This window comes from Miniopterus natalensis, chromosome 1 (assembly GCF_054644295.1).
Source record: "Miniopterus natalensis isolate mMinNat1 chromosome 1, mMinNat1.hap1, whole genome shotgun sequence".
Taxonomy (NCBI): domain Eukaryota; kingdom Metazoa; phylum Chordata; class Mammalia; order Chiroptera; family Miniopteridae; genus Miniopterus; species Miniopterus natalensis.
This window is the reverse complement of record NC_142081.1, coordinates 182,352,989-182,425,077: the sequence shown is the minus strand read 5'-3', so window position 1 is coordinate 182,425,077 and position 72,089 is coordinate 182,352,989.

Here is a 72,089-nt window from a genome sequence, read left to right as displayed (position 1 = left end):
AAACTTTATACCCATAGGAACAACTTCCCATTTCCCCTCTCCTACACCTGGCAGCCAGTACTATGTCCTCTACTTCTAAAAGTTTGACTAGTTTAGATTTTTTATATAAGTGGGATTCTACAGCATTTGTCTTTCTGCATCTGGCTTATTTCACTTAGTATGATATCCTCTAGGTTCATTCAAACTGTTGCAAATGGCAGGATGTCCTTCTTTTTTAAGGCTGAATAATATTCCACAGTATGTATATACAAAATTATCTTTATCTGTTGATGGATATTTGGTTTGTTTTCATATCTAAGCTATTGTGAATAGTGCTGCAATAAATATGGGTGTGCAGATATTTCTCCAAGATCCTGATTTCAATTCTGTGAGATATATACACAGGAGAGAGATTACTGGGTCATACGGTTGTTCTATACTTAATTTATTGAGAAACATCGATATGGTTTTCCACAGCTGCTGTATCACTCTACAGTCCCAATGACAGTGTACAGGGTTCCAATTTCTCCACAATCTTACCAATACTTCTTATCTTTTGTTTTTTTTTTTTGTTTTTTAAATAATAACGATCAAAACAAGCATGAAGGGAGATATAGTTTTGATTTGCATGTCCCTGATAATTAATGATGTTGAGGATCATTTCATACAACTGTTGGTCATTTGTATGTCTTCTATTGAGAAATATCTGAAGTACACTGAAAGCTACAGCATTGATGAAATAAATTAAAGGAGACACAAATAAATGGAAATATATCCCATGCTCATGGATTGTAACAATTAGTATTGTTAAAATGTTCATACTACCAAAAGCAATCTACAGATTCACTGCTACTTCTATCAAAATCTAAGTCTGAAAAGTGTAAAGAAAGTGAAAGTTCAGTGAAATGCCTTATCCGAGAGCCCAGCGTGTATATTCTGAGAAGTGAAATGAGTGCTTTGGTCACTAACAGTGGTGTCTGGAACTCCTCAAAATGTCAGTGTCATAAAAAAATAAAAGAATTGGTGGAGTCACTCTATTGGGCACAGAGTTTATTTCTGATGTAATAACATGTTCTAAAGTTGATCTTAGTAATAGTACACCTCTGTGAATATACTAAAAACCACTGAAGTATACTCTTTAAACAGATTAATTATATGGTAAGTTACATATTAATATCTATTTAAAAATAAAAACACTAAAAGCAAACCATAAAAAATAGAAGTGTGTGTATGGGATGCAAATTACTCAGTCTAATGATAGTCTGGTATGACTATGGTAACCTGTACCCCATGCAATAATTTAAGAGGTCAGTGAGGTATCAGCATTTCATGGAAGTCAAGGGCTTTATACATAATATTTGATATAATATATCCAGAGTCCAGAGAGTAAATTGGAAAGGAGTGCTATGGAATGAGGCCGGGAAGGTGAGCAAGTTTATCTCACTGAGGGGCCTTTGCTGATGAGGTGATGCTCCTCAAATTAACAGGATATTCAGAAGGGGCAGTTCCTAGATCCCAGACACCTGCCTTCTGATATTTTATTTGCTGCTCTAATAAGGGAAAAATGGCAAACAAACAAGAAACCTTAAAAAGCTTCATGAGTCAGATATCTGAAGTGATGACACATGAGCTGAGTTGAATTATTGTATCAGCACTTACAACCTGTCAAAGCCCAAATACTAGCCAATCACATTGATAACTGGAGTTTGCTGAGATCTCTGAAGGATCTCAATAAATAGCAAGCCTCTTTGCCATCTGAGTTCTATACAAACTGAGAAATGACAAAAAGTATTCAGGTAGATAGAAAACAATATATATTTTCATTACAGATAAAGGCTAGGTTATAGGGGACAGGGTTTATCTGCAGGTAATAAGTTTCCTAATATTGAACCCCAAATTTAGTCCAAAGTATCCAGTAACATAGAGCAAATTTGTTTGCAGTGTCCATGCAAACAAAGCAGAGCCAGACCAGGCCAAGCCTTTCCAAGTGAAATGTCTGCAAACAGAGGAGAAAACTCGATGTGCCTATGGCAAAGTGTCCCAGACAAAGAAGAGGTGCCCTGTCCATTCTTCTGAAATTGCCCATTTACTTAAGGAATACAAGTCTCCTGGAGGAAAAGGGAAAGAGTGTCACACAAACAGAACTCCCATCATATGAAATAAAATGTGAGTGAGAAAAGTACCCTATCTCACAGAGGGATTAACTTTTTAAAAGCAAGCCAAAGGAAGGAGAAGGGGGTGAGGGGAGGAAGAACAATGTATTGCACCCTCTTATTTCCCAGGCTCTGTAATCAGTATATTAAGTATGATAACTCATGTTATTGAAACATACAAGATAGTTTTTAATCTCTAGTTATAGATGAAGAAACTGATCATTAATGAAACAAAATGACCCCTCCAAGGCTAGATTACAAATAAATTAGCTTCCGGGGACCATGGGCAAGTTGTGTGTAGCACAATTCTAGCCAATGCATTCACATTTTTGGCCTTTACGGACCACATTCAAGATCCAGAATAGGAGATCAGTTTTAGTACATGATTTCTTAATGACATTTTAAAATATTCTATCATTTTACCAATCTTAAAGCTAATTTGGGCATTTAGTAATCAACATAGAGCAAATTTATTAAATAAGAAAAAAAACATGTTCGCCCAGCTGGGCGTGGCTCAGTGGTTGAGCGTCGACCTAGGATCCAGGCTCTTGGGGTTCAATTCCCTGTCAGGGCACATGCCGGGTTGCAGGCTCGATCCCCAGTCAGGGGCCTGCAGGAGGCAGCCGATCAATGACTCTCTCATCATTGAAGTTTCTATCTCTCTCTCTCCCTCTTCTTTCCTCTGTCTGAAATCAATAAAGATAGATTTTTTTTTTTTAAATTTTCATATTAAATTGAAAAATGCACACTTGGCCATTAGAGAGAATGATGATTAATGCCCAGAGCCAAGTGTTATGACGATTATGGTGACTGGTCACTGTATATTCAGAAGCTATGGACAAATTAAGGAGAAAACATTTTATGCAGCAATAATAACTTTTTTATCAGACAATGATATGAACTTTTGTTTTATTTCAAGCTTTTAAAGTATATACATTTTAACACTCTCGAGTTGTTTTGTCTAATAATGATGTAGTTCAAGGGCTTATTAAAATTTCAAAGTGATGGTTATACATTTTCTTTTCATCTATCTACATTCCGGTACTCTAATTATGGCATCTACATATAGTATTATGATTTTTGTCAATGTAACTCTGCATCAGATTGCAAATATATATTTTATAGTATATTGAGATTTCTTAAATTTAGATAGTGATTGAGAAATAAGTGTTCTAGCTAGTGGGAGTTCATAAGCAATATCTGACTTGGAATCGAAGTTATAAAATTAATATAACTTTTATCTTAATTTTTTAAATTGATATATTTAAACTTAACTAATCTTGGAAGCGATATAACAATCACTTCTATCATATCCTATACAATACAGGCCAATGGAGGTACAATGCGGAAGCCCATATGCATGACTACCATGAGCATGAATAATCGTAGACCTCTAGGGGGGTCTGTTACCACACTAAGTAATTTCACCCTTAACATTTCCAAAACTAATCTCCCGAATACCTCTTTTCCTGAAAGACCTCCTCTCAGTCTTCCATATCTCTAAAAAATGTTTTGAAATTACACATCTGTCACATGCCTCATCTAATTCAACACATATGTCCTTCCAAGTGCTATCTCTGAAATGTGTCCAGAATATGATTACTTTTCACTATCTCCAAACACTCACCCTTGTCCAAACTTCCCATACTGCTCTCCTGAACTAGGTCAATACCTTTGCTACTGGCATCAACACTTGAATCATTGCCAAATCTAAAGTTTGATAGATGTACAATAGCTGGACTGATTTTTTTTTTAGAATATATAACATAATTTCACTCTTTTCCTCAAAACCATGTAATAGCTTTTCGTTTTACTCAAAGTAAAATCTGAACTCCCTAAAGTGATATAGAAGTCTCATGTAATGAACATCTGACACCTTGCTCTCTTTATGCCCTACCACTCTTTACTTTACTCATTTCATTCCAAACACAATGGTCTCATTCCTCTTCCTCAACCACCCCAACTCTGCTCTTATTCCAAGGTCTTCACACCTAGGACCTTTATTTCCCAATCAACAGTGTGAGTCCCTTACTTCTTTTATCCTCTGCTCAAATGTCAACTCATAACAGTAGCCTATTACAGCATCACTATCCAAAATAGCACCCACTCCCTCTTCAGTTTCATACCCAGCTTTATTTATCTTAATAACAATTATTGTGACCTTAATTTATTAACTAATTTTTAAGTATATAAGTTTAATGAAGACAGGTACTTTGACTTTTTTTTTTTCTTCACCACTTCTTTCCTCTGTCCAGATACTACAAATAGTAGACACTCAAAGAATATTTCTTGACTTGACTGATGTTGAATATGAAGCTCTGAAATTCTGTCAAATTAGATTATATAATAAATTGGAACTTTATAATGAGTTATTTATCTTCATAATATGGGTACTTTATGAGTATGCTAATAAAATAATGTATAAGCATTCGATAATAATATGAAATGGATACCAACTTCTTTAAATTTCCTTTTGGCTTTCAGTATTCAAGGACAGTACCACAGAATACTTGTATCTTTTAGGCAGAATGGCTCCAAAAATAAGAGACCAAATTTAGCTCAGCCATACAAATGCAGGTTTTTCTTTGTTTTTCCTTTGCCAAAATAGTCACAGGGAGGTATGAAAAAAAGTTGGAGGCATTAGTCTTTCAGAACTACTTCCACATGGAAATATGAGATCAGAGAAATGGAGTGTTATCTTAACATTCCCCAGCTCTCCTTTCCCTCATGACCACCACCTTAACATACACATTGGGCTTAACCAACAAGCTTCTTCTACCTAGATGTGCATCTTTTCCTTGCCCAGAACAGGAGTTTAACAGGACCATCCAGATCTTATCCCTACTTTTATGATGCAGCTCCAAAAATAGCATCCTCCGAACTTTGTTGATGCTTCTGAACAGCTGATAGGCATTTAAACTTGGAACTCATAAGCTCCTGAAGTAGCTTTGAGTAGAAGTATTTCCACTCCATGTTCTTATAATACTCCAGGATAGTAATTTATTAAGTATCATTCTGTTTTCCATACTACATTGTCAAAATAGCTATTTAAAGGTTATTCAATGAAGTAAAATCATATCAGGGATCTATTCCAACAATAGTATGGCAGTAATATATATTAGCACCCCAAACTCAAGTTTTTTCAAATCACTAAATAACCAGTACAGTATTAAAGTCAAACTTTCTATTTATGTGGCAATGTATATCAATATTATAATGCTCAAATATCTAAACTGACATCATAAGGAATTAAAATCTGTAATTCACCTACACAATTGCTTATAATATCATTCTTCCAATGGCTGCTAACCAAGAAGTCCTTCAACAAGCCAAATAGATGGGACCTGTAGTTGCAGTGGGAAAATTCTAGTTGTATTTGCTGTCTGTGGATGAACGTGAATGTTTCATTAGTAGAAAAATTATTATGGCAGCACATGTGTTTCATGCACCCAATTCAGCTCTTATCAGAAATACAATGTCTTATTTCATATCTAACTTATGTTTATTCTTTCTCAATGAGTTTTCAACATATATAATGCGAATATGCTTATGTATATGTATGTGTGTTACACTTTTCAGATATAATTGTGATGGGAACTATAAGCACTTTGGGAACTGAGTCATTGTAACTTTGAGCTTTATGCATTTGCTTTGTCCTGAGTCCAGTTTTTTTCTATAGGTGCAGATACCAAAATGAAGCAGGCATTCCCTCTCAGGTTACCACAATGTCAGAGAATCAGAAGTCAGCAAATAACCTCCTTCCTTAATATTGCTTTTTTAGAGTTTAAAATGTTTTAAACTCAAGAGGCAGGATAAACTGCAAGAAGAAATCAAAAAACGTATCATATTTATCACATTTAAAATCACTTATATGTAGCAAATGAAATTTCCAAGGCTAAACCAGCAATAAAAATTATGCTACCTGCTTGTAAAATCTGCTTCTCATCTATAAAAGAAAGACCAGACAGAAAAATAATTCATACATCTCAAATAACAAGGATATTCCTATATTTACAGGTTCAGTAAGGAAGATGCAGACATTAACCTCACTCGGGAGTAGATTAATTCATCCAAAGAGCATTTAGTGTTTTTCATGAACGACTTATGCAGCTTTTAAAGCCATTCATGACACGAATTTGCCTTTCTTCAGAGCTGAATCTACCAGATGAATATATGTTAGGAGTTTAAGCAAGTACAACTTATTTTCATTAGTCAGGGATGGCGTAAGTCGCACCATCTCTTTACTTACATACAGACTGATGAGTTTTATTCATCGGCTAAGCGGTCAGCTCTGCACATACAATTCAGTCCTGCCTTTCGCTTTTCCAATTACTTGGTCTTTTCCCCTCAAAAAGCCATTTTCCATAATAAAAAAGCTGTCCCTGAGTGTGATTGTCACCACTGCCTATGAGATTATCATCATGAATGCTGTGGTGAAACATTTAGATTGGCCGTAACTCAGAGATAATGGTTTCTCCTTTGTTTTGCAATTGGTAAACTGTATCTTGACTTATTTTATTGGGGGAGGGGGCTGTTTAATGCCCAGTATGTTAGTACTACAAACATTTCACTGTTCTGTCCCTCCATTTTCATAATCTAGGAAATTAATCTATTAATAATAATTTATGTCTTTCAGCAAAGTAATCAATATTAGTTAATGCACTGTTAAAATTGGCATTAATCACAATCGCTTTTTTAGGATAGCACCTTTCTATCCCATTGTACAATTAAAAATATAATGTAATTCCAATTTAGTAAGCGTACTAATAGCTGCTTCTGAATTTATGGTATAATTTTTACTTTTCTCCCAAGTCAAATGGGGAAACAATGTCGTTAGAAAAAACCAATGCTCCCTGGCCTGGCTCAACAGTTGAGCATCTACCTGTGATGCTGGAGATCGTGGTTTGATTCCTGGTCAGGGCACATACCAGAGTTTTGGGCTCTATCCCGAGCAGGGGGCCTGCAGGAGGCAGCTGATCAATGACTCTCTCTCATCAAAGATGTTTCTCTCTCTCTCCCTCTCAGTCTCTGTTCCTCTCTCTGAAATCAATAAAGGTATATTTTACAAAATACCAAAAAACAACAGTACCTCCAAGGCCACATCTATTAACATTACGAGGTGTTTTAAAAACTGGATGATCATACAGATTAATTATATAGAGAAAGCAAAGCACACTACATATCCACCTGCCAATAATTACATGGCAGCTTTCTCACAGTGAATGTCATTCATGTCTGTTTTTTTGTGCAATATCAAGTAACTATCCAGCGCACATTAATTTTATACATTAAGATTTACTATAGGTGCAATGTATACACTGTTGTAGAAGTTAGAAATAGTAAAAGATATACTTAGAATTCTGGAGGTAGGTCTTTTCCTGACACTGTCAGAATAGCCTATTTTATGCTTTTCATTTACTTTCAAGATATTTTTTTCTCTCTCATGAAGTGTAGAACTAATGGTGCAAAGAAGCTTAAGTCTTCATTTAAAGGCCCACAGATGCATTGAATAAAGATCATTAAAATGACAGTCTGGTCTGTATAAGGTAGTCTGTATTCACAGCATTTGGCAAAATCATTGTCTCAGAGATGACACTAAAAAATATTGGTTAAATAAAATTTAGTTTAAAAAATATCTGAAACAAAAGAAGAAAAGCAGTATGCGTATATTTCTCAGAGAAATATTTTAGATTTGTGAGGACGAGTCTTCAAATGTTTAAGGATTAATAGAATAGAGATTAGAGTATGCCTTTATATATACAGAAGGTATAATTAGAATTTAAGAAAGGAAACCATAGACAGACAGATTATAGACCAACAATAACAAGAATTCTTTACTTCTTTTGCCATAAACCATGTTAGCTCTCTTAAGTAGCAAGGTGGTAGCCATCGATTATAAATCTTATAGGCATGGTTCCTGAATAGGCAAAGGTTAGAAGAGATTATTGATCAGATTCAATTTATTTTCCAGACTATGATTTCAGATTGTCCATATGGCAAAATCAGTACATCTTGATCTCTAAAGTAAGATGCCATCAAAGGATCCGCAGTATTAGTGTGAGGCACAGGTGTGAAAGGTAAGAACTTAGATTCTGGAGCCTCACTTTTTAGATTCCAAAATGGGCTCTACCACTTACTAAATCTCACCCTGGACCAATAATTTATTATTTCTAGGCCTCAATTCCCACCCCCACCTCCCTTAAATTGAATAGGACCTATTTTTGGGAGGGTCAAATGAGGTGATGTTCGTAAAATAATTAACACATACTAAACAGAAAATCAATGTAATTATTAATACTAAATTCTAAATAATATTTATTTGCCTCAAGGTATCTTCAAATATCAGTTCTAGAGTCACAATTTTCAATTTAGCTCTCACTATTATTCCATTAAATGTATTTTTTTATTTTAAAAATTGCATCCTTATTTTTTATTTTATTTTTCAAATACAGTTTACATTTAATATTATTTTGTATTAATTTTAGGTGTACAGTATAATGGTTAACAATCACATACTTTATATGTATGCATGTATGTAAAATTTACACTGTCTAGGTCTAGGATACTGTCTTGTGTCTATGTATATCATGTATATGTATATATGTATATGTATATGTATATGTATATGTATATGTATATGTATATGTATATGTATATGTATATGGCAGTAAACAATAAATGCTTATAGTAGTATGATTTCTGATCAGAGTAACTAATTCGCCAAATATATCTTGCATATCTTAAAACAACAAAATTTGTTTTTTTTTCCTGAAGTGAGCCATGTATTTAATAATGTTCTGTAAGAAAATGTAAATATCTTTGTTAACTGATCAAAAAAAATTATAATATTTTGTCAATAAGGAAAATAATGGTGAAGTTAATTCTTCGGGGTAGTTTTATTAATTAAATCATACTACTCTTCCTTTTTTATCATAATCCTATGTTATTCTTCTTTTCAGTTGCCTTTTATAAAATTTTGCTAGAAATTATAATTGTTATTCAACTCAAGACAATTTTTCCTAATAGTAAAGTTTCCCCTTTATGATCTTTTTATGTGCACTTTTGCTAATTTCTTTTTAAAATATTATTTGCAGACATAACCTTTTGAAATTTGTACAGCTAATCAGCTACATGTTAACAATGTAAGTAATTATAATAAAAGCTTAAGCTAATCTCTTCTAATGGAGTAAAATAATCTATGGTTGGGAGTCAGGCTATTGCAGGATGGATTAATTCATTAGTTAAGCTGCTGATATGTATTTTGCAGTCACCTCTGAGACAGCATGGTATGCTCTGGAATTAAACATTTAAGTGGATTTTGAATTACTTGAAATAAATATCAAAGAAACTGTACATGGGATATCAATATAAATTAAACTAAAGAATAATAAATATTTCAAAAGAATTGGCAATTAATACAACATGGAATTTTGCACCAGTTCTATTTGCCTTACCTTGTAGACAGCGCTGACTTTGCAGTGTTTTTCAGGTGTTAGGTTTTGGGGGACAATACTGAGGAAGATGCAACAAAGCAAAAAAGGTTGCACAAGCACTACTTTATATGGAGTTGGAAAAACCACCTAAAATATTTGAATCTCAGTTTCTTTATACGAGTATGAAAATAATTCTGCCTACTGGCAGATTGTTCTAAGGATTAGTGATAATTCATATGCATATCTGCACATGTCTGTAAACTTGGTTTATATTTAGCATGTGGTTTCACACCGTGTAGTAAAACTCTAAAAGTTACCAAATCCTCAAAAGAGAGTTAAATATCACTGGTAACAAACAAACAACTACTCCATAGTACCCATCTAACTAATCTGCTTACCTAATGAGTAAGGGAGACAATGTAAAATTGACCACTTACATTTATTTATATTTGAGGGCTTCACCTATCAAAGGAATCACGTGTTATCTAAGATTCTAGAATATTGTATACATTTTTAAAAATATTCTTTATTCAACTTGGATAATTAAGATTTAAAATAAAGGTGCTATGCTATCCGTAACTTCTGTTTCTTCTGACACATCAAGGTAGCCACGCTTCAGTGAGAATAGCTAAGGCTCAAAAGCAAAGAGAAGGCAACAAGGAGAGATGGCTGTAGAATTCCAAGAACATCTCACCTGTTGTTTCTAGCTTTACCTAAGACACAATATATCACTGGGACATATTTATTTGTTTGTTTTACCCTTTCTTCCATCCTAATAGTAATAAAGCATTTTCCCCAAAACTAAGAATATTAATAATAAGGAAAAGCAAAATAGAGAAGGGAGATATATAATCAAATATACTTGCTCTCCTGAATGAATCAGAAACATACACACATACACACACACAAAGACACACACACACTATTTCACTCTAATGAAAGAGAAAGTTCTGAAACATAACATGGACTTCTTGTTGGGAAGTATGCATGGAAAAGTAGATGCTGGATTCTAAACCATGCAAAATTTCAAAACCTTAATTAGTTCTATAGAGTTTTGTTTTTGTGTTTGCTTCTCAGTTATTCATATTATAGTAGTTTAAAAGGAAACATTACATACACTGAAATTCAAACTCCTCCAAGGGTGTGGTAACTGCTCTTCTCCATTATATCTCCACAATATTACAAAACGTCTGGCTCATAGTAATATTTCAACATATGTTGGCTGCAGACATAGTTGAATGCATCAATATGTGTTCATGCTTCAATGAATAGGTGGTGTTTCAGGGACTGTTTTGGATCTAGAAGTAGAATGTATGGTCTTTGATTCTCCTTCCAGTTCCTAGAGTGTTTGGACAAATGCATCAGAATCGGTGTCTTCCTAGAATAACCTCAATGGTACCAAGTTTATGGTTGTCTCAGATCCTTCTGCTAAGTGGTTACATAGGTGTTTAACTTAAAATGAGAAATCCGCAAAAAATCAAGCATGTTGGCAACCTCTCTTTCTTTATGACCAAGGAACCTGATACATAACGGGAAGTCTGGAAATAGTGTTTAGAGAATCCCCCAGGAAAGCATTAAATTCCAGTTAAAACAATACATAGGCATTTCAGTGAGCCAGAGCTCATCAGTGATTAATTTGCACTGAGCGATGTGTAAGTTTACCTTGGGGTATCTGTCATGTGGAATTGATGCATGTTAACTTTATCTTCTTAGCTTAAATTCTAAAACTATAACTATATTGTGCATTTTATATCACTGTATGCACTGCCCGCCTGACACAGAAATGTGTAAGATTCCCCAACATAACAAACATAGTTCACTAATTAGGTAAAATGTACCCCATAAGTAAATATTATATATAAAATTTACTCTTGCTTATTGCCTATGCCAAGTACCCCAATTAAGTGGAGAAGATACAAGATTTCCCTTACATAATCATAATTTTCATTTATTAGTATACTGTTCACCTGTGGTATTCTTAAATTCTGAGCTGATTTTGAGACTTCAGTCAAGTTTATGAAATTTCCCCTTATTCATGATTTTCAAACTGACCCACCTTTTACTTTCGACCTACATTGTTATTTTTCCTCTTCTTAGCTCCTATCTTCGAGTATTACAAAATATAAATATGTTTATTTAATACCCTAATTAATCCAATTGGGTAGATCATCTTTTTTTTTTAATTATATAAGTCAATTAACTGAGTCTGCCTCTGAAATAAACATCTCAGTTCTTAAATGTTTTGGAATATGGTGGCTTGTACTAAATTTAGAAGTTCTGACCAAATGACGTTTGTTATGTATAAAAATCATCTTAAGGTAATATGCAAGATTTTGGGCCCTCTTTCTTCATACCAAAAATATCTTAGTAAAGGAATCCATGTTAATTACAAACAATGTCTTATGAATGATTTTGGGACTCCCAATAGATATTCTTTCTGTAAAATTTTATTCAGCTCTCCAAAAAGATACACATAATATGTCTTAGCATTCATATTTATCCTGCCAGAGTACATGAGGGTTCTTTAGATGACTGATCTTATTTTGACAGCTCTTTAAATTTTATCTTTTATGCAACCATTGGCCATCATCAAAATTTTATGAAATCTGAGTGTCAGAGTTGGCTGTGGATTTATTTAGAGTAAGAATAAAGAAAAAAGTGATGTGGAGCTAAAGAATATATCAGCCCATGCTACATCTGAAGGAGAAGGTATGAATTAAAAAAATGCACTCGGCCAAATACATCTCTGAGCTCAACTGATTCTTACTGAAAGTCAGGTATGGAAGGTTCATGGTATTTTGAATCAAATTGTAGTGTCTACTTCCCTGCGGTGGAGGCAGGGTCCTTATTTTGTTCTGTAGGGTCCTCACTCAGCCCGACTCTTCATCTTCTGCCAGAAAATAGGTGCCTACAGTCTATAGTGGAGCCTCCACACTAAGTAGACCACCCTGTAAACACAACAACTTAATTCAGCTCTAGGCTGCTGTGAGTTACTTTCAGCAGCTGAATCTGGAAAAATAATTTTTGAAGACAGGATAGCAGTAGAGACTTTGGAAGTTTTCCTACCAAACAAAATATAAGAACAGTTACATTAGAAGCCCACTGGCATGCTTCCTGAAACAGGTACCATGTTTTTCATGGACTAAATGTTGTCCTTATTACTCTCTGTTATTAACTCTGAGAGCCCCATGGATTATTGCTGGAGTAGGGTTCAACAGGAAATGTGCTCCCGTGAAGAGAGAAGAGCTTTAAGGAAACGAAGTCAAGGGAGCACTGGAGCTTCACTTGTGTTAAAATAAGATTTGCTTAGAAATAAATAAAAGGTTTGTTTTCAAAAGCCCCAGGTTTGTTGCCTACAATCAAATAAATCTCCAAACAATTTTACTTAAGTTCAGGTACTTGTATGCTATTGTTAAGATTTATTGTCACATCAATATTATTCATACCATCATAATTTTTATCTTTTAAATCAAGTCACATTTTTACTTATATAAATTATTTTCCAAAGGAAATTTCTATCATTGCTGTAAAGTTAAAGCAAAGTGATTCCCAGTTAATAGAAGACGTAGAAGTTTAGGCTGGTGATTCCTTTGGCAATATATCCTTTGGCAAAATTAGATTGGTAGACTAGTCTACCACTCAGTTCCACATGACTGTAACCTCACTTAAAAGGAACTTTCTGCACATCAATTTTTTTTAACAACCAGCTCTTGGCTTGATTCTGGGCTGGGAGCTGATAGAAATTAAAACTCTACCCGTGGAAGACCACATGACTATGAGACCTGAACTGAATATTATCTCTCCCACCAAACCATAAATTTAGAGGTGCTAAGTAACACACCATTAAGAGGAAGCAGTGTATGTAACACCAGTTTTGAGCAGGTTTGGGAAACACAAGTTCTTTATAAGGAGGTGGCCTTCACTCAGGACAAACTATCTTTATTTTGTTGCCTTTCCTTCCATCCATACTTATGAATTGACAGGGAATCTTCTCTCTAGATGCAGTGATAAAAGAAAAAGTATTGATTTACTGCTGCTGTGTTATTGCCCCAATCCAGGGTTGCCCAGGAAGAAAGGAAGTCTTTGGTGTGGGAAAAATTTTAAAAAGCACAGTTCACATTTGACTTTAAATGAAAGGAGAAATGAGCAGAGGTAGGATCTAAATATTTAATGTCTAATGGTTTATCTAAGGGTTAAATCACAATCACCAGGGACTTTGAAAAAACTAAGATTGTGAGACTACAAAATGCAAACTCTAGTCCCTCCTCAAGTAGCTAGACTCACAACAGCAGATTCACACCTGGTCAGGGCCCCTGGTAACCGCTTAATGTTTTATGTGTCCAGGTTAATCCTTGCATTAAGTTTCTGTTTAATATTAACTTTGGTGTTTTTTTTTTCCTGAGGAAATGCTGACGAATGTGGAAACAAAGAAATTTGCATCCATAAAACTTTGTTTCTAACTCAGTTCTCCGCTCTCTGAAGCTGGAGAGCCCTTTCTTCATGACATCTCAGTCTTAAGACCTGGGATTGATCTCCTGGTTCTGCTGTCTTGTGACATATCCATCTCAGGAAACTGGAGAGAGCTCACCAGATGTTTGAGCTATTAAGCCCAGAGCTGATAGAGGTCCCTTCTCCTCACAGTTCAGTATTATTTACACGGAAAATACAGAGCTGTATATAGCTATATGACTTACTTCAAACCCTTAGTACAAGTATTCACAGCTCAAAAAGTACATAATCCACATTCTTCCTGTCCATACATAATAAATACATTAAAAAGAACTTTTATAACTCATAGGGGTAGAGCATGGATTAGTACATTAAAACAATCAGTATAGTGAAAAACCAAAAGTTTGTGTGAAATTGACTTTCTTGGAAGACTTAAAAGATAGAATTTTTATTTTGAAATAGAAAAATGACAGAGATTACTATACCTTTAACCTACTTGGAACAAATCAGGAAAAATAATCGCCATGAAAGCAGGAGTCCCTTCAATGGACTTTTGGGTAAGATGTTTAAAGTATACGTGTCATTGACTGTACATGTCCTATCCAACAGGGTTCTGATAAGTATAACATGAAATAATGTTTTGAAAAGTAGTTATTTTACCTTAGGAATATTAAGAAGTATCTGAATATTTCCAGATTTCACATGGAATCCATAATCATTATACCTTAAAATACTAAGTTTAATGTGATATTGGTTCTGCATACACTGTCCCCCACTGTCCCTCTCATTCATCTTTCCACCTCCCCTTCCCACCCCCATCACCCACATGCATACTGGCTTTGGCTTCTTTAGGGTCTCTTAGATTAAACTTATAGTTTAGGCCCTGAAACTCAAGAAAGATTTAGTCATTTGGGGATTTTACAGGAATCATCATCGATGCCAAAATCTTCAAGTTAATAAAGGATTTTGTGTTTATTCAGACCCAATGAGTACACTAATGCTTGGGCTTTTCAGAAATGAGTCACCCCCTCCCCCCCACACTACTCCATCCCCACCCTCTCTGCCTCATCACCATCATAACTTCAGAGATGATTTTTTTAAAGTGGCATCTGTGTCTGACTCTTCTGTTGAACAAGAAAAAAGATTCTTTCTGGGTCATTGGAAAAAAAGGGAGTTAAATGTGTATAACAAAAAGCTTTATATTGTGACTAGGTAGACTGTAAATCTCTCTTTGGAAGCTGAAAACCTATTCTGCTTTGAGAAAAAAGCAAGCAATAAATTTACCTTTTTTTTTTTTTAATCCAGGGTAGAAAAATAATTCTTATCAATAAGGAGACTAATTATTTTTCACTTGTATTGCTATCTCCAAATGAGGGCAGAGATTTCAAGTTCATTATGCATAATGAAACGGAGGGTCCTTGTGACTTTGATTAAATTTACTTGTGAATCCTAGCTCTCGAAATAGAACTTCTCTCTCTATCTATACCCCTCAAAGATCTAGCCTTCTTTCTCACACCCCACCTCCCACCCCCAATAATCAGAAACCTCCAAAGCAACAGAAGACAGTAGCCTGGACCTGACTAATGGTCGCATGGTCCAAATCTCTGGCGGGCTAACAATAGCAGCTTGACCTAAGTTTTATTTCAGCTACTGAGCCCTTAGGTGGAATAACCCCCTGGCTACCTTCCCATGAAATCAGAGAGAGGGACATAACAACAGACATCAGGGCTGTCCTCAAGGCCTGAAGAAATGATTCATCACCCTTACCTCACCTTCAGCAAATCAGCTTCCAACATGACCAGGTATTTGTGATTTTGCCCTATATAATCTGTAACCTACATGCCACTAGGAAGTTCAGGCTTTTGAGCATTAGCTGCCCATTCTCCTGGGTGGTGTCATTCACAATCAAATAGCCAATATTTCTCCACTGAAATTCTCGATGGCCAGTGTTTGGTTCTGCTAGAGCCAGGTAGGCATACTCTTTCTGTTATATAATAACAGACAAAGAAAAAAAGCTGTTGCCTTCAGGAAAATAGAGCAAGATTAGATTATTTAACTGCTCAATTCAAGCAACTTAAATTGGTAGTAATAATTATTGATAAAATCTCATTATAATAATCATCAAAATCCCAGCTACAAGACTTTTGTTAGAGTAGATTTGCTATTCATGAATTTAATTAACATTCTTTAAATTAGAAGCACATCAACTTCTGTTTGTAAATTATTTTGTTACATAGCAAACTGTATGGTAATAGAATGAAATTATGGCCTGTACTATAGAATGAACTGTGTTTGTGTCCATAAAATTCAGCGTAACTCAGAATTCCATTATAGATACAGCTTTCTGAGTACCAAGTCAGACTGTAGATTTAAAGAAAATAATACTATCTATCCCTTTTTAAAGGCAATATGTTTTTCAAAGCATGCTTTAGAAAAGACTTGGGATATTTTTTCTCTGCTATTCCATGTCTTACTTTCTTTTCTTTCTCCCTCTTCATCTTAATACATTGTAATAAAGAACGAAAGCATGTATATCACCTCTTATATTCCCTGAATAGACTTTTCTTTCTTCGGTTACATTTAGGAGCATTAAATATCCATATTTATCCTAAAAATAAGAAAATAATACTGAAATCAGTATTATTGAAATCTGTCAAATTTTGATAAGGTGCTTATCGTATAATCAGGTTAAATGTGTTCCATTATTTTGAAAATGTGTTTCAATGATTCTGAATAATTTAACCTCTAAGAGTCACACAGGACAGCGAAAGTTTGAAGAAATGATGCTGCTGTTTAGTAAAGATGCTAGCTCTACAGTGCAGGTAAGCCGCTCATCAGCAAACCCAAAGGGCAGAGGGTAATTAAACCTTTAACTTAGAAAAAAAGAAAATAAAGATTTACAGCGTTCATTTACTCACCCAGGTTATCTCTTTCAGGATTGGTAGTAAATCCTTAGTCAGCTACTCAAAAGAGTCAGAAATATGGTACCTGGGACACCATTGACTGATCTATTCAAGTGGAGCTCAAATAAAACACCCTCTTTCTGTAGGATTCTAATATGTAGCTTGTCGCTAAAGAATCGTACCAATAGTAAAACAGTGTCCCCTCCATTCAGCTTTCTTATGCGCAAGGCCAAAGCTGATGATGTAGAGAAAATGGGAGAGGAAACTGGCCTGCTGTTCACATTCACTGGACTAATATCACAGAGTAAGAAGTAAAGAAAAATGTATTTCCTTAAAAAATAAATAGGGGTTGATGATACTTCTGTACAGACCGGAATAAGAACATTGGGATAGAACCCACAAACTGATTAAAAGCTATGATTTTACACTCTTCCTCATCTTCATATAAAACCGATGAAAACTCATGAAATTATAGAATTCAGACCATCTAGCCCAGCCACCAATCTCAACAAGTATGAGGTACTCCCTAGTTCCTTTACAAAGGTGGTTATCACTGTGGTTCTTTAGTCAGCTTCCAAAACTACAATTAATAGCACAGTCTACACATAGCTCTGATATTTAGCAAGTTCTACCCAAAGTTTTTAAAAATATGTTTTCTTATATTTATCATTTTTTATCTAAATTCTGTCCTTAAATACAGAATAAAATTAATTGTATTATTGACAACAATAATTCTGTAATAAGATGAAACTGAAGGCAGCAATTTCAAAAGCACAAGTATCAAATAAAATATATATAAGGCTTTTTTTTTAAATTACTTGTAATCTGAGTTCCACATTTATGAGATTAAATTCTATGTCTTTCCAGGCTAATCTACCAATTTTGGAATTTTGGTAACATTCAATAACATAAAGTAAATGTAGAGCAATACTTCTATAAAGAGAAAGTAAAACAATTTATAAACTATTCAGGATTTCATTAAATTAATGGAAGTTATGTGGGATAACTGCAAAGCCAATTGCAATGAATTGCTGAAAATGAGGTGGTGGCATTTACAAACTGGTGATATGACTGATACTTCAAAAGATAGTGATTTGAATATCAAGAGTTAATGAAGCTAGGAGAGAAATGAGTTAAGGTTCTTGGAAAGTTTGTATAAACCTTTTTTCTCCAAAAAAAAGGATTGCAGGACTTCACCTTATACATAGCTGGTGATTTAAAAATGTTTAAGTAATGAAAAGAGAAAAAAGTTTGAATGAGTAATGAAGCTATTTGCTTAAAAAAGTTAGCATGCTCATTAAAGATCAAAACAACAATGCAAAAATAGACGTGGTATGATTAGAACCTTTCTTGTGATTAGAAAGATCTCTTCGCCAAGTGAATCAACCACCTATACATGTGATTTGTTAAATTATTGCCATAAAAATATATGACAAGACTGTTACTCCAAAGGTATAAATCACAGCATAAAACTGTTACTTCAAATGGTATGAATACATATTTGAGGATAGTACCAGAGGAAAAACAGTTAGGCCCAATTGTTGCCTGCACTTGAAAAGTTCCCTGTATCCTTAAGGAGATAATCAGTTTGACTTACTCATAAGCAGTGTTTAATAACTTCATTTTATTGTTATTTGAATCAAAAATATTCAATGAAAAATACAAAATTCAGTTTCCAGACCACAAAACATACCTGTAAGATAATATTTTGGACCGTAGTGCCAGAATTATGCCCCCCTCCCCCCCTACTGAGGTGACTTACATTATACACAGTAGAGTTCTAGAACCATGAGCAAAAATCCATCATTGTCCATAAAAAATATGCATCAAAATTTAGTGGATCAACAGATATAAGTAGTGAATTTATTACTCTGTTTCTGTAAATATCTTTTAAATTTAAAAAATATATATGTCTTTATTGATTTCAGAGAGAGGAAGGGAGAGGGAGAGAGAGAGAGAGAAACATCAATGATGAGAGAGTCACTGATCGGCTACCTTCTGCATGACCCCTACTGGGGATCAAACCCACAACCCTGACATGTGCACTGACTGGGAATCAAATCACAATCTCCTGGATCCTAGGTCCATGTTCAACTGCTGAGCCATGCTGGCTGGGCATGTAAATATCTTTTAAAACAAGCCAATCGATCTCTAATATTTATGAAACTCCACACACTAACAACTCTTCTGCTATTATTATTATCTTGATTCTTAAACATAACAAATTTTTTAACATAAATTTGTCAAAACGCTGTCATGATTGCATTTGCTTGTGTGTATCTTCTATATTAGATTTCAATCTATTTCAAGGTTCATTTATCATAGTGTTCACAGTCTATGGCACAGTATTTGGATCATATTAGGTCTTTTAGTGATAAGTGATTTGACTTAAATATTAATAACTAAATGAATACTTAAGCTTTTCACGTATTAAGCAATTGTATACCTGAATTAAAACATCAGAAACATCGTGAAACAAAAGTCACCAAATTACTTGTACATCTCTCTTTTTTTCACTATTCCTATGCCAATTTATAGTCTTAAGAATATTAGCAAATTTATGTACACTGACTCTGCAACAAACTGTCCTCAGAGATTTACTCATATAATTCTGTTGGCACTATACATTCATTTTTAGTCTTTTTCATCAGTTATTCTATCTCACCAATCTCAAGTTAAATGTCTTATCAACAATAGTGGTATTTTATATTGATTCTGAAGTATTTTGAAATATTTTATCAATTAAAGCCAGTAGTTCACTTTCTTGTGAGACATCACAACAGATCATACATATCAAGGGAAATGCCTGGTTTCATAGGGGATCTGGTAGCAATCCCTTACATGTACTTTCTCCCAACTTTTTACTATAATTCCTCATGAAGAAAAAAAAAAAAGCTGAAAGTTTAAACATTTAAAACTAAGATAGCCCTGGCCAGGTGGCTCAGTTGATTGGAGAGTCATCTCATACACCAAAAGGTTGTGGGTTCAATTTTCAATCAGGGCACATACCTAGGATGGGGGTTCAATCTTGGGTGGGGGGTATACCAGAGGCAACTGATCGATGTTTCTCTCTCCATTGCTGTTTCTCTCTCACTTGCTTTCCCTTCCTCTTTCTCTAAAAATCAATGAAAGTATATCCTTGGGTTTTTAGTTTTAAAAATAAAACAAAAGAAACAGCTAAGATATGCCTATAATTACTTGGAGACTCCACTAATAAGATGAACAAAGCCGATCTGGAAAAGAAAAGTATACCATCAATAATTTGCCTCACTTTATAAAGCAGCTCTGTTTAACTAAAAGTAGATAGGTAGAAAGACATTTAGCATCACTTGAGATCACTATTTCCTTTTATAGCATACCATAAATATCTAGTCTAGAGAGACGAGTAAATAACAGAACAGGAAAGTGGTTATATTCACAGACCAAGTTAAGTGGTCTAGGCAAGGATAGAGGCAGGAGTAGGCCTAGTAGCCCTGAATGCTACTAATGACAGTTTGAGTAGGAAGTGACATATTTCAAGAGTCAGAAACAAACATGACCTTAGGAGTAGGTGCTATGTTGGTACAAAAGTATGGCACTCATTGAATATCCACCAGGCCCATGGGGCAAGAAGATAGGAAGTATAGCAAGAATCCCCAGAGTAGCTTTTCAGAAGACACATACTTGCATTCTACCAAGGTCTCTAATTTTAAGATATGACAGTTTCCAAAATTTTATTGTGAATAAGAATCACTGTGGAGAACCTATGTAAAATGCAGAACTCCAGAATCCATATCCAGAAACTTTCTTTTAGTAAGTCTGGCATAGATTGTAGAGTTTGAGACATATACATTAAAATATTTATTGAGCATTTACTATATTCCAGGTGCAGATCTAAGGGTTCTTTGTTGTCATGGAGGCTACATTCCAGTAGGAAGTAAGAAGGAACTCTAAGCAATAAATAAAGCCAATTCTATACTGCTAGAAGTTAATAAGAGGTGTTAAAAAAAAAAAAGTAACAGTATAATAGGGTAAAGAGGGGCTGGAAAAGTCAAAGAGGTAAAAAATTACAAAAAATTGTGGTTATGGTAGATCTCATTGAGAAGTAGCATTTGAGCAGTTTGAACAACATATTCGTCATACAAAAACAAGTGGTCATGGATGACACTCTCTGTGGAAGTGAGAGGGATTACACTATTATTATTTTTTAAGCAGAAAATTCCCATTAGGTTCTCCTTCCTTCTCTCAACATTTACATACCTACCTCGAAGCTCTAAAGATGTTATAATTTCATGAGAAAGTAGACCAATGACAGTTTACTTCAAGTGATAGAGTAAAAACTTCTAATAAAAATGTTCTATTAGAGAGATTTATATTCTTGGTTTTGTGGGTGTTCTATCTTTGGCTTTGTGGGTGTTCTATCCTTGGCTTTGTGGGTGTTCTTTTCTGCTTCACTGTCTCATTGTCACCAAGACACTTACATATGGGGGAATAATGACTGTATAACCAGCAAAAAATTTCAAGGATTAATGATGGAATCACGTAGTATATATTTTTCTCTGTGGTGTTTGCATATTTCAAGATTTCCTCAATGTGTATATTTTATTCTATACTCTTTTAAAAAAATGTCTGTCTACTTTATTATTTATACAACTTCACTAATTATACCTCATGGTATATGTAAAATAGAACATCTACAAGAGAACACAAATTGAATAAATGTTCAGATATATCTTTCCACTCTTTATTCCTCCCATGCATGCTAGTATGAGAACAAGACTTAGCTGAAACTTATAAACATTTATATTGCTGTATTGTTTCATTACTTTAGATTGTGCTATATTTTTAATAAGTCATCCAAGGTCAATTTAGTGAAATCCAAAAATTAAATGCAAGATTATTGTGAAGTGTTGACAACAAGGCTTCTTTATGTCTGTAAGTTGACTTAGACATTAATTGGCCAAACTTTCAAGATGTAAAATGGCTTTCCATCATAAGGGTGTTAGTGCCAAGCTCTCTCTCTTTTCACATTAGTGGAACAGGATCACCCAGATGTCAGTCTGCGTGCCAAGTACCTTGGTTCAGTCTTATTTATGAGTCCTTATGTTTGGAAAACACTCATTTGTTCAACACACACTACTTTGATAAACTGAAATCTGTGATTACACCCTTAGAATACAACTCTAAACTGATAATGATATTACAATTTGATTTTATAATACATTGTAGCATCAGAAATCCTAAGGTGTATAACAACAACAATAAAAAAAACTCAGCAGTATCAAACCAATAAAAATTACAAATCTAGTTATGCAAAATTATGGTCCTGCTTTAAATGTTAATAAGTAATCTTGTTTTTTTTTTCATTGGTTCCCAAGATATTCCCATTTCTTTACATATGAATTAAAACACATTACCCTCTGAAAACTGAAGACTGTACATTGGTGAAACAAGGTGGTGGTCTGTGGCCTGTTCTAACTGGACAGGGGTCTATGTTTTAACATTGGCCGTGATGATTGGCATTAATAGGTTCCTTGGCTGGCAGCACTGTCAGGCAAAGAAAAAAAATATGTGAGATGAATGTGTGAACTTCCATCCCTACTGGAACTGTGTACCTGTTGCCAGGACTTGCAAATGTGAGCAGGACACAGGAAGAAGTCAGGGCTGTTTTACACTGTGCCGGTCCTATAACTTGAGAGTCAATTTTCTGTTAGTTTTCTCACTTAAGAGCTCCAAGTTTGTGCTTAAAAGTTGCACAGTGTTAAGGCTGCTTTCAGACATTTGAAAACAATATACCTCTATAATGCATTAAAAAATGGCACAAGTTAGGCTGGGATAAATATTGATGGAAATGCTATTTCATTATATAAAATTTCAGAATTCTTCCAGTGCATACTATTGAAAGAACACATACATTTAGCTCCAGTAATAGCCAAAATTAGAGATAATAATGGTGCCCTAGATATAAGCCACTGCTTACCCTCTTCTAAACGGACCTTTTTCTAGAGAATAGGAGTATGCACTGACTCTTGCCCTCACAAATGCAGGTGGGCTGCTCTCTGGGTCAGTGCCTTGCTCTATTTCCCTCTGGGAAAGTGTCTCTCCAGATCCATATTTTCACATGATTTGAAATGAATCATGAAAGCTTAGAATAATAGGAAAGTAGAACTGGAAGGAAGGTTAAGAATGATCTATATGATACTATACCTAGCATATAGGCCTATACGATACTGTAGTTCGAGTTTTCACCATTGACTGTGACATTTGACCTGGAAAAGCAGATTGAAGAACAAAAGAATGATCTGGAATGATAGAACAGATATATTGATCCAAAGATGGGATTCCAAAGATAAAATTATAGTGAGGACACAATAGCAAGGGAAGTGTTCAAGGGAATGAGGGGAGCGTAAACCTTCAGAAATGCAGAGAATAAACCAATAATGGATGCACAAAGATTTACCTGAGATGCTGCCAAGTCCACAAAAAGATCTAATAAATCATTATTGAAGGTAGAAGTGAGAAAACAATAAAACTATAAGGTAATAATCCCCTATTCAATACACGTAACTATTTGATATAATATTTTGATATGTTATATTCTGTGAAATATAACAGAATACAGCTATGAAAACACTGTCTTCTTATTACCAACAGAGTGTACAGTTTCTCATCCCTCAATAACAAATATCTCAATTTCTCTCTTATACCTGCATCCATGCATTTTTTTTCTTTGTATACTTTCTTATCTCTATAATTTCATATCATTCAATTTCATTATAAAGCAGCCCTACATTCTAGAGAATTTCCTGCATAAACTCTATGTTCTGAATTTTTACTCTTTCCTCAGCATTTAGACATTTGCACATGATTTTTTATTGCTTAAACTTGGCATATATAAGCAGTTCTTTCAATGCTAATTCTATGCATAGTTAATCTCTCACACTATACATAAGAGAGAACTGTGTACATAAAAATACATAAAATATAAATTGTAGATAGATCAAGGTTATAGTATACTAATACTAAGACTGGGAATATATATTCACCACTTTATCTAAAAATATTTTGTAGTAGCTGATTTTATTTATGCTTCCCTCATTGCAAGAAAAAAAAAAAGCAAAACAGCAGAAACAAAAGTTGTACACCTCTCTTACACTTATTAAGATAGGCTGTTGTGTCATGTTTGAGCCTGCATTAGGGGTCAGATGGCAAGTTGGAAGAATTATGAGTTAATAAAAATAAAATGTTTAGAATAGTAGTTCGCACACAGTAAGTATTCCATGAATATTAGTTAACTTTATTATGCTTATTTATATTACAAAATACCTACAGAATATAAAACCAGTTGGCTGAAAATGAGGAAACGAGGCTCAAAGTAAAATAATGTCTTCCCAGGAAGTTGAGAACCAAGAAATGAGAATTTTTGAGAAATATTAAAATATGACTTTGCTTCTCCTGTCTCTGGCTTAAATCAAGGTTCTCCTTTGGTAGTAGAACTTTGATGCAATGTGCTAATTGCACAAATTATCGAGTTACACATATGTCCTAGTGACTTGGCTTGTTCTAACCTGTTTCCTAAACTATAAATTGAATATAAATAATAGTACTTACGTCATAGACTTTTAGCAATAATTAAATAAGGCATGTCATACAATGTACAATAAAAACATTTCTTTCTTTTTATTATTATCAGCCTCATATTTATTTATGGACATAAAGAGAACTAGACATTAAGCTAAGATATATCAAGCCCTTACTGGGTACTCATCACTGCAATGATCAGGGGTAATACAAGTGCATATAATACTATCTTTATATATTAAATTCTATGTGCCAAGTATGATTTCCTAATTTATCTTCCTCACATCTGCCTCAAAGAGCTTATTGTAAACTGGGAGTCAGGTAGGTTGAAAAGTAAAATAATAGAAGTATGTGGGGGGAAAAGCCAGCGCGCTGAAAAAAAATTATTGGCTGCATTGTAGTTCAGAAAAGGCTCTGCAGTATAGTGAAGTGTAAGCCAAGTTTTGAAAAACCAATGTTGTCCTTTAGAAAGTTAATGCTTCTTCCTCAGTTTCACTAGTCAGGTTCTAAAGATACTTTACTGTTGCGTAATATTTTACAAATTTTAAACGGCTTAACAAACATATTGCATATATTAAATATTCATAGGTTAAGAGCAGTTTCCTTTTGCCAAAAAGAGAATAAACACATATAGAAGCAAAGTAATATTACTGTTAGAAATTTGAAGAAAAACTGAAGTGAAACCAAAATTATTATTATCATTAAATATATCTTTATTGATTTCAGAGAGAGAGAAACATCAATGATGAGAGTCACTGATGGGCTGCCTCCTGCACACCCCCTGCTGGGGACCGTGCCCACAACCCGGGCATGTGCCCTGACCAGGAATCGAATCTCAATCTCCTGGATCCTAGGTCTATGCTCAACCTCTGAGCCACAGCCGGCCAGGCCAAAATTATTTTGATTTAATAACTTCATGTCTGTTTGGGATTTGTCCCACTTTCCTGGACCTTAAGAGTGGATATGGCGCTTGGTGTGACACAATAAGCAATAGAGACTTTGGGCGGTGGGTATACAATGCACAAGCAGATCATGTATCATAGAAATGTACACTTGAAACCCATATAATCTTACTAACCAATGTCACCCCAATAAATTTAGTTAAAAAACAAACAATAGAGAGCTCTCTAAGAGGCCAAAGGTCGTGAGAAAGCTATTGTAGCTCTCTGGGTTTCTATATATTTTCTTCTCAGAAAAAAAAAAAGTTTATAAATGAGAAGAGTGACATAGTTGAAATTTACTGGAGTCTGTGATCCTGGAAAAGAGCAATGGTTAAATCATCTCCCCACCCTTTTGGGTTCTGAAGTAGTTTACTACAACAAACCATCCTTCCCATGACTCAGATTAGACTCTCAGCTGCCCCCTTGTTTCCCCTATCACAAAGCCAGACTCAGACCCTCTTAAAATCCCACTCTTTGCCTCATGAACGATTAGCTGAATTGTCTGTCCCTGCTGGTCAACTGGAACAAAAATACTTGTTCACCAAACATTGGTTAAGACTCTCTTCTCCACCTCACCCCTGAACTCTGACCCAGCCTCAGGCTGAGCAAGCACACAGCCCCTCCTTAAAGGCTCCCCTGGGGAACAGACCGACCTCAGGGAAGGCCTTCGCTGGTCTCCCGTCAATCCTGCCACCCTGCTCACCTTCCTTTCCCACACCCGGTCTGTCCAGCCTTCGTAGAAAAGCCCCACTGACCTAACCCCTGAGACGCTGACAGGTTCCTCCTACTATAACAGGCCCTTTCTCTCCGCCTCGCCTATCCCAATACCCCGCTTCCTTCCTCCCGCAATAATGCTTTCAAATAAAGCCTCTTCTTACCTAAGTCCAGAATTGTTTTTTATTTGACAAGAGAAAAGGGAAAACTAAAATAGAAAAGCCACATGGGGACCCAAAGCAATTACTGAGGATATTAAGGTACGTTTTCATGATTGCTCTGCTTACAGAAACAAAAACTAAGAACCAGAAAACCTGAAGTCAGTTCCCATCTCTGCTACTTTAACACTTGAAGTGACCTCAGGCAGGTCATAAAACTTGAGATTTTGGTTTCTTTCCTGATAAAGCAGGAATCACAATGCCTCCCTCCGGGGACAGTGCAAGGATTCAATGAGTTAATGCATACAAAGGAGATTAGCAGATTGCAAAATCCTTTCATCCTGAATTTATTACCAATAACTGGCTCTCCTCCACTTGCTATTGATCACTCTAAGCAGTTCCTATCCTATCAGGATGGTTTAAATGTTTGCAAGATGTTCAAATGTGATCTTCCCTGAGGGACAAAATAAAAGGTGAATAGAAAGAAAAAAAAAATTTAGCCAGAAACGACTTCACTTAACTTGACCATACTTTTTTTTTCTAAAAGAGCTTCAAGCAATACAGGGAGAATTAGCTAAAAGAAAATCAACAATAGACTAGAGAACACAATATAACCAAAATGAAATATTTCAAGGGTTAAATAAAATTTAATTTAAAAACAGGAAATTTTATATAATTATAAAGCACTACATAGCATCATTTTGGAAATAAAGAATTTAAGAAAAGTATTTATAAAAGGTAGAAGCTCGTCATAAAATCATGAAATTGGACTGCTTCAAGCTTAGCAAAATTTTACTTCTGGGAGTCATAGAATCAACTTTGCCATAAGGAAGTCTTTTTAAAATTATTAATCTTTAAGATTGAAAATATTTTAATTATTATCTCTGGTGCAGAGAGGTAGCAGTCTGACTATTTGGGTTTTTTTTAGATCCAAAGAGATAACTTTTTAAAGTTTAACACTTTATTGTAGTTATTTAGTTATCTAGTTACGTAGTTCTTGTAGTTCTTTAACTTTTTTTCCCTTTCTCATAATGAAGGTTTTCATCTACCTGAATATAGTTCTTTGCACAATTTTTAAAGTTGAAAAACATTTTAATTTATATTATTTTCTATTTCATATATTATAAATAAAGAACTAATTATTTAGTAGCTGAATACACTTATTCTAGTTCATTTTATTGAAATATTTAAAACATATATACTTTTGTCTGCATGAGAATATATGTTATTTGCATTTTAAATTTGTATGTTTTATTTAACTAATCAGGGACTAAATATACTAATTATTATATTTAATATATTTGTTTCCATAACAAATAATGTCAAGCACTTTTTATAAATTTAATTTTACATCATGTATATGTTTTTAGTCTTGAGTGGTAAGAAATCTTATTTAAGTTGTGAATCTTCCTAATACATTGTGCTTGACTCATCCATTGATATGCTTACCTTTCATTTCAGTTCTGGCCATTAGAAATACCAGCCAAAAGTATTGTTTTGTTTTGCTTTTGTGTTTTTTCCTCAAAATTGTCACTTGGCAGAATAAACAGGAAAGTATTTATTTTGTTTTATTTTAGTTTTTAATCCTCACCTGAGGATGTATTTATTGATTTTAGAGAGAGAGAAGGGGGAAGAGAGATTAAAAAACATCCTTGTGAGAGAGTAACATCCATCTGTTGCCTCCAATATGCGCCCCAACCAGGGATCAAACTCACAACCTAGGTATGTGCACTAACTGGAACCAAACTGGTTGGTGTAGACAACCAACTGAGCTACCCAGCTGGGGCTAAGAAACTATTTTTAAACACAAAAGCAGCAATATTACTCTTTTACAATATTTTTTCAACACTGAGAGACCACTGAACACCATGAGTAAAATATAGTTGAAATTGAAAAAAAAAAGTGGGGGGGAATATTAGTACTGTGAATTTGTAATATAAACATCCCTGGATTTCCATTTTCTCCTTTATAAAATCTCTTAAAAAAACAGCTTGTAAAAATCTAATTAAATTCATTCAAAGTGTTATAAATTAGAGCCCTTCTCTACTGAAACTGTTTTCTACTTAATAAACTTAGTTTCTCAGATATGATACATCCAGCATTTGTTCAATACAGTATTTCTCATATATGAACAAGTACGAATAACAACTATAACCTGCAGAGCACACTTTTAGTAGATGCATTAAATTTTGCAAACAAACACAAATTTCACCTCTTTCCATTGATGAATCCCTTCTTCCATCTTTAATCCATTGCTCTATCACATCTATTATCCACGTGTTCTGATACATTTTCCTGAGCTTTCACAACATTAGTGGAAGTGAAATGCATAGTTTTGTAATAAATCATTATCCCCTGAAAACAATAAAATGTGCTTAATTACTTGTGTCGTGCTGAGTACCCAAAGAACTTACTGTGATCACATTTTTGTTCGGTTTGATTTTACAATCACAACTTAAGTGTCCTCCTTCCAAATGAAAGCTGTCCCATTCAAAGGCATGTCTGGGTGGCACAGCTTTCAACCCGAACCTTTCCTATCCCGTAGAGCGAGCTGCAGGAGACCTCAAATCCTAGCCTGCTTTCCTCCTCAGTAAACCAGTTTACTGTGTGAGTCTCTCCTACTGTAAAACACATAATAATCTTTGCTTTGTGTGAGTGATGGGATTACCCTCAGGATCAAAGGAACTCCAACTATGAAATATGAGATGTTTTATTCAAACTGAAATGTCACCTTTCTGGGTACCCCTTCTTGAATAAATATACCATAGACATGATTTAGCTTTTCACCATACAAAGTTCTTATAAAAACTATGGGTACTTATAATTTCTGTTTTTAAAATTTAAGAATGGAAACATGTAAATATCCTGCTTCAAAACTCACCATTTAATACTCATATTTATATTTTCCTGTCACTTCTGTTTTCCTTTGTTCTCACACAAAACTGCAGATAGCAGGAATGTAAATGTTAGAGAGTTTGATTAAATATATTTTGTGAAATGACTGCCTGAAAGTGATTTCAGGACCGGTGGAGAACTTTGAAATATTTCACATAGAAAACCATCTCCTAAGCTCCCTGGAAGCTTCCACTTCTCATGCTGGCCAAATAAATCGGAACCTTCTTTCTCTAACCTTCTTATTCTAGCCACACAAGTTTGCCTCCCCACAACACCGACCATGAATATAAATACCAGCATGAAGTCTAGAGTCAAGGAAACAGTTATAAATTAAGGTGAAAAAATCTTATAGGATCAAACTGGCCCTTGCATGCTGCTTACCTGGCTAAGTTCTAGGTTTTCATTTTTGTAAACCAACGAAAAACAATAGGTTGGTTTAGAGTCATGAAATCACTCAGTATGACAAGATGCTAACGTGCTGGAACCAACGAGAGTTTGATAGTCGCAAATCACCTCATCCTGGGAATACATTTTCATTCATCAGGACAGTGGAGCACACTGCCCGCCCAACTTAAACTCGACCCTTGGCTTTTTCATTTCACCCAGTAGAGTGTCTGTGTTCGTGAATGATGGGTTGTCACAAGGCTCTCCACTGGGGCAAGTCATTTCGGGCCTCGCATGTCAGTGTGAGGGGTTTCAATGTTATTCTAAAGAGAGTGAGGTGTCATTCAGGGGGAGGGAGAAGCATATTTAGGAAGAACTTTCCAACATACAACATTTTGCAGAGGGGAGTTTTGCAGACAAAAAAACAGGTAGAAGAAAATGCAATAGTCATGAAAAACGACCGCAATCAATATAGCATTTGGAAATATAACCAAACAGTCAAACCTGTGAAATTTGACAAAGGGAAAGTAGTAGAACTTGGTGGAGAAATAAAGCACTGGAGAGACAAATACATCTCTAAGGTTTTAAGCCTGTACGACTACAAGAAATGCAGTCTCTTTGGCAAACACAAGAAATAAGGCAGGGAAACTGTCTTGTGGTCAAATATTTTATAGTGTTAAAATACTGTGTGAAATATGGTAACAGAATATTCAGTAAGAAACATGTCCACACAGAAATGAAAGCCCAGAACTTAGCAGGAACGACCGAGCTGAGACTCAGATTTGAGAGGCATGTATAGAGACTGATATTCAAACAACCCAAACACCTTTACTCGGAGGTGCAGAGAAACTAAGAGCCTCAATTTCATCAGAAGTTATGCATCTGAAGACAAGATTTGTTAGTTGATACTGTTCATAAAAATTTTCATAACCTGAATTTTAAAAAATGGACCATTGTTCATGATAATGATGAGTTACACTATTACTTATCATTTACTTTATTTTAATTCTATGAAAGTTATTTGTATGTATTATAATAAGACACATCCATTAAGCAATGCATGACATTCCAAAAAATTTAGGATAACATCTAACTATATTGTCTAAATGTATATTTATATAACTTTAATTATGAGTTACAACTAAAATTAAGGACCTTGCAAAGGTTCAGATCTTCCATATCAACAGCTGTGATATAAATTACATTAATTTTTTTTTTCACTAACCCTCCTCGGTCTAATTCACATTTGGGTAGTGTTTGAAATATGCAATGATTCTCTGTTGCTGTTTTTTTCCATTACAAATATCAGTGTATTTTATTACACAGCATAATCACCAAACTCACATTAGAAAAATACAAATATGTAAAAATAGAAAAACAAACAGAATATATTTGCATCTCAATTTCAATCTTTCTTTGATGAAAATTGTGGAAAATTACATTTATTTATTAGTGTTCATTATTCTGAACCCAAAGAGGAAGTCACACCAAGCAGTCCAGGCAAATGCAAGCCTAAAACAGTCTGTGACTTATTAGTTTTTAATGGTTGCAAACAAAAAAACAAATCCTGACTGATGTAAACTGCAAATAAACATTATATACCAAAAAAGTAATTTGCTTACATTTTGTTTTGATTTCCAAAAGTAACTTTGGACAGAACCTTACTTCTCTGAATCTCATTTGCCCCTTTGGTAAAATGTAAATTATGACTCGATTTACTAGGTTCATGAAATTATCATAAGTACAAAATAAGAAATATGAGTAAAAATGACCTACAAATTATAAAGTGGATGAGAGGGATCATCCAAAAATGTCCTAAAACTGAATGTCATAACAATAGACACAAAAACTTTCCATTGACCTCATAGGAGGCCATGGAGAGAAGCCTCTTTTAAAAATTAGCGATAGTTGCACAGACACAAACAATAGTGTGGTGATAGTCAGAGGGAAAGTGGGGTGGGGATAGGTGGAGGTGGGCAAAGGAGGGATAAATGGAAACAGAAAGATACTTTGCTTTGGGTGATGGGCACATGATGCAGTGTGCAGATGATGTTTTGTGGACCAATGCCACCCCAATAAATGCAATAAAAAATAGTGGTAGTTGTTTCCTTCACCTGTCACCTCCCTGTCATATATAAAATTTATAAAGAACATAACACTTGATACCAAAAAAACAAACAGTCCAATTAAAAAATGGGCAAAGGACCTGAACTGACATTTCTCCAAATAGGACATACAGATGGCCAAGAGACATATGAAAGGATGCTCAACGTCACTAAATCATCAGAGAGATGCAAATTAAAACCACAGTGGGTATCCCCTCACATTTGTTAGAATGGCTATTAACAATAAATCACAAACAACAAGCGCTTGCCAGGTTGTGGAGAGATGGGAACACTCATGCACTGTTGGTGGGAATGCAGGCTGGTGCAGCCACTGTGGAAAGCTTATAGAGTTACCTCAAAATATTCAAAACTGCCTACGACCCAGAAATTCCATTTCTGGGAATTTATCTGGAGAAACCCAAAACACTAGTTCCAAAAAAATGTATGCACCCCTATGTGCATTGTAGCATTATTTACTATAGGCAAGATTTGGAAGCAGCCCAAGCTCCCATCAGTAGATGAGTGGATCAAAAAGCTGTGGGACATTTGTACATTTATGCAATGGAATACTGCTCAGCCATAAAAAGGAAGAACATCTTATCTTTTGCAACAGCATGGATGGACCTGGAGAGTATTATACTAAGAGATAAGCCAGTTGGAGAAAGACAAGTACCATATGATTTCACTTACATGTGGAATCGAATGAACAAAATAAACTAACAAACAAAATAGAAATAGACTCATAGACACAGAGAACAAACAGCTGTCAGAGGGGAGAGGAGTTGGGGGCTCGGTGAAAAAGGTGAAAGGATTAAGCAAAGGAAAAAAAACCTCATAGACACAGACAACAATATGGCGATTACCAGAGGAAAAGGGAGTGGGAGGAGGCAGAAGAGAGTAAAAGGGCGGAAAACGGTGATAGAAGGAGACTTGACACACAGTACAATATACAGATGATGTAGTTTAGAGTGGTACATCTGAAACCTATAAACTTTTATTAACCAATAAAAGTCACTCCAATAAATTTAATAAAAATTAAAACTAAAACTTCTACTCATTTTCCTATTAAAATTTCAGTAACAGAAACAGCAAAGGTATAATTCCTTAACTAGATTGATTTCTAACTTTAAGTACTGTTTATTTTAATATAAAGTCCCTAGTATTACATTCCACATTAATTGGAACTGAACTGGTATGCAGCATCTACATGACAAAAATAAAAGCAACATATTGATTAATCTGAATGATTATTTCTTATATAAGATAGGCCATAAGCATCATTTATGGCCTAATTTTGTGTAAACCAAGATGAATATAATGCAACAGTGTTAGTAAAATGATGAATAATAATATTGTCATGATTGCAATGAGTTTATTGTTCAGCAGATAAAGAGTAGAAGAAAAATGGTGATAGTTCGTTCCTATAGCTCGATAAAGTATATGGAAATGAATGCTTTCATTAACTGTTGGGGACAATAATGGGAAAAGTGTTCCCCTTCTCCTTGGAGAAGATTACATCAAATACTTGCTTTTGACAGGACCAAATAATCAATAAAGTGCCTTACATCTGTAAAACACTATAATTAGAAATTATATTTCATCTAAATCAAAGTACCTATCTTTATACTTCCTTCTGTTAGGCATTACATATTTTATTTGCCCTGTCATTGGAAAAGACAAGATAAAAAGTCAAGTTCTGACATAAATGCATGCTTTTCTCTCCCTTAATGACCCATAGTTCCCCACTTGAATTATATCTCTTCCCATCCTCAATCATTTACTAGATATTGGACATCTTAAGACTGTTTAGTCTCTTAAATTCATCTTGGGATTTACTTTAACTTTTCCCCATCCCCATATACAATCAATTTAGTTAACAGTTATGTGAAGTCTCCTCCAATTTAATTCAGTTCAAAATTAATTGAATAATCCATGTTTCCAGCACAACATATCACATAGAGATTTAAACATCTTTAAGAAATAGCCCTTATCTTCAAAGAGTTGACTATGTGGTGCATCTACTGGAAGAATAAATGACAAGAGAATAATGAAAAGCCCAGAAGAGATGATGGGGGACTAGGAGGGCTTGGGAATGGTCCACAGAGGGGCATTTGATGTGTGCTGGAAGGGTACATTTTCTATACAGGAAAGATGACATTTACAGTGGTTAGAAGGGAACGTGTATACATTTTAAAACTGTTACGATCTGAGCATGTGCATCAATTATAAAGAAATAAGAAATGAGGAAGATAATTAGGGGGTGACTGTAGGAGATAAAAGCAGAGCTAAGCTGGCCTCATAAGTTATATGCAAAAAAAAAAAAAAAAATTCCCCTGAGCAGTTTGACCTGATTTTTTTTTTTTCTTTCTTTCTTTAGAAAGAAGATTTTGGTAAAAATTTTGGAGTATACTAGATTCAAGAGAAAGAAGAAGCATATGAGAAGCCTATGTTTAAAATCAAGTCCAAAGTCGAGCTGGCATGGCTCAGTGGTTGAGCATCAACCTATGATCCAGGAGATGGAGGTTCAATTCCTGGTCCAGGCAGATGCCTGGGTTGCAGGCTGGATCCCCAGTTGGGGGCTTGCAGGAGGCCAATCAATGACTCTCATCATTGACGCTTCTCTCTCTCTCTCTCTAGCTCCCTCTCCCTTAGTCTCTCTGAAATCAATAAAGATATAATTTTTTTTTTCAAATCAAGTCCAACCAGAAAGACATGCCTGACAGCCACATCTTTGCCTATTTATGGACTATCATAAAATAATTTTAACTGACCTCTTCATATTTTCCACTTTCTACTTCCACATGATATGGCTTATCATAAAATAATCTTATTTGACCTCGCATTTCCCTCTGCTATCACATAGTACATATCTTACCTTTATTAAAGCAATTAACATTATTTTACTCAATACAGTCCCATTTCCTAGTCACAGAAGACATAACCTAAATTTGTAATAGAAGATAAATATCACAAGAACACTTCATTCTTCATGGTGCATTCTATGCACGCATTTGGAAAAGAGCAAGGGCCCGCCAACAAGTTTAGCTGAACATTTTACATTGCTTCTAATTTAGTCCCACAGATGAAATCATGCATTTTTAAAACATATGCACTGTTAAAGAATGTTCTGAATGTTCTGGATTTCTGATCATTGGGAAAATATTAAATCCCAATGATAAAAATTTAAACCTCAACAGTGTTATTCACACTGTAAGATTTTTTTTTTTTTTTGACTTAACACATTAGGATGTTTAAATATGCTGGCTTACAAGATTCATTTCTACATTTCTGAATTCATGTCACTGCTGAATTAATTTCTGGTTCTCAAAAAGTGGAGATCGCACATAAATATTGCAAATTAAGATAAACATCAGATTGTTTCTCAGACTATCAAGCCAGATGGCATGTGGCATGGTATCAGGGAAACAATATTGCCATAGAAGATATCTATTTTTTACTAGTCACAAACTGTTAATTAACTAATCATCTACTCACCATTTTGTTAATCAATTAGTTTATTCTTCACTATTAACTGACTCTAAATCTCATATATTTTTATTTTTAATTAAATTGAGCTTGGGTGAAATAATTTATCTTTTTTTCTTTTTTTGAGCAGATACTTAACTATAATATAAAAGTTCAGTCAATGATTTATATTGTTTGGTTCCATGATCTTATCAACTAAATGTTCATTTCAACTTCAAATACAATAAAAGTCAGCGACTTTCTTATATCTATCCTGAGTTTTTACATTAGAAAAGTAACATTTTTATTGCATTCTAATTTTCAAGATAATGTGTCTATTCAGGCCCTCAAGGGATTGACTGATGCCCACCCACCTGGGTGAGCATGATCTTCTTTACTCAGTCTACTGATTCAAATGCTAATCTCTTCCAGAGACACCCTCACAGACACACTCAGAAATCATGTTTTTCAAGCTATAGGGGCTTGCCTTACCCCAGTTAAGTTGACACATAAAAAAAACTGAAGGCTAAAAGGAACTGCTAGTTTAGGTGAGTAAGAAAACTAAGAAACTTGTGATTGCACCTTTCTATTACATCATTGCAAACCTTTTTTTATTAACAAAGAAACTAAGTTTAAAAATTGAGTTGAATACTTAAAACTCATCCTATTATTTTTCAACGAGTAGCCTTCCTAAAATTTGCTACTTTAGAATATAAAGAGAGCTTCCAAAAGTCCTATATTTTATAAACAATAAATAATACTTCCCTTTCATGACTGGCAAATATAAGGCTGAGTTAAAGCAATTGTTTAGGGATAATCTCCTGATCATCACAGAGAAGTGGTCCCTGTAATAGTTTCTGTTGCTGCATTTATTAAGGGAATTATATGCTTTCCCTCTTTTGATCTGCAATTAATAGATGGATGGTTACACTGTTCATTAATTACTGAGATGAATCTAACTGATGATGTAACACATAGGCATCATTGGATTCATTTAGTTCTAATTCTTTATTTATATCACTACATGTTTACAAGTGAAATTTGCCTACAATTTTCAATTCTCACATTGCTCTTATCTGATCTTGTTTTTAAGGTTATAACTAATTAAGTAATGAATAGTGTGGTGAGCCTTCATTTTATCTTCTTGAGAACATTCAGTAAATGATTGCATGTGTCCGCTCTATGATTTTTAAGTAAATTTCTCAGTATAAGACTATAAGAGATTTTATTTACTTTCCATACAGTAATAAGCAATGAACAACATTTTTATTGTCATGTGTATATATTTGTGTGTGTTTGTCGTATAAAGGAAACTATCAGTGCCCAGCCAATGTAGCTCAGCGGTTGAGCATCGACCTAGGATCCAGAGATGGTCATTTGATTCCTGGTCAGGGCACATGCCCGGTTTGTGGGCTCGATCCCCAGTAGGGGGCATGCAGGAGGCAGCTGATCAATGACTCTCTCTCATTATTGATGTCTCATCTCTCTTTCTCCCTCTCCCTTCCTCTCTCTGAAAATCAATAAAGATATATTTAAAAAATAATAATAATAAAGAAATTATCAGAAACTATTCAAGAGCTCACATTATTTAAAATAGAATTGAATAAAAGTGTTTGAAACAACACAGAAGGAAGCAAAAACTTTCCCTTGTTTACTAATCTTCAAATACCAGACTCTCTTCTAATAATGGATTTATATTTGACAGTATAGATTGTATATAAAAGAAAAAAGATTACAGAAAACATATGTTTTCTCTGGCTTGTTTAGCAACATAAATAATTGCCCCCTTCTCCATGTCTATAACTTTTAGTCCAACACTAAGCCAGAAAATCTGTCCATTCCCATGACTTTTTTCTCAAGCATGTTTTTTACAAAAGTACATAGAGTTAGCTTCATACAAACAAATAACAGCAAAGATTAAGTGTCTTTATCTAAAAAAAGTCATTGGATAGTCCCCGCTAAGGAAACAATCTAAACTCACTTTTAGCTTTCGCTGTACTATCTTGTCACGTTGCTCTCTTTGTTTTGTTTGTAAGACCAGTCTATCTTGAAAACAAATCAGTGTGCATTCTTCATACATATAGTTATATTTGTCAGCATTCTGTGGATTTAAAGGTGTTAATTTAAAGGACCAAAGTAAATTGAGAATCTGTCTCCCTTGTCATTTCTTTTCTTTGAAAAAAGCTGTCAAGAGAGGGGGGCTCTCTACTTTCAGCATTTGTTCTCCAACTGATTTTGAACGTGTCTGTTCCCACATGCAAACACAATCACAGTACCTAGAAAGTACATTAGCACCAACTTCACTAATTTTAAGGTTTTTGTTTAAATTGATAATGTAAAATTCATCAACATATCACATTCCTTGGGAAATAGCAAAAGCATGACTTGTCTTGTGGCTGCGCTTATAATGATAGAGTCACTTCGGAGATCAAGGGATGACCCAGGAATTAAAGCTAGAAGGGCCCAACCAACATGGCTCAGTGGTTGAGCGTCAGCCCATGAACCAGGAGGTCAAGGCTCGATTCCTGGTCAGGGCACATGTCCGAGTTACAACCTCCAATCAATGACTCTTGCATCACTGATGTTTCTAGCTCTCCCTTTCCCTTCCTCTCTCTGAAATCATTAATAATAATTTTTAAAAAACATAAAAAAATTAATGCTAGTAGGTAAGAATAATATAGTTCTCTATGTTTATTTTATAATAATCTAAAAATATTATCTTTCCCATAGTTCTCTGAGAGTCACGTTTTATTGCTATTTTTCATTTTGATAGATTCTTTTGGACTACAGGTAAAATCATTTATTTTAGAGTAAGAAATTTAATATGCTATTGACATTCTTATGTTTTTATTGTATTTTAGTTTAGGGGCAGGGAAAGCCTTCCATCATAAATAAGTTTGTCTACTGCTCTTTATTTATTGCTCTGAGTGCTGACACAAATCAAAAACTTATAGAATTTAAGCTATTTTTATTGATATAAAATCAGTATTCATTATATGATTTTATTGGGTCACCATATGTATGATACAATTGATTATGCACAAAAGGCTGTATGATTCAAACTTCACTTCTGCTCTTATTTTCAATTTTGAAAATAACTATATGTTAACTAAAATGTCCTACCTAAGTCTTTCAATTTCAATCTCGATATTTTTTTCTGGTCATGAATTTGTTAATTCTGTAAGCTTTTTAGCTCCATAAAGTTATCATTTGCTAACTATGTTTGGGGTACCAGTAACATCACATTTTATTGTCTTACATTAAATTTAGCTTGGTCTCCCCCATAATAACACTTGCAGATGATCCTAATTCAGTGCCTTTCCAGGTCTGTGTTCCCTCTCTCTGACAAAGAAAACTGTTTCCATAAAAATGTAGGACATCCCCACCGCCACTGCCGGGAACTTCCGCTGGACACATTAACTTTACTGCACATGCTGAGAGCCTTGCAGCTGCCAGCACTTCCTTCTCTGGGAATCCAGCATCACTGGGGCCCGGCTGCTGTGTCACTTCCCTAGTCTTTCAGCCTCTAGAGTTTAAATCCTGGATCCCTTCTCTTCTCAGACAATTAAACATAATATTATATTTGACTTCTTTAATAGTATTAAGTAAACATTAGGGTTAGCCTTTTGGATATTCCTACTTTCCTTTTATCCTGACACACACACAAATTAATCTAGAGGGGTAAACTGAGGCCAGTCCTAGAAGACAGTGCTTAGGCACATCCTGGAGTGGTGCCGTAAATGGTATCTGATTTATCACTCATTCAAACTAATGAGCCTCTACATTGAAAAGTGCCATATAATTTCTGAATAGGTGTTCCAGCTACTTTGAATTTTTAAAAATATCATATTATTGTATTATATTCTAAACTTGTATGTTTTATGAATTTTGAATACTATAAATCCCTAATTCAAAAGAAAATGTGTTTACATAATCACCCATAACCTAATATGGATACAGGTATATATGAGTATATATAAGCATACACACATATATCTGTAGGCAAGCGTGTGTATATGTACGTACATAATACCTGCATTTGTGTTATATTAAGAGAGAGTCTGCTATAGCTCTTAACTGCTGATAGGAACATTGAAGATCAGGTAGAGTAATCAGGGCAACCTGGAGTATTACAATAGATAAAATAATTTCAGATTTATCCTCTCCTTCTCCGTACACCCTACTCACTGTGGCAAGATTGACAACTCCTAAAAATATCACTCTGGTGTCCAAACACCATTGATGACTTTCCTTTCCTCAACACAAAAGGCTTCAACATTGTTTTCATTTTTGTCTGGAAATAACCATGACAAATAATGTCTATTCCAATGAGCCATGCCTCTGACACCACAATTATGATTATCTGGGTGCTGTGCATAACTCATGGCAGGAGTGAGAAATCAATGGATCCCACCCTCACTGCATAAGTACACCACCATGCTAGTGAAAGAGCATGACCTACCAATGGGCTAAACGGAAACTCGTTGTAATTTCTTTTTAAAAAAATATAAATTATGCGTCCACTTTAGAAATTAATTAGTAACAAATCCCTTTCTGAACATTCTAATGTGTTACATCACAGATGTAAATTATTGACTTGAAGGTTAAATTTCACAGTAGAAGCCTTGCACAGTAAAGTTCCTATTTAGTTAGGTCTTCGGTCTTATTTTCCAATATCCCTATTGTATAACCCCCCTCAGAACATACTTCCATCTATTGCACCTGGAAAACTTTGTGTTAACATTACACTCCCCCTTCTGCTTTTACATCTTCCAGTCCTACCTCCTTCTAATCATCCTTGATAGCAAATATTTACCATGGCTCCCAGTCGATAATAATCTAGTTACTATTTTCAAATCAAGTAGGCTTACTGTTCTCACAATACATTTGATTAATTTTATATATTACCACAAATTCTAAATATACCATGTTTGTATGTACACTATAGACATTATATATAATACATAAAACATTTTTAACATGTATGCATATGTGAGCATTCACATTTACATACATGTATTTCTCCTGAACTCACTATAAAATACGTATGTCTATCAGCTGCTGTCATCTTGTCCTTTAACACGCATGACATTACCTCACTCCTACAGGGAAATGTCCTAACCAATACGTCAATTCACAGGAACATACAATCATGTGATTTCACACTGCTCCCTATTGATTCCAAGTTTCATATATGTATCACCTCTAGTTGCTGCCACCCGCCGCTGACCTATTCCCACTATGCCACAATTGTGTCACTGATCTCCTCTTCAGAGAGGAAGAGGAAGAATGAAATATTTTAATCAGCTATTTTGTGTATTCCAAACTTCAATATTTTTTTTAAGAAAATGAAGGACATAATGTTTGATCATTGTTTTCTCCTGTTTCTGCTCTTTTCTCTTATCCCTAAAACTCCTGTTTGTTGATTGTCCAACATACAATTTGCACAAGTCTTGCCTTTACGTGAAGGGAGACTTTCTCATCTCATGTTACTTATATTGGATCAGATCACCCTTTATAAATGAGTTCAGACTGTAACAGCTAAAATTTTTCAACAGAATGATTTATTCTCAGCAAGCCCTCTTTTTTAACATACAGGCTTTGATATTATAATAAAATCACCATGTAGAAAAATATTTTTTCTCAACTTCATGGGCATTTCTTAATAAAAAAACATCTCTTGCTAACTCTAAAGATTGAGTGATGACGAGATCAAGAGGTCTTCAGAGGTTTCCTTAATAACTGCGGTATCTCAAACACTGTCATTTGTTCACTTTCATGGCAGAGTGGAGCTTCAAAATGTCTCTGTGGTCTTGATTGTAATGCAGCATGTATTGTGAGGAACCCACTGAGACTATCTTATTTTCTTTAAAAATTAAGATTCCAAAGGGGTACTATTAATAAAAATTCCTACATACAAACAAAATAGAACTTTATAAGCAACTTAACTATGAAAAGATACCATTTCCAAATTTGAATTCAATTTCAAATAAATCTAAATGCAATCTCATTCTAGTATTATCTGAAGTATATGTGATCATTAAGACACAATGCTTTAAGAAGGGAAGAAAGACAAATGAACACATTTTGAGGCAAGGTGAGAGGTGTTTGAGTGAATGCACTCGCCAGAACAAAGTTCGGAGTTAGCCACTAACTCATACACCAGATAAGAAAATTGAAGCTCCGAAGCAAAGTAGCTATTCATTAATTTTAAAATATTGTCTTTTTCAGTTGTCTAGAACCTTGATACATGAAGTGAGACCCATGGACCAACAGTTTCATCGTCATCTAGGAGCTTATTAGAAATGTCGAATCTCAAGTCCTTCCCCAAACCTTCTGAGTCAGATCTGCCCATTAACATAAACCCCTGAGGGAATTGTATGAATTTTAAAATTTCGAGGAGTATTATGCTAGAGGTCTTTCCCAGTTTTACTCCTTAGATTCCTTAATTCAAAAGTGTGAAGCATATTTTTGGAAGTTAAATTCGAAATTTCCTTTAAAGCCTACATTTCCCTATGAGGACTGCATAACATACAAGCATTGTTTTTCTCTCTATCCGCACCTGAGGATATGCTTTTTAAAAATTGATTTTACTGAAAGAAGAAGGGAGATAGAGAGAAACATCACTGTGAGACAGAAACATCTATGGGTTGCCTCTCTTTTGTGCCCCGATCAGGATCAAACGTGCAACCTAGGCATGTGACCTGAGTGGCATGGAACCCAAAACCTCCTGGTGTACCGACCTGCTCCAACCAGCTGAGCCGCCTGGCCAGGGCTGAGCAATTTGTTTTTACTGTACTATATCATATGTGTATATTCCAAATAACCAAAAATAACTACAGTGTCTTACTGGGAGCTTAAGGCCTACCAAATAATGATTAAAACACAAATTGCACTTCCCAATCTTCACCTCCCTCCAAACGCAAGTTTTCATATTTCTAGTTAATATGAAACCAGTAAAGCCTTGGAGATCACCAACTCTGGAAGCTGAGCCTCTGTCTGCCTCCTGACGGACAGGTTCTGGCCTGTGATTGATGAGCTGAGTCAGATTATTATTCAGAAGGAGAACCCTACAGGCTTTAATGCTTTGGTTTCAAATTTGCTTGTCAACCACAGAAATTTATTTATTTTTTATCAAACTCAGTATCAATCGTTTATAATATCTTCCCAAATTATTAACTATACCATTACTGATTAAAAGTTACTACTACAACAGATTTATATTCATTTAAAAAATCATAATCTTCTATTGCAAGGTATATTGTTGTTTGATCAAAAAGACTAATTTTTTATTAGCATTTCAATGTAGGTTATTATTGTAAAAGAGGGAGTTAGTTAAATAAAAAATGAAGGAAAGGATATGAAAAAATAATTTAAGCATATGAAATAATTTAAGGATATGAAGAAATAATTCTATGAGTGCGGAAGAATTCCTAATTCTTATGATGCAAGAAGAATCACAAAGTAATAAAAATCCAACACAAAGACTCCAAAATTCTAAGTTATTGTTGTCTCTCATCTATTTCAATCACCAATTGGAACATGCTTACAAAGTGCATTGGTACCTTATTATTTGCATCAGTTTCACATACAGTTTGGTTTTATACTAAATTCTAAGGCATTGGTATGTATGTTTGTATGTATGTGCATATGCATGTGGAGGTATATATATGTATATATACACATATATATGCGTGCGTGTATATATATATATTTGTTCTTACTTTAGGAGACTGTATTCTGAACAATGTTTATAGAATTTCAAACAAAAGACATTTTATATGAGCCATTCGACTGAATCTGTTTATCTGCAAAAGAGGAATTAAAATATTCTCCTGCTAAACTTTATTATAAGGATTAAGTTTGATAGAACAGTGCTTTTCCCGTTTCTTAGAAATTAGGTGGCGCTCCATTAATGACTTTCTGGTCTTTTACCTTCCTGATTGACTAGAAACCTCATTAGCATCAGAGGTCATATTTTTCTTTTCTTTTTTTCACTTTTCTTCTTTCTTCCAGAACACTTTTCCAGGCATTGAATTGATATTTAATAATCTTGAGTTACTGGAAAGTGTTTCAAACTTTACTAGCACTAAAACACCCAGAGTAAACAGCACTGCTGCTAATTACAAGTCATAAATTAGCACTTAGAAAGTCTGTTTTCTTATCTCAAGGCACATGTTTTGATGCTTCTTTCCAAGTGACTGCCTCTTAGGTGTTCAATGAAAAAGGACCTGAAATTAGCGCCGATTCCCTCCAAATGAAATCAGCGGATATATCTATCAAAGAATTCACTATGCCCATGTTTCAGGTTTATTCACACGCATAGCTCAATCATTTGGTTAGCCTGAAACTTAATTGGGATCCTAAAGTAATTATAGCACAAAATCAAGTCTCAGATAATGAACAAGGTGTCAAGCTTACTCTAGGGCGATGACTATTTCATTTTCCAGTTAAAAAGCCTGTAACAGCTACATTAGTGATCGCATTTTATTTCTGGCAGGTGCTCTGAAAACTTTTACTTTAAAGACACACCCTATGACATTTTTGTTGGTATCATGTATACAAAGAAAATAATATTATTTACAAATTTTATAACCCACCCCACCATTCATTTAACACTGTTTCTATAAATATGACTTGTCAGTTCAATTCACAAGTAGCTATGGATTAACAGCCTGTTTGCTTAAAGGATTCTAGGAACTAACCGTGAAGGCTGCAGACTCCAGCCTTCAGGCCCTTGGGCTCCAGGAGATTTACCTGCAATCCTAAAACCAGGATGGCGAACACTAGACCGTCTCTTCACAGGCTGAGATGCTTGTTGGAGCGGACTATTCACACTTGCACAGGGCACCCTGACAGAGCCCACAGCCCCTCCCTGCCTTTGGTTTCCCGTGTTCTGCTTCCCCTGCCCAGGTCGCAAAGGCCGCTGGCGGCACTGAGACGTTCAACACCTTCTGACTGGCTGTTCCCAGCCCGAAAACCATGCAGCTGGCTGCTTTCCCTCGTGACCGGCCAGCAACGTTCACACAGGGAAACGTGTATACTCGTGACTGGTCAGGCGCGGGATGAAGATGATCTTTGCGACATTAGTCCAGTGTTTTCTCAGGCTACAGACTCGAATGGACAGACTTCCCTTGAACCAGCCCTTGCCCCTCCATCATTGGCTTTTCTAGAAGCAGGCAGCCAAACCTGGGTTTGATATTAATTTGAATGTAATCTTCAAAAATAAATTATGTCACTGAAATTTATATTAACATTTGCCAATACTCTACAGGTTATTATATCTTTGTATAGTGATTAAGAAACTTCAAAACAAAATCGTAATTGTCACCTCAGTTTTATTATTTTTTTAAATGCTCACCCAAGGATATGTTCATTGATTTAGAGAGAGAGGAAGGGAGAGAGAGAAATATGGATCAATTGCCTCCTGTGCGTGCCCCAACTGGGAATCGAACCCGCAAACTTTTTGGCGCATGGAAAGACACTCCAACCAACTGAACCATCCAACCGGGGCCATCATCTCATTTTTAATGTGCAGCAACCCACTGGGCATGAAGGCACCGTTTTCTTCATTTGGCGATGAAACAACAAGCCTGAAGGAGCCTCAAAGGTCATGGTGCGAGTTGTAAATCCAAGACTGGGACCCAGGTTTGCTGCACCTATTTCAGTTCCTCTATACGGTACAAACTGACTTCTACTGTGTGGCAGATGTAAGGGGGATGTTTTGTGAAGGGAAAAGAAAGTGGCAATGGTTCCAGGGATGAATATGGATTTCTTATGGAAAAATGATGTAAAACAGAAGAGGGGGGAATTATAAGGAGATTACCAGAGAGTACCACAGCAGATCTGGCTAGCAGTGAGTATTTTAGAGGGGGAAGAATGGGACGTGAGTGATGTTTCCAGGAGCAGGAGGATTACAGGGGCCTACCTTTCATTCCTAGAAACAGAGGTAGAGATATTGGGGATGCAGTTGTCTGATCCAGAGATCTGAGAGCCAGTAGTCGAAATAAATCCTTAGAGCTCACATTTGCTACTTTAAGAAACATACCTCTTTAATCCATGTAGAGGAAGGCATCAATGTTATCTCCTTGCCCACTAAATCATGAGCTCTTTGAAAAGTTCTATAAATATTTCTTTCCCTTGGAACTTATGCTGCAGAGCAGGCATTCAACAAATAGTTTTTGAATGAATGAATGAATGTAATGACAAGTTCAAATAAAAAGAAAAACAAGACAGAAAGGAGAGACTGAAGACAGAAGGGAGAAATCTGACTTCCCAATTCCTTCCTCCAACTGAATATAAAAGAAGATTCATTACTTGCTAAAGCCTGTATCACTGTATTTTCTTCTGTAAGATATATTTATACAATCATAAAATTGTCTTAATCATACACATAAAAATAATTGATTAATTTTTAGTCTCACTGAGTAGAGTTCTCTTAATAGTTTTCATATTTCTGAGCCATAATCTCCTTACAAGGTTGTGAAGAACCCATCATATCTTCCTCAGCTCCCCACAGCATGACATATTCTATGTACCAGGGCCAACTACTATCTAAAAAATGTGCGAGAACCGAACAGTTTTATAGTGTTGCTCTAATTAAGCCTTTGTTTTCATGTAGCTCTCTGTACTAGAAAAAGTTCTAATTAAATTTAATTTATGATCAATTTAATTCATTTCAACAAAAGTAGTTTTTGGTCCCTATTTTGAGAGTTCAGCAAAATACATCCCCAGTACTCATTCTAAAACGGCAACTCTAGAATGAAAAATGCTTTAACCAGTTGTTTTAAATTCCATATGCTGTTATATTTCATATTCTCTTCTCTTCATATATGGTCTCAAAATTGTAATAGAGAGCTAATGAGCCCTGGCCATGCACCTCAGTGGTTAGGGTGTCAGCCTGCACACTGAAGGGTCCAGGGCTCAATTCCTGGTCAAGGGCAAATACCTGGGTTACAGGTTCTGTCTCTCATCCCAGTTGGGCATGCGTGGGAGGCAGCCAATCAATGTGCCTCTCACATCAATGTTTCTCTCTCTTTCTCTCTCTCCCCCTCTCTCCCTTCCACCCTCTCTAAAAAAATCAATGAAAAAAAATATATATCCCCTGGTAAAGATTAACAACAATAACAACAAAAAGAGGGCTACTGAAATAAAAAATACTAACCACCACCAACAACATAGAGAAATATTGAAAGTGTACTTCTTAAACATCTCACAGTGATTTTAATTACACCTCATAGTTATCCACTGAGGGAACTGATACTGATATTCCCATTGTATACATGAAAAACCTGAGGTTCATATAACGTTTGGCAATGCATTACGCTATTTATGTACAATTAAAAAAAATTATATCACTTGCAAAATTAGTAAAATTATAAATACTTAGGAGGAAAACATGCTCAAACACATTAGGATATTAGTTACTTCTGTGCAATAAGAAAGGAACTAGAATGGCTGTATTTGGAGACAGGCATAGATTTTCAATGCTATCTATAATAATTTATTTCTCCCCAAATTAATTGTAAGCATATATGCAAAAAGTTTATATTTGTTATATATAGCACAAGTGGGTTTCCCTGAACTTGTTAAATACACTCTGTTTATTGTTCTTTTACATTGTTTATAAGTATTAAAATAACTAAATTAACTATCATAAGAAACATTGTCAAAATTGTGTTACAAATGCAGACACTTCCCTGTCCTGTTATATTAGTTCCAGGTTCTCTAAAGAAAAAGAAATAGACTATACAGAGTCATATAGAGAGATTCATTATGAGGGATTGGCTCATGACATTATGGAGGCTGAGAAGCCCCCCATCTGCCATCTGCAGGCTGGAGAACCAATGGTGTAGCTCTAGTCCAAACCTGAAGGCCCGGCAACCAGGAGCACCAAAGACTGAGGGTGGAAGAAGGTGGATATCCCAGCTCAACCAGAGGGCCAATTAGCCCTTTCTCAGTCTTCCTGTTCTATTCACTAGATTTCATCATGCCCACTGGCATTGATAGGGTGATCTAATTTAGTCACTCTACCATTCAAATGTAATCTTTTCCAGCCCAAACTCACAGACAGACCACGAAATATTGTTTTCCCAGCAACCTGGGACTCCCTTAGCTCAGTCAAACAGACACATAAAATTAACCACCATGGCTATAAACCAATGTTCTTTAAAATAGGTAAAAGCATATACAAATAATAATAAAACAAACACTGTCTCAACAATGCAAGGTAGGTATGCATATCACCCATACAAAACTCTGGATATCTGGGAGGAGTTCTGCTAAATAAATGCCGAAGAGGAAATTTTAGTAAGAAGTAACAAACACTCAAGGGTTGATGGGCTTCTGAAGAGGAAAAAGCCTTGAGGAAAGATTTCTAATGTTAAAAATTGGGAGAGCTCACCCTGGCTGGTGTTGCTCAATGGTTAGAGTGTCAGCCTGTGCACCAAAGGGTCTCAGGTTCAATTTCCAGTCAAGAGTATGTACCTGGCGTGCAGATGATTCCACCTGGGTCATGCGCATTTGGGGAGGCAACCAATTGAAGTTCTGCACACTAATCGATCGATCTCTCTCTCTCTCTCTCTCTCTTTCTCCCATTCCTCACTTCCTTCCACTCTCTAAAATTCAATGGAAAAAATATCCTCAGGTGAAAATTAACAAAAAAAAATTGGGGGGAAAACAAATTTTATAAATTTTTAAGCATCTAGCAACCTCAGAACTAGATTTACTGCTACCAACATTAAAATGCAATCTATATTACTTATTTGTTTTGCCATCAATATTTAAAAGGACATTACATCAATGAAAATATAGGAGTCCTTCCAGAAAATGACAGTGTAAGACAAAGACCTCAGGTAAATGAAAAGCATGTTTGTATAATCTGAAATCACAGTGGAAGAGCTTTAGCTTTAAAGTGTTAATACCGAATTTATTTAGATGGTGATATTTTACGTGACTTTTTAAAAAAATCATCCTGGTTGCTATGAAAAATGATATAAACTGAGCCATTTCAAAATGGAAGAGCTTATTTGCACCTGTAGAAACTCTTTCCTTGGCTTATTAGCACCAGTAGAAATTCCTTCCTTCTATTCATGTAATTTTTCCCTTCCCTTTCTCATAGATACCCTTTGTTTTCATCTCATAATATGAACATGATTTGAGCTTCTGCCTGAGTCAGTGCTTTCCAGAAATGCAATTCTCTTTGTTCCCAAATAAGCACATAGTACTTCTCACTTTGGCTTTTTATTTTTAGGTTAACCTAGCTCTATTTCCATGATATTTTGTAATAAAATAGTATTTTCACAATCAGACAAAATAGTATTTTATGTTAGAAGTAAATACTTCCCTCACAGAATTCTTCTAAATATTACATGGACTTATATACATAAAACCCCTTGCTAGATAAGGGATATCTATTAAAAACAAAAATGAATAGCAGTAACCATTTTGGGCTGTGAGGTTATAGAGACATGAGTTCAAATCTAGACTCTGCATCTTCCTAAGTGTGTGACCTTGGGTTAGTGATTTAATCCCTCTCAACTTCAGTGTCCCACTGATAAAATGAGTATAACTACAGAATCCATAGGATGGGGTCTGGTGAAGATTAATTAAACTAATTCTTTTAGAATAGCACTTAAACCAGCTAAGTGCTTAATATTCAGTAACTATTACGTTTCTTTCAAATGATATCAAGATTTAAAAAACAAAAAACAACCACACAGACTCTCTAATCCACCTCAAAAGAAACAAAAGTCAAAGTAAATTATTTTGTAACATGAAAGGCATAATTAATCCTATGAAATCACTAAACCCTATAATAAGAGATAATATAAGCTCACTTCAATTTAAATGTCAATACACCTTAGATCATTTCCAGTGTAATGTTCCTTTTACTCCTAGACATTAAATGTGTTCATTTACTCAAGGAGTATTTCTCTGAAAGATCTCATGAAGGAACACAATGTTTTGAAGACAAAGGCTTGTTGCATTTGATTATTCTGCAGTCATATAAAATTGTCAAAGTGGAAAAGTTAAGTTATATACACAGCACACTCTATTTGCCTTGCAGAAAACACTGTGAAGCTACTTACATTAAAACAAACATAATCTCCCCCATAGATATTTTCCATTCATAAGTCACGAAATGTGTAGCAGTGTATATAGGATCTCTTGCTCACAAACTGCAAGCCATAATTTGTAATGAAATAACTCTTTGGAGAATTAATATTTTCCTGGAGCAGGGTTGCATTTTTTTGTTATTTCTGTTGTTGACTGATTGTTTTGCCCTTGCAACATCCTGACCCAGGAAAGACATCAACTATATATAACAAAAAAATTTATAAGAAATAATCCAACGTGAGATATATTGTTATTAATTTATTCAATGCTATTTATTTTTTTAATGTAGTCTGCAACCTACTAAATGGTTTTCATAAACTAATACTGTATCATGTCACATATTAATAATCCTGAGGTCTAGATGTGTCAGCATGTTTAAAAGGCTCCTAACTAAGAGGTGGGTCTATTCCCTGGAATCCCTTTTGGAATCAGAGGATATTCACTTATTTGTTCATAAAAATATATTTCTTATTTGTTTTCCCATCAATATTTAATCGGCATTTACTAGACACCACTAAGGGGTCAGTTTTACAAGCTAAACATAGGTATAGCATCAAATAAAATGTAGCATTTTTTTTAAAGAGGTTAATCTTATGTAGCAATAGTATTTCTCCCACTTTCTTCATCAAGAACCCAACAAAATGTTATATGTCAATTATATCTCAATAAATCTGGGGTGAAAATACTATATATAGTAAAACAAAAACAAAACAAACAAACAAACAAAACCCTCATATCAGACTAAAATAATCCAGGTTTTAAGAGGAAAATGGTGAAGAGTATAAAACTATCCATTGTATATTCTACTTGTTGAGAAAGAGAAATGAGAGCTTGAGTTTTCTCTTCTTAAAAAAACTAAGCTACAATATAGCTCAAGCTGGAGAAGAGTGGAGTGTCTGGCACCAAGTTTTACTGAAGCCATGGATTCAGAGTCCTTAGTGGAGCCTCCAGGCAGATGAAGGTCCCAATGAGTTAATCTCTTTCATTTTCTTAGCTCAAGCCTGAGTGGTTTGATGTTGATGAGATCATTTGCCTAAAATTGTCATTTTTTGCACATTTAGAATAATATATGCATATAAGAGTATCACGCAGCATTAAAATTATATTTCATTATAAACTATGACTGAAAAATGTTGTCTTAATCTATTATTCATATCATGTACTCATTTCTTTTCAACATGAACAATTTGAGGGCATATGTGTTAATGTGTAACCTCATCGGTTAACAGGTTAACATAAAGCACAGTATTAAAATAGTGACAAAAGGGTCAAAGTACTTCTACTAATGCCACTTCTAATACTACTACCACTGTTACTATTATTACTGTTGCAGTTTATTGAAGTCTTATTATATGCAGCAACTGAAATATGCAATCCGTAAATTCTAACTTTAGACAAAGCAAAAGATTAACAAGTTGTAGAATAACTAATGTATTGGTGACAATAATGAAAAATAAAAAACATTTTCAAAATTATAAATATTATATTTAAGAATAAGATGACAGAAGATGACTTGACTTTGGGTGGTGGGCACACAATCCAATCCAATGTACAGATTATGTACCATGGAGACGTATCTCTAAAACCTGTATGACCCTATTAACTAGTGTCACCCCCCAAAATTATAATAATAATAATTTAGTTTGGTTTTAAAATGCACCATAAAGTACATATTGCATCATTTTGTTATATAATGCCATCAGTTTAATTTAAATTATAAAGATTAATACTGATTATCAATGTGTCTGACTCACTGTAGAGGCCCCAAAATACTAACATTGAACAGTGAATAACCTTTGCTAACAATATAAAAAACTGTACACTTAATTTATTTCCTTTAGTACAGATAAATAAACACGTCATTAATTTAATATTATATTGTAAAATAGGGGAAATAGCCTCGCTTCCTTATTGAAGATATCAGAGAAGCATTGTATAATTTTGTAGTATTAGTTTTATTTTGTTCATTTTTAATATTGTTTTATTCACCTTCATCTGTTGTAGGAATATAATTGTTTTTATATTGCACAGTTTGAAATAAAATTAGACATGATGTCTAGCTTTTTTCTTATCTCAAGATATTCATGTTTGCTATCTTTTAATAAGAAACAATTTAGTAAAATTATTTTCCTTGATAGATACTGATTATAATCTAAAATAAAAATAGGAAAGAGGCAGGAATGCAAAAATTGTTGTTATTATTTCTCTCATCATTTCAATTGCCAAGTTCAATTACCAAGGAAAATGAATCCATTTAAGTTTATATAACAAAGAAATATCATTTCCTCTCAAGATCACAATTGACTATTATAAAAACTATTAAAATACAAGAAAGTATTGATAGCCCTGTATGTGCTTATTTATACATTTTGGAATAAGTAATAGCAACTACACAATGCACGTGTGTTAAATAAATAAACACTTTAAAGAAATATCGCTATGTGTTTCTGATTACTGCTCTAACAAGTTTCCACAAACTGAGTGGCTTAAAAACAACATGGATTTATTATCTGACATGTGTGAAGGTCAGAAGTTTGAAATGAGTCATAGGCTAAAATAAAGATGTCAGTGTGCCTCCCCCCTCTCGTCTCTGTGGGAGAATCTTTTTCCTTGCCTTTTCCAGCATCGAGAGGCCACCTGGATTCCTCAGTCTTAAACGACAGCAATGTGAATCTTTGTCAAACTGCATTTCTCTAGTTCCCTTTTCCAATTCCTTTTCTACCTTTAAAAACTCCTGTGATTAAATTAGGCCTGCTGAGATAATTGAGAAATTTCTTTCTTTTAAGGTCAAGGATTAGCAATCTTCATTCCATCAGCAACTTTAATTTCCTTTGCCATGAAACCTACACATTTACAAGTTCCAGAAATTAGGACACAGAAACCTTTCAGAGCGGGGGGAAGGAGGAGAGTCATTATTCTGCCTACCTTACCATGATACTTGGTAATTAAATTAAAAGTGAGACAAACTCTGTAAGGAGGAGTTTTGTTGATTAGTATAAGAATTTTAGACTGCATCTTAAATGGGAACAAATTAAAGAATTAAGCAGAAGAAACATCCATAACTCAATTTCTCTTTAAAAGATCACTTGTGTGCAGTGTACAGAATTAACAAAAGGAGTTGAGAGTGGATTTCCTGACGAATTAGATAAAAGGTGTGAGAAAAAGAAAACTTAACAAAGCACAGGTTCTAAAGTATTTAAATCAAATTTGGGGTTTCAATTTAACTAGCTGCATAACCTTGAAAAATGCTGTCTCAATTTCCTCATGGTTAAATTGAGGATAATAGTGATGCCAAACTCTTAGTTTTTATTTTGCTTTCTAATAGAACTAAGATTAATCATGAAAAAACTAAAGCATTAGCACATGAACCCCAATAATTATATTGAAGGTAGAACTGCCAAGTGACTGAACGTGGATTTAAGACAAATACTGACAATGACTTCTCAATTTTTGAAAATCAAGGCTTTCTTAAAGGTCAAGACTGGAGTTGGAGCATATATGGCTAAATTTCTCTAAGCCTTTGCTTTTTTAATGTGATGAATACAAAACGCTTGAGAGAAAATCCAAATCCAAATGCAGAGGAGAAGTTGCATGTAACCCCTGTTGCTCAAATAAACGTCTGGAATCGAGAAGAGTACCAATAAATGTTGGCTTGTGCCAATGCTGCCTTTCTTCAGACAGAAGACACTACAGACTGTAGTAGGCAGCGTCATATTTTTGTACCACTCAGAGCAAAACTAATAAAAATTGCCAATAGAAACATGATATGCAATCAGTTTACAAATAAATTTCCTTTTTAATGTTAAAATAGAAAAGAAATGTATAGCTGTGAACATAATAGAGTTGACTGTTTTTGATAACTTGTGAGGAGATTAAATCAGCTAGGTAAGCACCACAGAGTGAAAAGTGAAGGTCTTGGGCAATACGACACTGAAGAGGACAGGTTGAGGGCTGGGCGATGGAGAAATAGAAAGTGTGGTTAGAATCAGTTCCTCTTTGAAGCTTGGCTGCTTTGGGAGGGAGCTAGAAGATGACATGGTGTCTAACAATCTTCTTGTCCTTTCTTTTATTAAAGATGGCAGCAATAAGTACGTTGGATGGTTGAAAATTGATTAGAGGAACCAGGAAGGAGGAAGAACCTAGTTATATAAAAGAATGACACGCGAGAAACTGAACAGTATCACGTATGAGGAAAGTCACCTGAAGGGAACTGGATGGACTCCAGGACACATGCGGAGTAATTTTCCCCTGGCTGGTGGAGAGAACATTCTGCCCCCGGAACAGAAGGGAAGGCGAGGTACCTGCAGAGGTGCTGGAGAGAAATGGAGGCAGGAGGGGGAGGGGGCTGCGTTGGGTGGCTTCACTCAGGCAGCCATCCACTGAGAGCCACCGGGCAGAGAGAAACTTTCCTGGTGCCTTGAGAGAAAATAGGATGAAAATCACTATGGCAGAGTGAGTGAATGAAGTAAAATGGAAAATTTCGTTGCATGTGGTGATGAAAGAAACTTACCTCATAGGAATATTGTGAAAATTAACCGTTTAGCCGGGCAACTAGTAAGTGAAGCTATTATCATGTAACAAATTCCAGATTATAAAACATTCTTCAGTGCCATTAAGCTACTTTAATGCAAAAGAATAGTGGAGTTTATTTAAGACTGTGGTTTAGCAAACAGGACAAACAGCAATGGTTTTAGTGAATGTGATTCAGAATGAAGATGATTCTGGACCACAGAATTCAAGCTGGACAACTGAAAAAGCAAAGGCAAGGTATATGCATCACCTTGTCTGTGTGGAAGGACATGAATAATGTCCTGGGCTGGTAACAGGAACCTGCTGGAAGAAATGAAATATAAGCCACATCCTAAAATCATAATAAACCATGGACTATCCACAGCAGACCAATGGGGGGGCAATACTGAAGCTGCACGTACAATTAAGTGGCTGGAGCTTCAAAAGAGTAGATAGCTTAAAAAGAAACAGAAATGATAGCTATTGGACAGAAGTTTGGCTACAGTGAAGGTTTAGCAACATTTAATATCTCATAGACTACAGTGCCCATGAGAAAGAGGGAAGGGATTAAATGTGGCACTTCATGTCTAACCCTGCATAGTTTTATATCATGGCCATATCGTCCATGAAGGAGACATGCAAGATCTTTTTGAGGCCACATAAAGGAAGACCCTGACTCCCACTGAAATATGAGGGCACAGTGGATGCCAGACAAGCATAGGCCTCAGAAATAATGTCTTAGGCAGAGGGAACACCACAAACAATAGCCATGAACAGAACAGAATGCAGCACATATAAAATTCAAAGACATTTTGATCAGAGTCTTAAAAGGGAGAGGAACTAGTGTTGAAAAATGAGGCTGGAGGTGTAGGCAGGGGTCAAATAACTAAGTATTGCAGGTTTGGTAAGAGTTTTGGCTTTTAAACCAACACCAATAGAAAGTGTATTGTAGTACAATTGGAAGATATATGACATTTCCAGTAAAAAATGTATGTCACACTTGCTGCACTATAGAGAGTAGCCTGGTGGCAGATGACATTAAAAATACTCTATGGATATACAGTCAGAGATCGAGAGATGATGATAAAGTATGTGTGCATATTTATGAGGGTGTGGTGGGAATATACATGTGAGTATACACATGAGAAATTTCTCTCTCATATACAAACATACACACACACACACATACACACAGACACATATACACAGAGACACATAAACACACACTATAAGCAACAAAATGGTGACTAATTGAAAGTAGGATAATAGATAATTGAAACAAATGAAACATTGCTGGCATTACCTGTAACTATAACTACAAAACATTTATATGTATCCATAATAAGTAGAAATAAATGAAAATTAATATTCAATTAAAGGCTGCTTAAGTATTTTTTGAAAATATAAAGGGCAGTTCTACAGTCTGATAGTAAAATCGGAGAAAAATTCCACCACAATACATGAAATATTTAGCAGTTTGTCTGAAAGAGCTGAAAATGAAGGCCCTGTAAGGTATACTTTATAGATGTTTTTCAGTCTCCATTGAAAAAAATAGGTAATTTAACTTAAGAGTAGCCTTTAAATAACAAGACTTTGAAAAACACAGTTATTCCTCTGCACCTCAATGCACTTCTCTATACCTTGTAGCTTACTGAAATATGTATTGACTAAAATGCCCATAGAGATAACTTTTTTCTTTTCACTTCAGTCAGCTTCTATCATGAGGCACTTCATCTTCAAAACATGTTATGACACTTGTGTCGTATCCCCTCGCCCACATCCCTCATGCTGGACAGAATCTGTCCCCCATCCCTACTGTGAGAGCAACTAATCTTTAAGTCTTACCAACTACAACCATTAACCAATTTTTTTCAGCCTGATCTCATCATGCAAACCAGCTTTTATCCTGAACTCCTTCATCCGAATACATAAAAATAGTTTCACTAGATTGGTCAATATGATTAAAACTGTTTTTAACCCGAGTGCCCAAACCACATTTTTCATTATTTAGGTTTTCCATTCCAATTAGAAACATGCTGAGAATGAAGGGTTTAGTAGATACAAATACCTTCATAAAATATCAACAATATAAGACTCAATCCCTCACCTACTTCTGTGTTCTTCTATAAATCAGTCAGAATTCAAGTAAAATTAATTTATTCTCAAAGTTTGATATTGGATTAACATACTTTATCTTTTTTGTCACATAGCCTGCGAACATATTCAAGCATTTCAAGCAATGAGAAATATTCTCTTCATGAACTGAGTATAAGAATCAATAGGCCTTGTCTTTATTTTATTTTTAAATATATTTTTACTGATTTCAGAGAAGGGAGAGGGAGAGAGAGATAGAAACATCAATGATGAGACAGTCATTCATCTGCTGGCTGCCCCCTGCATGCCCCCTACTGGGGATCTAGCCCACAACCCAGATATGTGCTCTGGCCAGGAATCAAACTGTGACCTCCTGGTTTGTGGTTCAACACTCAACCACTGACCACCACCAGCCAGGCAGGCCCTATCTTTTAAATGGCACCACTTTTAGGATTCCTGATATTCAGAAGGGAAAAGAGTGGCAGATTTCACTGTCAATAAAGCCAGTTTAGAACTTATATGAGCAAATACCAAAGTCAATAAAAAAAATTTCTGTACTCCCAAGAGGGAGTTTTAAAAGTTCATAGATGCTCTTTGTGATACATGTTGAGGAATCTGATCATTTTGACATCACAATAGGGGTTTTGGAAAATATAATGTACAAGGTATATCCATTTATATAGACTGGAACAGTCCATTTACATTTTGTTTAAAAGGTATGAAAAGCCAATTGAGACAAGTTACAATGGACAAGAGAATGGATTTATGCAGTAATTTAGATAGCTGCAGGAACAGATATTTACCATGGGTGACCTAGTGTGAATCAATACTCTCCTTTTAGAAAGACTCTGATTTGAATCTTCATTAAGTCATTTAAAATATTACAATTTCAACATAGTAAGTATTCTACAAATAAAGGCTATTAAGTTTTCAGCAGCCATGGAAAGCCTATAATTTATATCTTAGATGATGAGTCTTCAGATGCTTTAAAACTGATTACATTTACATTTTATGATTTAATCATTTCTGTTAGCATTACAAAATGATAGCACATTGTTATATGCAAGCAAAGCTGGTCTTTCTGACTTATGAAAAAAAAGACTAGACAGTTTCCCTGGTTTATACTCCCTTCTGTGTTGAAAAAAGTACCTGATAGTTTATACTATTTCTTTTGAAACTATGGTAATTTTTTTAAGTCTTAAATTTAGCACAATGATCATGAGCTTCACAGTTCAGCACAACTCTCACAAAAAAAGATACTTTGATCAAATATTCAAAACTAGATGGAATTAAAAGTGGTGAAAGTAATTTATCATTTTGTGAGTATGGTAACTCAAAATTATAGGATCTAATTATGAAATGTTGATTGTGTAATGACAATATAGTATGTATACATGTATATATACATATATATATCTATCACATTGCTGTTAAAAGTATAGCTAGTATATATATATTATGCATTTCTTAGGAAAAATAATTCTATGTGTAAACTTTCATTTTTTGCTGCTTGAGATGGAGATATACTACAAAGATTTTCAAATTGAGAATACGTAACTAAGACAGCACAAACAAGATACAAATACAGTGATTTTTAAAAATGTGCATGGTAGTGATAAATGTTTCAGTCATACCCAGAAAACTGGTATAGTTATGTCTAATAAAATAATTATGCCCATTCATATAGAAAATAAAACTGTGTTTGTGTCCCAACACAGTAACCTGAGTTTTCACTCACCTGATGTCTACTTGAATATCAAAAAGTTTAATCCATCCTCACCGTATTTGAGCTGGGATGAGATGCAGCCCTGTATTTAGGTGTTAACACCAACATGCATGGTCACTGCTCTCCCAGAATCATTCCATTATGTTGGCCCTTCTGTGGCTAATGAAAAAGAGGTCGAAGGGATTCATTTTATGTTTACTAGATTAATAATTTTTGCTTAAATACTCCTATGGCTTCCTATTATAATTAGAAGAAGAAAAAAAATTGATGTTCTTTACCCTGGCCTTTAAAGCATAGAAGCTGACCCCAAGCAGAAAACGTAACTTGCTTGCATTTGTGTGGTTACAAACCACACAACTAGCAAATGGTGTAGTGGAGTTTCCATCTCTTTATTAGCTAAATCTATCACATTTCATGTACACAACTCTACCTCTCCCTGTCATTTAAGAGATTAAAATTCACCTTATTATAGGCATATACAATCTAATTCAAATTTGTACTATCACTAAGTGCAAATTTATCCATTCTATACTGAATAGACTTGGGGGGAAGACAAGAGTGGGTGGGAGGTGAGGCATGGGGTCTTTGTTTCTTTAAGAACACTTTTAAAAAATATATGTTTTTATTGATTTTAGAGAGAGGGAGGGAGAGGGAGAGAGAGACAGCAACATCAACGATGGGAGAGTCATTGACCTGAGGCCTCCCGCCCGATCCAGCCGGCAGCCAGGGCGTGTGCCCTGCCCTGGAGTGGAACCACGATCTCCTCCTTCATGGGTCGATGCCCAACCACTGAGCCAGGCTGGCAGGGCGAGAACACATCTGAACTGGAAATAAATGCTCCGCAAGACCAGGAAAAGTTGTTTTACAAACATAGTATTTCAGATGTATAAACACTTTAAACTTATTTATAAACTAAAATAGCTCAGAACAAAATGTTAATTTCAGCAGAATCTATTTTTTTAATAACCTGAAACTTTTTGTTGTTCGATGCTCATCTTACTAATTTGTAAGCATAATAGAAGTAGTAACCTCATTTTGTAAAAAATGCAAGAACCATAATTTTATACTCTCTGCTAAGCATAAATATAGTAAAACCAAGTGCCATATGGCTCATCATTATAAAAGTTAGTATTTCCGCTTGCTTTGTAAATCTCTTTAATTTTATGGAGCATAGAAAGAAAACTAATTGCTAAGTGAGGTCACAGCATTCTCCCTCTAAAGCACTAAACATTCATAAGCTTAGGGTAATTTTTTTCAGGTCAAAAGTAAATTATATTTGTAAACAGAGATTATTTATGATGTAATTATTATTTCTTTCCCCAGACTTTTATGAGATGCATGTTTACTGGGAAACTATCAAACAAATTTCATTAGTGTCTTTTTTAGCCAAATAAGATGAATTTATTTAAAAACACAATAATGAGCCTTTTTAGAAATCCAGTATAAATTAGTTTTAACACATATGAGAACTTCCGCAAGGCCAAAATTAAACTCTATAAAACTGATACAAAATGATTTAGTTGTGCAGGCATTATATTTTGTCTTAACTTCTTCTTGAATCAACAATTAACTTTAATCTTACAAAATATATTTCTTTTGTAAGATTATTTTTCTATATGCTAATGTCAGTATGCACAGATGCACTGTGTAATGAAGGAATAACATCACATACTGTTTTTTATTTTAAGCAGTAAAAATGGTTTCTTACATGCAAACTATTATTAATGTGATTCTGCCTCTGAATGTGGTAATAATAAACATTAAATACAAATATTTTAGGAATTACAATATAACTTATAAATATCAGGCAAATAGACTGTTGTTAAGCTCAAACTTTGGTGGTGGCGGTGCGTTGTGTATATGTGTGTACACGAGCAATGAACAAAATTGCCAATATACTTTTACTTTATGATTTAATGAGTTATTAATTGTTACAAGGGTTTAGAAGTATTGATTGTGTTTTTTAACAGTGTTATTTAGAAAATGTGACATGTGTCACTTATCATGTTAAACAGAAAAAAAAGATCTTGTAGTCATTGAACTTTCAACATTTTTATTTTTTATTGTATATATTCTAAAAGGCTTTCATTGGCTTTGTAGTATCATTTTGAAGGTAAATATACAGATCAGTATTACATGCCTATATTATAAACATAAAAGAGAGTAAAAACAGTAATATTAGGTTAATACTAGATTTTAGATTAACTACTACTAGCATACATGGAAAATAAAATTTTCCTGTGTTAAGTTTTTCAAATATGACACTCAGGTATAGTAATTCTTTTCTGTTTTTCATTTTATATAAAGGATCATTTATTATGTCTTGATTTTAACCCTGTTATTGTTATGAAATATAAAACATATACCCAAAGATTTAAACAATAAAAGAATTACCTAAAAGTAAAACTACACAACATAAATAAAAATCTCCTGGCAATTTAGAAGGTTCTCTCAGTGTTATAGTCATCAATAAGACAACTGCTAAAAACCCTTTATTCAAATTGTGAATTTATTCCCATTTCTAATATGTAATGCTAAACAGTGTTTTTTATATCCTATTGTAAATATTGTATTAGCATTAGAAATGTTTTTATATCAAATTACATTATTTCTGAGTATACCCTATATCAATTATTATAGACAAGCAAATCCATCTGCTTGCTAGAAGGTGCAGACCAGGGTATCCTGATGCTGGGGCAGTGGGTGATTTGACTAATTACCCTAACAGTTGCAGGGAATGGTAAGTACTCTTGTGTTCGATATTTCTAAAGAAAATAAAAAACTAAAAACAAACAAACAAACAAAGAACCGTCTTGTAAATCATTGAAAGAATGGATTTTAAAAATAATAAATTCATTGGGAACATTTCTTCCGCTCAAACTAAAACATATGGGTAGAAGGAGTATCCACGCGCACATTTACACCAGTGATAACGAATCACATACCCCTCCTTGTCCCTAGGATTGAGCCAAATGTACACAGTTCCTGACAATAGATGTCTACCTCAAAGTTTGCTCATAACATGAAATTTCACATTCCAGTTTCTCCTCCCATAAATTTTATTTGAGAATGAAACATTGTGGAAGAAGCATTTAGGAAGAAATCAGTACAGGAACTTAGTTCTTCAACAGTGTTATATTTACAGACAGGGCCACCCAGTCAAGCACGCACTCAATAACCATTTACTGAGTGTGCGTTTGCTAGGTGCCAGAGAAGGCTCAGGACACACAATGGTGGGCAGAAGAGGCTATGGCCCCTGCCTACATAAAGATTGCAATTAAGTGCACTAATCAAATAATCATAAAAAGAAATGAATTCAATTGTTTAAAATGCCATATATGGAAGATAAACAGCACTAAAAGAAGCTAATATGAAATTCTGTGATTGGAACTCTCCATACCATTTTAATAAACTTGCCTCAGACACTCAAAATAATATCTTCCCACTGTTTTGAATGGTCTATGCCATGTTGCTTGCCTTCATAATCTTAGCAGAAAGTGATTTTCTAATCTGACACACAAATTTGGAAAATGACAAAGTATTTATATTTTAACAGGGAGTTACATGCATTGTTCCAAAAGTATCTCTCCAATGGTAAAAATTTCTGCATCATCATTGTAGAGCAGTGTGCAAAATGTATGGGTAGAAGGGATACACACGCACATATTTATGCCAGTGATAACTAATTGCGTTGTGTTCTTTTAGACTCATACCTTGAACTCCAAAAGGTGCCAAAAATTGTTTTTTGGAGTTATTAAAATGATAACCCAGTACAGTTCTTAAATCTAGTATAAGTGAATTAGGAAAGGATTTACTGAGACAAAAATGATAAATTATTCACACTCTAGAGCTATGCCCCATGGAACCCTCAAACCACCCTGAGGTGATTCATAGGGTCCTGAAACTGCATTTCTGCTAAATAACATAAACTTAAACTTGTTCATCACTTTTACTTATAGGTTTGACTACTTCTCTCTATTTTAAATCACTTCCATTTATGGTAAACCGCTATTATTCTGATTTTGTGATTTAAAAGACTAGACTTGAATAAACAGTTTATCATTTAATAATCATCTGGGATATTTCACCTTCCCTTTAAAACTGTATTGATTACTGAAAAAAGTTAGAATATTATGGTGAGAAGATAACATGATAAATGTTCAATGCATACCAGAAAAAATTAAGTAGTTTTAAATGTAATTTTTATTCTCTAAAACTTAAAAATGTACTTTAATAATTGAGTACATCAAAATGACAATATAATTTAAGCTCTGGAAATTAGAACTCTCAATGTTATGAAATTAAATCTTAATATTGTCTTAACCAGTTCCTACCCATGTAAGCAGGATTTAAATCCTTGCTATTTTTTTTATTCATCTATTATGTATATATCAAGTATATTTTTCTAGCACTACATATTTTATTTCAAGTTAAATATGAATGTTTGTAGTGCAATAAAATATTAAGAATATTAATAAGTAGACAAATTATAGATTAATACTTGTACTTGTTTTATGAAATTTTTTATATTTGATTTTAAAGTAAAATATAAGATTTCAGTACAAAGATCAGTAGTTTATGCAATTGATTTCATGGCTTCTCATTTTGAAAAAAATCATCTGAATTAATGAAAATTAATTATAATCTTTATAAATATATACAATCTTTCTGGAAAATTATATGTTAAGAACTTTTATACCATTTATAACTTCAATTAAGTATTTATGTTTCTATTCATTTACGCTATTGGAATTATAGCAAATATTTATGAATGAAGACCTTAATGAAAACATCATTTTTATTCTACTTTATGTAAATTTATAAACCTAAAACAAGATTTGAAAATGCTTGTGCCACTAAAACATATAAAAAGAATTTGAAAAGTCGCTATGCATTGTGGTATATCATTTTTAATTTTAATTTTCTTCCTTTTAATATGTATTTATTGATTTCAGAGAGAGGGAGGGAAAGGGAAATAGATAGAAATATCAATGATGAGAGAGTCATTGATCGGCTGCCTCCTGCACGCCCTCTACTGGGGATCGAGCCCGCAACCTGGGCATGTGCCCTGACTGGGAATGGAACTGCGATCTCCTGAATCATAGGATGATGCTCAACAACTGAGCCACTCCAGCTGGGTAATTTTAATTTTCTTTAACACATTTTAATATTTAATGCTGTAGTACCTATTCTCTGAATTCTGAAAGTTCTATCAGTGTTTTAGAGATATTTATTATGTATTATGTTATAATAACTGGAATTACACATAGTGTATTTGATATTTTAAAATGGAATGCATCAATACTTTTTTAATAATAACAGGCCTTTAATTACTGAAGTATTTCATATTTAGTTATTCCTATACTTAATTTTTTTTTAAATTTTATTTTTGTTTAAAATATTACAGATGTCCCTTTTTCTCCCCAATGACCCGTTCCACCCTGTCCTATCCCCCTCCCCAGTCCCTCTCCCCACCATTGTCCGTGTCCTTGGGTTGTGCATAGATGCATATAAATTCTTTGGTTACTCTCTCCCCCTCCACCCACCCGCCTTCCTCCATCCCTCTGACATTCGTCAGTCTCATCTATGCTTCCACATCATTGAATCTATTCTGTTCATCAGTTTATTAAGTTATTTAGATTCCACGTATAAAAGAGATCATATGATGTTGGTCTTTCTCTACCTGGCTTATTTCACTTAGCATAATATTCTCCAGGTCCATCCATACTGTCCCAAAGGGTATGAGATCCTTCTTCTTTACAGCTACATAGTATTCCATGGTGTGAATGTCCCACAGCTTTTTATCCACTCACCTACTGATGGGCACTTGGGCTGTTTCCAGATCTTAGCTATTGTAAACTGTGCTGCTATGAACATTGGGGTACATATATTCTTTCTGATGAATGTTTCAGGATTCTTAGGATACATTCCTAGGAGTGGAATCACTGGGTCAAAAGGTAGCTCCATTTCTAATTTTTGAGGAACCTCCATACTGCTTTCCATAGTGGCTGCACCAGTCTGCATTCCCACCAGGAGTGAACCAGGTTTTCCCTTTCTCCACACCCTCGCCATCAGGAGTCCTTTGTTGATTTGTTGATGGAGCCATTCTGAGGGGTGTGAAGTGATACCTCACTGTGGTTTTAATTTGCATCTCTCTTTTGATTATCGATGTTGAGCATTTTCTCATCTCTTGGCCATCTGTATGTCCTCTTTGGAGAAGTGTCTATTCAGGTCCTTTGCCCATTTCTTAATTGGCTTGTTTACCTTCCTCTTGCTGAGTAGTATGAGTTCTTTGTACACTTTGGAAATTAGCCCCTTATCAGATATATCCTTGGCAAATATGTTTTCCCAGACCATGGGGTTCCTTTGTATTTTGAGGCTGTTTTATTTTGCTGTGCAGAAGCTTTTTAGTTTGATATAGTCCCATATGTTTATTTTTTCTTTTGTTTCTCTTGCCCTAGGAGATGTATCAGTGAAAATTCCACTACATGGGATGTCTTTGACTTTATTGCCTGTGTTTTCTTCCAGGATTTTTATGGTTTTGTGACTTACATTTAAGTCTTTTATCCATTTTGAGTTTATTTTTGTGTATAGTGAAAGTTGGTGGTATAGTTTCATTTTTTTGCATGCATCTGTCCAATTTTCCCAGCACCACTTATTGAAGAGACTATCCTAACTCCATTGGATACTCTTGCCTCCTTTGTCAAATATTAACTGACCATAATGGCGTGGGTCTATTTCTAGGGTCTCTGTTCTGTTCCATTGATCTTTATGCCTGTTGTTGTACCAATACCAGGCAGTTTTCATTACAATGGCTTTGTAATACAGTTTGAAATCCGGTAATGTGATCCCTCCCACTCTGTTCTTTTTTTCTCAAGATGGCTGCAGCTATTCGGGATCTTTTTTGGTTCCATATAAATTTTAGAAATGTTTGTTCTAGGTCTGTGAAATATGCTGTTGGTATTTTAATAGGAATTGCATTGAATTTATAAATTGCTTTGGGTAGTATGGACATTTTAATGATATTAATTCTTCCAATCCATGAGCATGGTATATTCTTCCACTTGTTTAAATCTTCCTCTATTTCTTTTTTCAGTGTCACGTAGTTTTCCAAATACAGGTATTTTATATCCTTGGTTAAGTTTATTCCTAGGTATCTTTTTTTTTTAGTTGCAATGGTAAATGGTACTTTTTTTTGTTTTTCTCTCTCTGAAAGTTCATTGTTGGTGTATATATACTTAAATTTTAAAGAAAAATGCATCTGCATATACAACTTATAAACATATATTTCACATGCTTGTCATATAATTTGTAACATGCTCTGTAGTATGATGTTTAGCATGTGTAATTAATAATATAAGAGCCCTAGCTGGTGTGGTCAGTGGTTAGAGCATTGGCCCTCCTACCAAAGGGTCTCAAATTCAAATTAGATACCCAGTCAAGAGCAGATACCTGAGTTGCTGGTTCAATTCCCAGCCCAGGCTGGGGGAGGCAACCAATTGATGTGTCCCTCTCTCATCCATGTTTCTCTCTCTCTCTTTTTCTCTCCCGCGACCCTCCCCTCCCTTCATCCCTCCCTTCCACTCAGCAACCTCCATTCTCCTCTATGCTTCTATGAGTTTGACTATTTCAGATTATCTCATACAAAGGAACGATGCAGTATTTGTCCTTCTGTGAGTAGCTTATTTGAATTATGCATCCTCTAATTTCATTTATATTGTAACAAATGGCAGATTTTCCTTCTTTTTTGAAGCTTACAGGGTGTCCCCCAAAAGTGTATATGCACTTTGAATGATCACACTTATGTGTGAAATCTAATGAACACAATAAACTGAAAAATGAAATAGATCTAGAGGCAAAGAAGCATGGAATGGAATCTCAGAGGGTCAGCGGTGGGGAGGCAGGAAGAGATTAACCAAAGAACTTGTATGCACATATGCATACACCACGGACACACACAGTAGTGTGGTAAAGGCTGCAGAGAGGGGAGGAGGGGGTCAATGGGGGGAAAAGGGGAGACATCTGTCACACTTTCAACAATAAAGATAATAAAAATAAAAATAAATAAAGTCAGTGTTTATTAACATACAGTTCATTTTCAAAATTTAAAAGAATCTACAGAAGTGAATAATTTTTTTTTGGGGGGGGGGGGGTCAATGCCTGTTTGCAAACTGATGACTGTTCCGATCCAAGTACGGCTGATAACACAAAGCAGTGGAATCATAAACATCAAGAATCATTTCATTCGGTATTCGTGTGCCCTCGATTAGTCGACTGTTGCCAGGTTTGTACCATAAACTTTATATTTTATGTATCCCCATAAAAAAAGCCTAGTGGTGCTTTAGCATAAATTTCCTTTGTTAAAAGCTTTGTCTGGCTTCACCCATTATTTCAAATCAGTTAAATCAGATCCTGATTTCAAAAACAAACAGGAGCAACTGATAGCTTTCAGGAACAGAACTAAATTTTCTAAAAACATTTAAAAGAATTTCTGAACTATCTTTATTTAAAGAAACTTTTATTGCCACTGTTTTTAGGAATAATGTGTTTATATCTTCCAGGAGTGTTGGTGAAATATTCCCTCATGTTCAGAATATTTTAATAATTCTAGTATGTTAACACAAAAATGAATGTCTGATTTATAATATAATAATATAATAATTATAAACTTATATCATTCTAGTGATATTATATATTTGTTCAACTCTAATATAAATTAGTATAATAAAAATAAAAGCCCTGAAAAAATATGTCCCTATTAGTATTTAATAGATTATGTATATTTTCCATTACAATCTCTGTTTATTGCCTACATATATTCTTATTAAAGGAAAGGAAATTTTCAGAGGAATACAAAAGAAAAAGTCCTGAAATAGTCCCGATATATATATTTATTTAAGTGACTTAAATTAGATTTATTTGAATAATATATCATATCTCATTAAACACTGGAAATCAGTCTTGAGATTCTGATAATTACTGGTTGAATAATCACTTCTGTTCCAGCATAGGTATTACTGTCTCTCATGAAAACTAAAGGGTTTTGTCTATAGCTAAGGATTTTGATAAATTTTATCCTTTGCAATGTTTCTTAGTCTAGATTTAAAAAAACTTTTTTACCTTATAATTTTTAAGTAACTTGAGCAATACAACTAACTTCGTGATCTATAATTGTAAAACTAAAATATTTATGGAAGTAAGTTCCATATAACTGGATGAATCATTATTTTTCTATTCTAGTCATGAAAGGAAACTAACTAAAAATAATGCCCTTTCCTAGTATTGTCTGAATTGATAATGTGGTTACCACTTTAGATGACTTAAATTCTAAATAAATTTTCTTCATTTCTTGGAATTTAGTCTAATATTGTGCTAATTGATAATGATTTATTTTCATGAAAGTATCTCTGATAAGAGAAAGTTCAGTTGTTAAATGATGAGTCATTGTGTATATATGTACGTGTGTGTGAATGCTTGATTGCAGGTTCTCCCTGATTCATTATGTTAATTCCACTATTAACTCATATTCTCGTTGAATAATATTAATACTGCTGCTCTATTCATATAGTTATTGCACTTTGTGTTGTAATTTTCATTTATATAATGCTATGTGCTTATTAAATTTTGAAATGTTTTAGTTAAAAGATATATAGATATTCTAATAAAAAGTATTTTTCCAAATTCTTTGTTAAATAGCTATATCATTACGTTATTAGACCGCCTGGGGTAACAATAATGAAAATAACTCTCAGAATCATGGGCATTACTTCTGTTTGATTATATCAAATACTGAACACAGCAATAACTCCATGTATCTCCTCTAATGCCAATATTTTGAAAAATAAAATGCGAATTCATTAATTTAAGTACATATTTGGAGATCTTCTACCCAAAGAAACTTTAACATGTCACTACAGCCTGTCTCCCAAGATCATAAGCTCAAATTTTGTACAAAATTAATATCACAAACGTTCTTATTTTTTCTTTTTCCCAGTCTTAAAAAATTTACTGAGTAGTTGCCAAATAATGTTCGGCAACAAAGATTACAAAATTTATATAGATCTCAGTGAGCCATTATATCTCGGCTAGATAGATAGAGGATGTGATTGAAAGAAGAAATGTGTATGTAGACCCTGGTTCCAAATAATTGTTGTAAGGGCAGCTGTTCTAGTTAAGGATGGGGCAAAGGCAGGTTTACAGTTGTTCATATGGAAAATAACACAATAATTAATAAATAATAAGATAAGAATAAACTGTGTTTTGCATACTCACAACTGTAAAACTACATTTGCTCCATCCTGTATATTTTCTCACATTGGAAGTACCCTACTTTTAAATACTCCAGTATTAGTCAGCTTTGTATAAGTTATGCAATAGTTAAAAACATATATTTGTGGCTTACAACAAAAATGCTAACTTCTCTCTCATTTTATATGTCCACTGATGATTACTTTGGATTTGAATCATATCTCCTTCGATCTAGGACCCTGCCTGAAAAATATGTTATCTGAGATATGCCTAAACTAACTGCAGAAGAAAACAAATGAGCTATGATAGAACTGTGGAAGGGGGACCTCTTAAAATGTCTGGCAAAATGTTAGAAATACGACTTTTGCTCAAATTTTGTTAATCAGAACAGGTCATATCACCAAGCATGACAACAATGGGAAGTGAAGTTTATTCTTTCTTCTGAGTGAAAATCTACAAGTCATATGACAAAATCTGAGATCAGTGGAGTGGGTGAACATGAAGCTCCTAAGAAAGAAAAAGGAAAACTTGGGAACAATAGAACAATTCACCAAAGCGCCAAGACTAAATTCTAGTGGAAAAAATGTTGAAGCCAAAAGATGAGAAAAATATGAGAGAGAACTAGGTTGACTATCTGAAATTTGAATAATTGTTATTTCCTAGCATGTCTACCTAAATTTAGAAAATATTTCGAGAAATAGTATCTCCAAAAATAAAGCAAATTTCTAGAGAATAAACATCAGTATTGTAAAAATAAAATCCTACCTAAATATTTATCTGATTTTGACTTCCATTTAATTAAGCATGCTTGTTCTTAAATTAAGGTTCAAAAAATTCTTCTAAGTATTTAAGTACCAACACTAGGTTGTACTTGTAAAATAAATGCCAAATCAAATGTATGTATCACACCAGGACCTGAAATGTTTTGTAAAAATATACATGTCTATGCAACTTGCATTATAATTTGTGATATCTATAATCTGAATTCATTTAAATTACATTTGTAATTTTCATTGTAATAATTGGTTTTGATTTTACAATAGGAAAAATATTTCAAATATTGTGCTAAATTTGATAGAATACAAAAATGACCACAGATGCCTATGTTTCATATATTATCACTCTTGCAATGAGACTTTATAGTGCCTGTCATCAAAATGTGGAGACTTTCCCACACGCTTGAACCTGTGAAGGCCTTGTCATTTGCTTTGGACAATAAAAAAGTAGTCACTTGGACACAAGCAAACACTTTAAAAATTTGAGGACTTTGAGGGCTGCCCTTTTACTGCTCTTTGAATACATCTGCCACGTGACCAGACCAGACTAGCTCCTGGATGATGAGAACTACGGCCTCATTATCCCAGCCAAAACCAAGCAAACGGCAAACGTGAAGGTCATGGAATACAAGTCAGTCAGCCAACCTGCCCACAGTGGGGAGCCCTTAAGTGAGTCCCGCTGAAAGGAGCTAAGCTTCAAAAAGAGGAGATAAACTACACAGATCGGCCAACACATTTGTGGATCTCTTGTCACGTAGCAAAACTTACCCAGTACTGTTCTGTTGTCAATGACAATCAATAGTTGTCAGGTAGCCCAGCTGGGCCTGGCTCAGAGGTTGAGCTTGGACCTAGGATTCCTGGTCAGGGCACATGCCTGGGTTGCCGGCTCGATCCCCAGTTGGAGGCGTGTAGGAGGCAGTCAATCAATGACGACTCTCATCATTGATGTTTCTCTCTCTCTCTCTTCCTCCCTCTGAAATCAGTAAAGATATATAATAATAAAAAAAACATAGTTATCAGGTAATTCTCAAAAACATGTGAGAGCCTCTTCTTGCTGCCTTGCTATGGAATAGCAGAGAAAGCTTCCAGGTTGTTTAATGTACTTTAATCTGTCTTACAGGCAAAGAAATGTAGAACACAATATACTTAATCAACATACATGTGCTCTCAAGTGATTTTGTTTGATGATGCAACTATATTATAAATCATTTTTTCTCTGTTAATGAAATATGTATTTTTACATTATTCACAAAAATTTCAGTATAAAATAGAGATCAAAGCTCTCGCCTATCATTTTAGGAAATGAAAGGAGAAATATAGTTCTGCATGAAGTTATCTATGGTTATGAAACATTGAGAGGTGAAGGGAGGAGTGATAAAAGGGGTGGACAGGAGTCAAGCTTATATCACATAGAAAGGGTGATGCTTTGTATACAGCTATACACATTTTGAGGCCTCATCAATTTAATATTAATTAACCTAATTCTTTTATTTTATTTCTAATTATTTAACATCCTCTGCCATGCACAAAATATAGAGAAGTTAAAGAATAGATGACAAGTTGAAAAGAAGCATATAATCAGCAAGAAATGACTATGTTTTTGCAAGGTTGCATTTTCAAGTATATTCCAATGTGTTTGAGACCTATAGTAGACAAGAAGAATTGAAGTTAGCTTGTGCTTTAAATTACCTTAAGGTTATCTAGGACATTCTTTGAAGGCAACCTAATGGGAAACCAAGTGCTTTGTTAGATCTGCAATAAGCAGTTTTATTTTACATCAAACAGAGGTGAGTCTAATAGTTTGACCTAATTTCAAATGAATAGAGCTCTTTGTGTACAGTACTCCGGAAGATTTTCTTCCAGTATACTCAAGGACATTAGGAAAATAGCTCTCTGTTATGATTTTTGCTGGCAGGTTCATGAGTTGAACTAGCCTAAATGACCTGTTCTTCATAAAATGCCCTCTTAATTTGCTGATTTTGCTCCCAAGACATACAAGTCTGCTGATGTACTGATCACTAAGTTCTGTTGGGATAATTATTTCAGAATAATTTCCCTGAGTTGCAAGGCAGGTCAAAAGGGAAAAAAAAAACACAAAAAACAAAAAACAACTTACAAAGTTTAATGCCTAAAGGGAGGACACTGGTAAATGTTTTCAAAGTAATGGCTTACATAGAATTTAAAAGGCAAGCTAACCCCAAATAGTTACTATGGTAAAATCATTGCTTACTTTAAATAAATCCTTTATCCTGAGCCCCTGAAGGGAATGATCTTTAAAGCATTTGGAATAAAATGCTTTCTAAACCAACTTATGTGTTAAAATTGGTGCCAGAGAAATGTACTTCATCAATGTGACAAATCAGAGCTTGGGATGGATATGTTCAGTCTTAACATATTTTATTACAACATCTTTTATTAATGTTTCCCCTACCCAGTCAAATATGATGTGGTTTATAGATATTAAGTATTTAATTAAAATAGTGAGTGAGATCTAAAGGAAGCTGAATATCACCATCTGTCTAGAGTTTTGCCTGCAGATAAATTGAGGAATTTGGTTATTAAAACCCATCATGTTCAGAATCTCTACATGCCTCACAAAAAAGAAAAAAGACAGAAGTGACTACCTGATCTGTCTCATTTTAATGGAATACAATGCAAGTTTTAAATTCTTTCTGAAAAGAAATGAATATACCTTTGCACACATATTATCATATGAACTTATGCAAATAATCTAGCAATTTTCAGACCCACACAATCCAAGTTAAAAGACAGTCTGGACTACTAAATCCCTTCCAATATAGTATGGTTATTTGGTATTAGCAATGACAAGATGATATGAATTATCCCAGATTCACAGAGATTAAATAAATATTAGACTATGTATAAATAAGCTATATTTAAGGAGTTCTCGTTTTCAGATACTCTCTAGTTTTCCAAAAGGTAACATATGCTAATAGTTGTATTCATATTAAATGATTAATTCAATAATTTGGACTCTTTTTAAAGACTTAACATAAATATGCTGTCCTCAAATTGCTCTTATAAATAGGGGTAGGCAATTTACTTTTTCTGTAGATGGCCAGATGGTAAATATGTCCTGTTTTGTGGGGCATACAGTTTTCATAGCAACAATGCTGTTGAACAAAAGTAACCACAAATATTATAAAAAAACCTATGTAGCTGTGTTTCAATAAAACTTTATTTACAAAAACAAGTCTAGGTCAGTTTTGCCAATCCCTGCAAATGTATGTAAGCACCCTGAGAGATGTTAGTTGGTGAAATAGTGCTGTTTTCAAATAAGTTTGGATAATTCAGCAAGGAACAGCTTTTCTTTGAGTTCTACTACATATTAACATATGAAAAGTCCTGAGATGTTTTTAAAAATCCCTTCAAATTTACTATCACTTAGCTCTTTTAAAAAGGAGAATTTTCAACTAACTGAAATATACAAATGATGTCAATCATCATGTTATCCAATT